This window comes from Argentina anserina, chromosome 6 (genome assembly GCF_933775445.1).
Source record: "Argentina anserina chromosome 6, drPotAnse1.1, whole genome shotgun sequence".
Taxonomy (NCBI): Eukaryota; Viridiplantae; Streptophyta; class Magnoliopsida; order Rosales; family Rosaceae; genus Argentina; species Argentina anserina.
The window spans coordinates 15,234,164-15,306,252 of record NC_065877.1 but is presented as its reverse complement, the minus strand read 5'-3'; the positions used below and the strand labels follow the sequence as shown (position 1 = coordinate 15,306,252).

The window sequence follows — 72,089 nt, the reverse complement described above, 5'->3', positions numbered from 1 at the left end:
GTAGTGTGATAGTGATTGTGACAGGTAGTGTGACATCGGGTCTAATAGGTAATGTGATAGTGAGTGTGATAGGTAGTGTGATAGCGGGTGTGACATGTAGTGTGACAAGTAGTGTGATAGCCGGTGTGACATGCCGAGAGCAAATATCTAAATATGTGAAATGATATTAAAATTCAAAGGAGATTGGTATAAGTACGCTCAGAATGAAGATAATAACTAGAATTAGGGAAGCTTGAGCTCCGATTTCGCCGGAATTGCTTGGAGCACCACCATGGACAACAACAGCGCCTTGTATGGTGATCGGTTCGGAGTGGATATAGTATCAAATGAAAGAGGGGAGAGAGATCTTTCTAACGATACCAACTACTCTCAAATCCATGACGGACGGCAATGTTATGGCCGGAATTAAAAGAATGAAAAAAAAGAATGAGAAATGACAAACTAGTCCGGAAAAATATTTAAAATTGATTTTTTTTTTCTAATTTTGTTCTATGCTTGTTGACAATTTTTTAATTTCTAATCAATTGAGATAACAATTTTATAATTAGGAAATAAGTTGTGCCTTTTTTCTAATTGAAGATAGTATTTTTTTTCTAATTTGCCCTTTGGTTTTCCTAATCAGTCCCCCTCTAATATCTATCTTCTTTTCTTTCGATTTTAACTTTGAGGTAAATAAATTTTACTTTAGAGATGGTTGTAATAGCTTCATAATTCAAAAGCCACAATTGTTGTGATGTGAGATTTTTTTACAATGCCCACATGATTAAAGATCACATAAAAATGTGTGTTTTGCCTTTTTTTTTTGTATTAATTATCTGATCATTTATCTCTCTATTCAATTGCCAAATTGTTGTGATCATTTATATATTGGGTTTTAAACCTAGGGAGGCTTGCTAGTATGAAAGCTCTGTTGAAGGCATATATGAGTCTAAAGACTAAACGTGTAATTGGTAATTTTGGAGTCATTGAAATACATATTTTAGAGGAGCTTGTGATTTGAGCAGAATTATGCTCAAATTGTGAAAAATGTTCTTATCAATCATGAATAAGGCAAGATTTATCCGATTGTGGAGTGAAATGTGGTTTGATCCGATGACTATTTTGTGAGAAAATTGCTCCCCTTTCATTTGTGATTAGAGATTTGTATGTGTTTCAATTATAAGCTCTTGCCTGATCAAACAATTTTCAAAGCTAATGAAACCTAGCAGAGCTCTGCTAGAGTTAGGGCATGCTGGGGGCCTAACCACTCTGACAACTTCTCCTCCTTTCAGTGGGGAACTCAATGGATCCATCTCACTGGATCGGAACCCGTTGGTGGCGGCGTCATAAGGTCGGGTTGGTCTTGTGCGTGGCTCGTATCGTGGCTTTGTCTTCAGATGCAATATAAGGAGCAGCGTGGCAAAACTGCATCTGATTGGGTGGCGGCGTTGGCTTTCGGAGCTTGGATATGAATTTGGGATCCGGGTCGTCGTCAATATGCGGATTGGTGGCGAGGTTGTCCTCGGGTTGCACTAAGTCGGGTATTTCTTCCTACTGGGTTGGTGTTTCAAGGCTTATGGTGGGGGATCTCACGCCGATAGGTTTTGGGTCGGTTGTTTTTGAAGCCGCTAGTTGGGTGGTGACTGGTGGCGTGGATTGAGTCTTAGGTGCAGGCCGCTTGGAGGTGCTCTTGCCTCAGCGGAGGACTGCAATACAAAGGTTGGAGGTACTTGGTTGCCCACTGGATTAGGTGGCCTTAGTACTTCTAGTTGGGCCAACCCTTCTTGGAAGCAATTGTTTGGGCTTTTGGCTTGATCGTGTTTTTCCCAGCGTTTAGATCACGTCTGGGGGTTTTGGGTTTTAACCTCGGGGCCCAATAATTTCCCTCCACGTATATTATCACAGTTTATTGTAGTATTAAATTGGTACCTTCAATTTCTCAAAGCCTTGCACTTTGGACTTGTTGCTTCAGCAGAGGCTGGATGTACTCATGATAGCCATCAGGTACAACACGGTCATTGAGTGGATCATTACATGCTTCCTCATGGAGCTTTGGATACACATTACCATCATAACGCCCAAGAACTGAGCCAAGGAAATGATCTGTGTAATTAAATGCATCAAAAAGCGCAAGAACATTGGGACGAAGCTTGGTATACATGCTTCTAACTTGATCACTGGCAAGTGAAGCTTGCTTGGGGCTGATGCTTCTAGTTGACAGAAATTCACCCAGATATTTCTGAATAAGATTCAAACAGTATATGTTGCAGAGGGTCTCCAACTGTTGTTTCACTCCATATCCTTCAATGTTCTTCTGCAACTTCTCAATGAACTTGGAAACCACAATTAATTGGCAATGAGCAACTGCAGCTTGAACTAAATCGATCTGGTGAGAGTTCTGAAAAGCCTTGTGATGGATTGGTAAACTTGGTGAGATATTCGGCACAAGTAATTGATAATCTTACAGCCCTTGCTTCAAATGCCTCACGTATTACAATGGATTTAACCAATCCTCAGCTTTTTTAACCTTGCAGTGACATCGGACCAAATGCTCCACATGACCCATATAAGCTGTTGTTCCCCCAATAGGCTTTTCCCCAATCTTCAACTGAGTAATGGTCTTCATAAGAAACCTTGCAACCTGTAGAAGCAGAACGAGGTTATCTCCTTCATAAGAACATACAGGGACAAATGCAGCATATAACTCAGGAAGTCCACTGCTAGACAAGTAACCGTGGCCACCACATAGCTTCCGACATTCTTCTATGCCATCAGCAGCAGCCAAAGTAGTCAAGGATTTTAAACCAACTGTGCAGGCATGCGCCAGGGGCAGCAGAGAGAAATCTTTTTTGTTCCAACTTTTGGAGCAACTCTTGTGTATAGCAATTACAACCACTCGCCAACAAATCTGAAAGCTTAGGCAGTAGCAAGCAAAGGGAAGAGTCTACTTTGCTGAGTCTTGTAATCAATGACCTGTGTCTCAATCCCATTTTGATTTTGTGGAGAATTAAATTGTCGACGAACAACACTGTACCTGGTAGCAATACATACTGCTCTTGAAAGGGCAATGGAAGCATCAGCTACAATAACTTGTCTGACATGAATCCATAGCTCCATAAAGCAGCTGCTTCGGAACATTGGATTCTACATACTTTCCTTGTCTTGTGAGTTGTGCCCCTTAAGAACCTCATCAGCATTTGATTCCTTGGAATGCGGACATGATCGAATATAAGGGAACCATTGTCCAACGAATTGAATGCTCCGCTTCCAAACTTCATCCCAATATCACCAACTGTCACACCTGGAAGAGGAAAGTGACCATCCATCCAAGCTCAGAAGTTGAACTAGGAAACCATGTACTCCATAATCTTGGCCATCAGTAACAAGCTGAGCATAAACAACAGCATGTGTAGCAATCTTTCCCAATCCACCAGGCCACCTTTTGCTTGAGGTCAGTGTAGGACTGTGAATGATGAACTCATCTGTTTCCCGATCAAACGTTGCGGTTATCTCAAGACCAAGTTCAGTTTGTGCATAAGTACCAATTATCTGCATCTTGTTTGCGAAAGGCAACCACTTGTTGTGTTGCTGCTCAGTAGCAGACCCTTTAATAGCAGGCACAAATATTCCCCAATGAACATAGGCATAAGTTAACTCATCAACATAGAACCTCAACCATGAGGCCTCTTCTTCAGAAAGTCCAAGCTCATTGATCCTTTTCCACACATAAGCTGCTTTTCTCAGAGCACTTTTAAACAACTTCCTACTCACTACTGCTCTGTTGTCCTTTCTCAAGCCTGGATCATTAGCAACGAGTTGTGCGATCCGATCAGAGACTTGGAAGGCTTGTAGAAAACCTGCCCAGATGACCTTCATCTCCTCAAGACTGAACTGGGTGCCTTGCTCCTCTCAGGCGCCCAATGATCCATTATGCCTTCCAAATTTCAGACTCAACACAAAACCTTTGCAAAATAATGAAGAACAAAATGAACGCAAGGAAACCTTTTGCATTAAACAATTAAAGTTGAGGAACACCTATCATGGGGCTATCATGGACAACATGATCAGAAACCTAGGACAATACGACCTACTACAAATAATTCATTTAAATTCTAACAGCACTTTCCACATGCCATGCACAGTAATCAACAATTTAAGTCTATTGAAATGACAGTAAAAGAGTGGAGAGTTAGGTTAGGAGTCAGCTAGTTCAATGACTTAAATCAAGCTCACTGTTAACAGTAAATAAGAATTTTCAAATTAATTAATAAAAAAAACTGAGGTCATGATTTCAGTTGAACAGAACTCCATGCCTAAATATTCATAGCTAGCTTTGATTTACAAAACTGGCGGAGGTGTAGTATATTCTCAAATGTCAAATTCTATCTGACCGGATGCTGCTCTGAGGGGACTGGTGAGGTTCTCGTTTCAACATTAACTGTTCAAGAGCTTTGGATTCTGTTACATTTTGACCCTGGTGATATGATGCAGCTATATCTTGACATTTAGTTTAAAAGTAAAGTACACTTGTTCAGTTCCACTTGATCAAACACTCTTGAGGTAACCCGAACTCCTTTTCTACATGAACATCTTGCCTCCAAGGGTCATTATGTAACTTGTAATGCAAAACCTGATAAAGGTGAACCAAAACAAGTGATAAGCAGGTTTACATCTCATGATCACTTAGTTAAACTCTTGTTATGATCATGTTTTAAGCTAAACTTTTCTTATATTACGAACATGCCCTCCAAGCTCGATATAGACATGGGCACATAGTTTAACTTTGCAGCAGGCAAAGGCATTATACATCACAATTTATGTCCTACTTATAAATCAGACGTTCATAAGAAGCTTCTTTTTTTTAACTTATTGCCAGAATCTTCTTTTTTTTTTTTCAGCTTCCTTAAGGCCCAGAAATATAATCAGACAACCTAGTCTCCTCAGCCTCTTATGTGTATTGTACTCTTATAGTAATTATATCTTTCTTTTTATTTTTTATTTCATAAGCAAAAAACATGTATTTGTGTTTTTTTTTTCCAACCAAAAGATGATAAGTGGACACAATTTCATGCTGGACCTTCTGTATAAATCAACCTTGCAACAAGCTGGCATTGTAATTTTCTTTTTCTGGTACTTAAAAAAATAATATCTGCCGATCAACACACACACACATACATGCATACATGCATTACTTTTATTCATATAATTCAACACTACTTAAACAATGATGGCATAATTAATGGACATAAAATTAAAAATTAAACATCTGTGTAACAGGAAGGAATTTACCTGTATGAATGTTTGAAAAACATCGTCTTCACTCAATTGTGAGAACTGAACTGCCCAATCATCCGTGCGGCCAAAAGCAATTTTTTGCCTCTCGGCTTCGAGCAAAATAGAATCACGATACAAGAATCTTTGCCAGATTTTCTGCACATTTTCTAGCCTGAACTTAATTTCTGTCTCATTAAATGCCTACAGGAAGTACAATCCAAAATTCAGTCACTTGAATGCTTCCATCTTCCTGTTAGAAGCTTCTACATACCAGTTATAAAAATAAATAAAACAGAAATTACCCGAAGAATATTTATAAGGTTTGGAATTTCATCTTCACGTATCCGAATAGCGAAACTTTCATAGTTGAGAACATTTTCATATGGCAAGAAAATCCCATCCTAGACAGACAAAGTAGAGAAAACATGATTAAAAGGTAGAGTAATGCAACTATCATAGTTTGGAAGCATCAAAATGAATAAATTAAATTGAAAGATGCTTAACTACCTATTTAAATCTGAGAGCATAAAAAAATGAATATTGCTTATGCAATCTCATAAGACTGATTGGCAAACTTCTTGCGATTTATGACAAAATTTTTAAGGCTCTAGTAAGATCTCACTATATAGAATCACACTACCTGAATAACAACAGGAATGCACCCTTGCAAAATACTGTCTTCCATACGACCACTCCAACCATCACCAGGGAATACCCCGCAGAAAATAGAACTGGCTATATCCTCGTGATAATTTTCAGACCGTAGTGGAGTAACAATAACATCTTCCGCGTGTTGTTTTCCTAGTTTCCCTTCCTTGTTGGGGCTGGACCCAAATTCTTCTGCTAATTTTTGTCTAATACCCATGCTGTAGCTGTATAAATAAATAAAAACGATATGTCAGATTATAAGTATGTTGTGCAATACATAAATCTGTAACAGTAGCTGCCCAGAAAATTGAATTTTTTTTTAAAGCTTCTTTTTTTATTATTGCAACAGATTAAGATCTTTAAAACATACCTAATGCAATACAGACAACGGGAGGAATGGAAGGTACATAGTACATTCTAGCCGCAAAAAAAAAAATAGAGGAATAAGAATCCACAACAAATGGTATATCAAAGACTCGGGTAAACTTACGTAGCTTCCGGTCTCCCTTTTGGGTAAGCTGGTCCCAGATTTCCATTGAAGTAGAACAGGGTTTTCCTCATCTCATGGGGCCTGGAAAAAATAATGACGGTTTCATTTTGTTCTCTGGGTTAGGGCATATGGACTAAAACCAATTTTACAAAACAGAACAAAAACAATATTATTGAATACTCTCAATCTGATGTCTACCTGGCCCAAAGTTTTGAGCTCAGAGACTTGACATCTGGGGTTTTCCAAGCAGGAAGCACTAGATCTTTATCAAGGTCAAAGCAGGGATGGTTGCCCCTCCTATCAGAAGAAATGTCATTCCAGTTGTCACTCCAATAAGCTGTTGTTGAGTGCTTATGTTTTGAGTTTGTGTTACCCCAGTGAACCAACATCATGCTATTCCATATCTCTTTTGGAGCATAGCAAGCACCTTCATCCCATGAAAAAAACTGCCTTCAGGTATAGAGGTGGACATCATTAGCAAAAATACTTTGATAAAGTGATCTTATAAAAGACAAGGAACTCTCATTTTATTTTGAGACACTGGTCTTTAAGTAATATGCTCATTTGCATTACCCAAATATGGTCTCTTCCAGATGAGCGGTTCCAGAAGGGGTACTGTTCAACAATGTGATGATAAGCTTTCCTGTAATATTCCAGAGTGAGAGAGCTCCTCAAGCCCTTGTGTTCCTATGTGTTTCAAAGACCAAGTAAACAACTCAAGTGAGCATATCAGGAAGGACAGTTAAGACTTAAGAGAAAAAAAAAATGCAATAACTCACATATTTTAACAATCACTAAGCATACCTGCATACTCAAGTGAGGAGCATCATCAGCCCGAGTTATAATGCATGAATCAAGAACAGGAACAAAGAAGAAATCTGCTTCTTCACCATCTAATGTGCGATATGGACTAGCTAACATACTTTCATAGAGTGCCATCTGCAAAAAATCAACAAGCCAGATAAATAATCCTGCAGATATTCCAATTTAACAAAATGACTACAAGATTATTCTTTTGTCAGACGCTAACAACCAGATTCGTTTCAAATAATACCTGGGAGCCGTAGAGCATATCTGTCCAGACTGTGGCATTTAGGTCATCATATATTCTGTTTACACACTCAAACTTAAAGTGGCGTCCCTACAACAATCGAGTGAGAAAATAAGACACTTTCTTTTAGAATTAGTCACAAATCCCACAGAAAGCTAATCCTGACCTCAAGAAGTAGGCTGTTGAAATCTGGGGGTAAATCATAAACATATATCAGTGGCCTCTTTTTTTTAACCACAGCATTGAGGTTGCCAACTTTCCCTGCCAGATGTGAATTGTTGGGAATGTCAACCTGTGCAGGCCGAAGCCATTGAGGCCACTCTCGAACAGAAGACACGACAGATGGAATACTGCAATCGATTCCATACCAGCCATTGTTACACTGGAAATAAAAGTCAGTTCAGACAACCGATATTGACAAAGCGCCAAATGTTTTAACCAATTAACTCTTGGATAGAAAGACAGACAGATCAAAGGTATATACATTGTATAAAACAGGAATGTATTTCAAACTAGAAATCCAGCATAACGCCAAAAGTATTAAGACAGTACCTGGTTGACCATGAACTATAATTTTTATCTATATGAGAGTTTCAGTTGAAGGAACAAATTGATGCACTAAAGTATATTACTTTACCAAAAACAAATATTCCCTTATGGAAAAGCGATGGTTTAGGTCCATTATAAGCAAAGCCATTCATTTCTAAATCTCTGATAAAACCTTGATATACCCATACCGAAGAATAATGCTAGGGAAGCCACCATTTTGGGAAGCATATCTACCCCCACCTTATGTGCCAACAATGTGGTAATGTCAGATCATTTAATAAAATGTTTTGACAGGTTGGGCTTTGTGTTATATTAACTCCCACGTAAGGTGGGCTGCAGATGGTACCCATTTAGATGGTTCACCACATTACTCTACCAAACTCAAAATAATTACTTGAATAATTTATGATTCTTAGGATTTCAGATCAATGGAAGAACCTCAACAAGTATGAATAAGTGATAACATGATGATTGACAGGATCTTTCCTATCCAAAACATAAAAACAAGGAAACATTCATAAAAAGAACCACCTATTACCTGGCAAAATCCACCACGGCAATGTCCATGGCCAGAGCACTGATTAATGCAAGTACATAGCACAGGCACCTCACAAAACCGCCCCGAGAGACAATCATATTTGCAATCACATTCCTGTTTAAATTGTACTTTGAGAGCGTATGCTTCAGCAGGATCGACATTGCACCATCCAGGTTGGCTACTATTTGTTGTCAGAAGATTACCCAGGTCATCTTTTGCCCAGTCAGTCAGCTTAGGTGCACCAGGTTCGGAGGGTGGCCTAAAACAGATAATGTTAGAGATTTGCGGCACTTTTTATATATTGTTGATGAACCCTAAATAGGATCTGATCAATATACTTACTTCACTTGAAAGCCACACGCCTCTGCCACAGGTCGATTTGGGTATTTTGTGCCTTCCCCACAGAAGCACATTGCTTTTTTTGTGTCACAATGTGCCGAGCAAATTGAGACAACCCATCTCCCATATGGTAAATCTGGTGATCCAGGATAGTTGCAATCTAGCTGCAGTGTCTCAGAGCATCCTTCCCCTGTAAAGTTAACGCATTAGGTATAGCATATGTTTCATCAAACACAGCTATTTTATTTCATTTTCTGTAATAAAAGAACATATGTATGCATAAAAACAAGTCATTAAAGCCATACTTTTCATAGTATGTAGTAAGTCTGAAAGTGATGCAATGACAAAAGATTTCGTTGTAATGCAATAAGACCCAATAACTCCAGCCAAACAGCAGGAATGGCTATGACACAATTAGTGTCCAGAATACAAACTCTATATTTCTAAACAATCAGTAGAGGGGGCAAAAGTAATGATTATAAAATAAAAATCAAGTCAAGTAAAGGCATCAGAATATTTCTCAACATAAAAAAACACAAGAAAGATATAAAATTCCCAACAGATACTAAGCCATGCAAACCACGTTGCTCAACATATGATTGCTTGCTACCGCTATACTCTTCACATCACTATGCAAACCAAGTTTCTCATTATGGCTGTGCTAGTATGGTTATCAATATAACCACGGGGAAGCTAGAAACAGTGGCAAGTAGCTGCTATGAGCCTATGAGTTGGCAATGTGTAAGACACAATGATAGTTTAGACACTAAGGAATATGAAGTCAACTATTCATGAAATGATTTTTTTTTTCAAAATAGACTAATCAGGCATCAAAACCCACTTCTTAGTGCTCCTAATTATTTGAAGTTTGGTATTTACTAAATCGGATTCAGAAAGAAGACAAAATATGTACTGACCACTATATCCATGAAAGCACCGACATTGTCCCAATTCACGATTACAAACTCCTTGAGCACTGCAGCCTTTTTTGCAGCCACTCCCACCTATTACCTGCCACCAGAACAATTAGTTATCATGAATTCTCCACCAATAAATATTGATGTTTGTCTCACACATTAATTAACTACTAATAATGAGATTTCCATTATCTGTTTTCACATATTTACTAAATATACACCCATTCACCCAAGTTCTCTCCCATTTCAAGTTTCAAACTTGTTAGGTATTCAACTTTATGTTTCTTATTTTCTTTATTTATTCTGTACTGGAGTTAACTCCATCAGATAGATTCTACATTCACGAACTTAAAAGACAAAAATTATGTTACATCATGTAAAAGATTGTTCATATTACCTCCACAATTTTGACTTCATTAGCAATTGAGCCGCAACCAGCAAGCCACTGGCCAATTTCTGCCTTCCATGGTGCTCCATGAAAAACAACTGCCCTGTGCAAGTCAGCTGGAAACTGATTTTGTAAGTTGATGGGAGGTTTTAAATTTCCCTTAGTGTGATCCCGAATTGCTAGAGTGGAACCGTTGATTGGGACACAAGAGTTCTGAGCTTGACTAAAGTACTCGAAAGAAGGAACTAATGGAAAGAAGAACAGATGAACTATTGAAGCCAACACTAGTGAAACCAATCCCACAATAGAAGCAATCGTCGCTACCAAAGACCATGAGCCTCTCCATTTCAGAATAGATATCATCATCTCAGAATACTATCCAGAGATAAACCAACAACTAAAATTCCATCTTCTTGACTCTGAGCCCCACTATATGCACCTTAAAAACTTTAACACTTTAGTCTATGACAAAGTAATATAACATAAGTCAAAGTGAACATGAAACAAATGAATTAACAAATAAACTTCTATTATCAAACAGTTTAGATAATGTTTGCAGAAAATTAACTTTATCTAGATAGTTTACTAAACAATGTCTCCATCTTGTTGTATTTCTCATCCATTATGATTTCACACAAGAATTAACAGAAAAAAACTTTACTAAACAAAGAGTAGCAAAGACAGTATAAATCCACCCCAGTATCACCCGGAAAAACCCACTGATTATCCAAAAATTAACAAATACCACCAGAAGTTTGCAATCAAATTAGATCAGAAAATACCTTGAACCATCTAATGGGTGGCTGTAATAATTCTCAACAACAATTCCAAGTATGTAAACAACATAATCCAATCAGCTCTAAACTGATCAAGAGACATTTTCTGTTTTCCACAGGATGACATACCTCAGTTAAATGAGTTCCAGCAATCAGACAGCATTGACCAACTCCTTACCAGATCTGAAATGACAAATTCTGCACACAAATAATGAACCATGAATCATGAAACAGGGTTTCAATACCAGAAACCAAGAGAAAGAACCCAGATAAGAATAATTCAATGGGAAAAGGCTAGGATTCTGAAAGAGACAAATACCCAAAATTGAAGTAGCAGCTGTTGCTCATGTGGGTTTCCAGCTGAACCCAGAATACATATAAATATCATATTTGACTAGCTTCCAAGATTTGGAAGCTATTTATATATACGTGCAAACAAGACAGGCCGGATTTGGAAGAGAGTTTTGGGTCAATGACAAAACAAAAAGCCGCCAAGGTTTTTTATGGGTGTTTGAACGTGGGTGGTTCTGTAATTCACACCTGTAATTTTCTCTTTTTTATTGTTTAAAAAGGCCTTTTTATTGGGAAAAGGTCTAGGAGGGAAAGGCTGTTCCAATTGTAAAGTTGAGTTTAATTTTTGGGAGGACCAGGTAACTTGGCACCATTATTTTTGACTTACTTGTAATGGAAAAAAGAAAATTATTGACTTACTTACAGATTTCTTACTTGCTTTGATTAAAATGATTTCCTTGTCATAAACTAATTCAGGTCGTGTTCACAAGATGTGTATTTGCTGTTTAAATTCTTATCTAAGGAAAAATTAATTTACATGTCAGTTAGAGATGGATGGTAAATTTACTTATTCAGGTCATATCAATATGTAGTAGATTATTATTTTTGAATAAATTAAGCATAGTCCATAGTCTTAGCTAGGTGCCTCGCACGAAAGTAAGTATTATATATAGTATGCACATACCTTTTTACGTACATTCAAGTACAGTATATTAGTCTATATATAACTGCCATGATACAAGTGTATGTGATAATTAAACTAGAACAAAACACCTCTGATTGGCGTGTTAAGTGTTAACATAAAAATTTTAAAGAATAAATGTGATTTTTTGAAAAATTTCTTTATTTTTCCAGTGTTTCTAAAATGCTTACCGACATTTTTCTGAAATGTCAAGAAATTATTTTTTGTTATATATAAACTTTGCATTAGACTATGCGTCGTCACGAGTGCGTAGATATTCACAAAATACTTTTTCGCCGCTTGATTAATTTTCTACGTCATTTTAAAGGTTACAAATCCTTAAAATCACATTTTCAGAAAATACATATCTTATATATTAAATCACAGTCCTTGATCTTCATCATTCAATCTCCACCGTTGGTTTTTCTTTAAAAAATGCCAAACCCTAACAGCAGCCCACACACCCAAACCTACTGTTCACTCTCTCTCCCCATCCCCTTCATGCGTCTCCCTCTCTCTCATTTTCTCTGTTTGAAAACAGAGGTAGACACCGACGACTTCTCCAAGCCACACCGCTGCCGTCCGGCAACTCCTCACCATGGGACCGCCATCACCGTGACCACATCCATCTCCTCTCTCCAACGGTGCCAGCATCTTCGACATGCAGCTTAACTCCGACAAGTTCAAGCTTTGAGCTAGGGGAGAATTGACGCCGTTTTCCCAAGCTTCGGCGACTTTGCGGAGCAACTCTTGGTAAAATCCTCTCCCATCCTTCATTTCTCACTCGATCTACTCTTTACTTTTCGGAGATTTGAACGTTAACTTACCATTTCCAAATCGTGGACTCGCTGGCGTGTTCTCTGAACTCCGGTGAGCTTGCCCTTCGTTTTCAGAGGCGATTGTTGGCTTCTAGGCTCGTAGTGGAGCTTGCTGCAGCAGGAGGAAGACTTGGGAGGTGAGGAGCAAGTCGTGGTAGCACAGATCGGAGGTGGGGAAGCTTGGTGGCAACGAGACCGATAGCGATCGTCCATTGAGGTACCAAACGACCTCAAATCTCACTGAAACTACTTTAATCTTGCTGCAAATCATATTTTGTTGCTTCTGGTATGCTTGCATATCAATTTTGGTTAGGTTTAGTCGGAGTTGTGGCCGGAGAAACCCGTAGGAGGAGAAAGGGTAATTTTCATGATTTTTACCGCGGTAAAATTACCCTTTTACTGTTACTATTTTACCTTGATATTAATAAATTCAAATATACCTTTTTCTGTTACTTTTTAATGTTTCAGTAATAATAAATCTATTCACCTAGGCAATTTAACTTTGCATCATTAGGTAATTTTTGTTAAAACTATTTACTTCGGTAAATAGGAAAAATAATTGGTTTTTACCAAAGTTTTACCATTTTAAAATTCGGTTAAAACGTTAAACTCGATTTCCGCCCGGATCGGAAATCGAGGGATCGTAAATGTAAGAATTAGTCTGCCGGAAGAATAATATAACTTTCAACGATTTAGTAATATTCACATTTTAAATTAAAATGTGAACTTATGTTAATCGAAAACTCACACTCACAATTAAGTAAACAACCGACAATTTCGAGACCTCGACTCGGATAGCAAACTTACTCAATTGGTTAATGTCTGTTAAATTGACCAAAACACTTTAAACCTTACCACCTCTTTTTTCGCTACTTGCCTAGTGACTTGAGGGACGTGAATCTACGCGGGGCACGAGGAGCGAGACTTTGGGCACGGACTTCGGCACTGCTATCTCAGGTAGGGTGAGCCGCCCGCTAGGGTGAGCCGGTACCTTCCTGGTTAGTGGTTTTCTATATATAAAATGTATATGTTGTACGTCTTTGTCGCATGCTTGCATTCATTTGCACTTTACTTTGGTCGTATTATCTCGAGACTGACCATTTTATTTTATGCATGTTTATAAGTCGGTGATTCCGTGTACTGATGTCTGACACCGCATGTTTTATTATTATATGGTGAATCCCGCGTCCTGATGTCCGGACTCCATCACGGTGAATCTGTTGTCCTCATGTCCGGCACCGTGTGACTTATTACTACGGTGATAACTGTGTCATGATGTCTAGCACCATAGTACATTATTGGCTCTCGGTTCGCCCGAAGTCAAACTTAGAGCCGGTCGAGTTGGATATACCCTATCGACGCATTTGATATTTAGAGCCGAGTCGCATATTTTACATATGCATGATTTTACTTGATTTACCCTAAACTTTACGAGACTTGTTATAGTCTCGGTCTGACTTTTGTTAAGTGTTTTTACGCTAACGGTCTATATGGTTTTGAAACCTAACTACGGTTGGGTCGTCTCACCCGCATCGGGTTAGCGAGGACGAGTGCTCACCCCTACTTTTCAGGTACCTAGCAGCCGGTTTGTGAGGAATTGGACTAGGTGCTAGTGGCGTTGCATCGCTCGTGGTTCACTTCCGATACCGAGGAGCCAGCTTCCGTTGTGATTTCCTTGTTTCTCGATCTCCGTTCCTACTTCAATAAACACATTGTCGCGTAATCTGTCTATTTGCATTCAGACTTGCTTTTCTTTCTCATTGGCCCGTACTTATTATGATGACATGTTTTATTCACATTGTTGTTAATTGTCTCTGAACGATTTGCTACCTTCCGCTATTTTGTAAATACAACAGTAATTGAACCATTTTGTTTCATATCTGAATTTCATTTGTTATTTATGTTTACCACTAGCCTTATGGTCGTGAGTTGGTGTTGTCGGTGCATAGGATCCCACATCGATTGACACTAATTTAGGACTACGGCGATTACTGTTGCATCTCTCGATCGGAAATGGTCCTGGGGTGTGACATAATGGTAGATACGGTAGTGGGATAGTTACAATACATGGAAGTTATGTGTAAAATAATATAATTTTTATTTATCTATTTTTATTTTTATTTTTACCTTTTTATTCCTTAATTAAATAATTTAGTATAGAGAATTTGTTAATACACACCCATAAACTCTTGATACACACTCATATCATTCAATAATTCAAATAACATTTTGCATGTATGTTGAATTACCAAAATAGGTACATGTAATAATTCAGAAATTAAAAACAAATTCAATTATCAAAACTAAGAATTTATTTTTAGAAACAATTAAAATAAGAAAATTGATAGGAAAATTTAAATTAGTATATATTTTGATGGAAAATTAAGTGGGAGATTCAAACAATCAATTCATTCCTTAATTTTCACCAAAAAAGATTATTCTATTTTTAGAGTCCCAAACAAGTTAATTCCTGAAAAAAGAATTATGATTTTTCATCCTTCATTAAATTTCATCTTCATACATTCTTAACAAAGAAATATGCATCTTCTTCAAACAATCAATTCATCCCTTTCTTATATATATATATATATATATATATATATATATTATCCATGTTGTTTATCTATTTTATGGTTTAAAGAATTTCAAAAAAAAAAATTGCAATCAATAATGATTCGTAAGAACAAACAAGAATCGATATAAACATCTATAAGATGTTAATATATATATATATATATTAATATACTAATCACTGTAAAAAGTAGCATTGTATATCCATATAATAACGTATTTTGTGATTTGTTAATTCAAGGGTATTTTAGATTTTTTATGTGGTGTATTTAGTAAAAATATTGGAATGAGAATTGAAATAGGTGATGTGTTAAGTATGAGTGTGTATTAAGAGATTTGAGGTGTGTATTTAAAATCTATCTTTAGTATATGATTCCCTGATTAAATGATTTAGTATATGATGCAATAATTTATAATTTCACTCACATTTTGGCTAACAAGATCTTTTCTCTTAATTGTAATATATATATATATATAGAATACAGCTTGCTGGTCACCATCCAATTCTACCAATTCAAGCAAGCTACTTACGTTTTTTATTTTTGATCGTTGATCAACTTACGTTATGAAGCAACTTTATGACGTGAATTAGCTAACAGTATAAATTAGTGGATGCCATATCTGTAGGTCTTCATGCCATTTAAAACTTCTTGGTTTTGAAGACAATGGTAACGTGATCCAGAATAAGAGAACTTGAAAGGGTCTGAAATTTGGATTTGTATAACAATATTTGACTTTTCAGATATGGCAAAATCTGGTGATTTGCGTTTACATTAGGAAATGATGAGAAGAAAAACTTTTTTTTCTTAGCTAATAGAATATGAAGTCAACATATGGATGGGATCTGAACTGAAACGATAGATATGTACTAAATGGATAAAAATCCGATAATATGTTAAGTCCTCTCGTAGTACCGTGTGAAAATATTTAGTGGTCTACAATTTCAATCATAATTTAACACACATAATTTAATTAGAAAAATTCAAGGTTCTAAAAATCTTCGTTTATGCCCGATTAGTCCCCGTTTAGGTGCTAGGTGGTCACACACCGCCCGATTATGTCATAGTCCTTAAAGTTAGGCGGGAAACTGAAAGTCAGTTAACAAGTCTACCTAATCGACCAACTAAGCCGCCTAATCGGTGCTTAAGCGGTTTGAGTTTAATTTTTATGCGGGCATACACTTAGAAAAATCAAAATCACAATGATTTCTATAATCTCATTGTACCATTATTGTGGAATATTTTATATACATTTTGAGTATTTTCACTATATTTGAACACTATAATACCAATTATATTCTTTTGTATATGAATATATGCATTCATAGTTAAAAATAAAGAACCGCCTAGTCCTCTGACTAGTTCTCTAAACGCTAGTCCGTAGCTTTTCACCCGACTAACGCCTAGTGTTTTTTTATAACTTTAGAAAAATTATATTTTAGCTATTTTATTAAAACTATATTAAATTTCTTTCTAAAACCCTACACCCTACACTCTAATATCCTAAATCTTAGCTACACCCTACACTATAATATCTTAAATCATAGCTACACTATAATACCATAAACCCTACACCCTACACCATACACTTTAATATCTTAAATCTCAGCTACATCCTACACTCTAATACCCTAAATCATAAACCCTAAACTCTAAACTTGAAATCATAGTTCATCATTAATACCTATGAAGGTCATTTAACTAACTATAAAAATATGTTAAATTATAATTTTGGTGTAATAAATCCACGTATTGAAATATAACAGATAAGAATGACCACTAGGCATTTCCACCCGAAAAACGCATAGCGTTTTTTTATAACTTTAGAAAAATTATATTTTAGCTATTTTATTAAAACTATATTAAATTTCTTTCTAAAACCCTACACTCTACACTCTAATATCCTAAATCTTAGCTACACCCTACACCCTACACTATAATATCTTAAATCCTAGCTACACTATAATACCATAAACCCTGTACCCTACACCATACACTTTAATATCTTAAATCCCAGCTACATCCTACACTCTAATACCCTAAATCATAAACCCTAAACTCTAAGAAATCATAGTTCATCATTAATACTTATGAAGGTCATTTAACTAATCATAAAAATATGTTAAATTATAATTTCGGTGTAATAAATCCACGTATTGAAATATAACAGATAAGAATGACCACTAGGCATTGCCACGTGCGTGATACTACATGAGGACTGAAAAGTTTCTCGTAAGAGCATATCTCCAACAGGTTTTGTAACCAACTAAAACAAGCCATTATTTAATACATTAATTGTTATCAAATTTCTGCCTTATTCAGTATTATTGTGAATGGCTACCTCCATGGATTCTGGTTTGCTATTAGCAGTACTCTTCTATTTCCGTGGATCTCAAATCAAGAAAATCATGTAAATCAATTTGGGATTATTACGAAGAGGACTAAATAATGATGATATGAATGGTCATTCTCCTATTTAAGGCTAATATAGAACCAATAATAGTCCAAGACCAAACATCAAATTAATGAAAAGAGAGAGAGCACATCGACCCAAGCTCTTATTTAAGAGCATCTCCAACAACTTCTCCATATTTTCTCCAAAATAGAGAAGCAAACTTCAAAATCTCCAAAAGATTTATGCTCCAACTCCAACAGTTTCTTTATTTTGCAATTTTTTACATTGATTATAACCATAATATATTCTATTTTTTTATTATAACCATATAATATTTCATAATTTCATATTGTTGACTTAGAATATTTATTGCAGATTTTTTATTGGTTGTGATCTAAGTTTGAGTTGTTGAAAAAAATACAAGCATTTAATATTTGGTTATGCAAATGTTTGCCAAATTTTGTAAATTTGGAGAATCAACTATTCTCTTTCATCTATTTCTTTATTTTGGAGAATATGATGAAGAAGCTTTTGGAGTGAAAAATGAGTATTTTTTCTCCAAATTCTTATTTTTCTCCAAAATGCATAATCTGTCCAACATGTTCTCCATATTTTCTCCAAAATAGAGAAGCAAATTTCAAAATCTCCAAACATGTTATGCTCAAAGTCAAATAGTTTCTCTATTTTGTAAATTTTTGCATTTATTACGACAATAAATTATTTAATTTTCTTATTTATTATAACAATAAAGAATTATATATTTTTATAATATTGACTTGTAATAAATTATACATATTTTTTAATAGTTGTAATCTAAGTTTGAGTTGTTGGACAAAGTGCATGTATTTAATATTTGGTTAGGCAATTTTTTTGCAGATTGCTGTAAATATAGAGAAAATATCATTCCCTCTCCTAACTTTCTCTGTTTTCCAGAATATGATGAAGAGCTGTTAGAATGAAAATTGAGTGATTTTTCTCCACAATTTAATATTTCTCTAAAATGTATAATCTGTTGGAGATGCTCTAAAAACAATTTTTTTTTATCTTTAGAATTCAATACATGACTAGTCGAGACCAGGCATATAGACCCAAGCCAAAGTAGCTGGAGTGCCCAAAGTGACAGTTGTCAATTGACATGCATAAAATGGATCTCAAGTTTATAGGGCCATATGTTAGGGTTTTACCCCTAAGCTAGAAAGACTACAACTAAACAAATAGAAATGAAATGAAATAAACTTCAATATTTTCTTTGATAGATTGAAATGAGGATACAACATCATATATATAGGTCATGTGCCTAGCACGTGACTAAATAACACTAAAATCATATCAATCCATTCCCCTTTCAGAAACTTGTCCTCAAGTTTCACATTTGGATTCAAAACCTGGGCACTTTCACAAGATGTTCGTTGAAATCTAAATTCATATGCAGTAACCACAACAGTATGTCCAGAGCAAGTGGTCACACTAGCATTGTGATGTAGAATTCGAGAGTTCATACCACTAATCTTAGTAGTAATTGTAGCAAGCTCATCGGTTTTGTACATGTGACCCCCAATATCAAGCTGAGTGAGCATTACCGCAATGGTACTCTCCATAGTACATGCTTCAATAGTTAAATCAGCACTCGAGCTACTGTAAATTATCAAAGCTTTGTAATGCTTCACCATTTTCTCTGCAGTAGTGCAATACTGCATTATAGTCTCAAACTGCAAGAGAGCAACATCACTTTTATGTGCAGCCTTAAGCTTGTCAAGCAACTGGATTGCACACTCGTTCTCCTCATCAACATTTCCCTGAAGACCATGATAGTTTCGTGATACATACCATTCATCCACCCATTTTAGAATCAAGGGCATTGGCTAGAAATCTGGAGTCTTTTTAGTGAGTCGGTTTGCCAGAAATGCTTCAACTCCAACATGAAGATTCAACTTCTTTATCAATTTTGCACTTTTACATATCTCCTCCATAAGGCTAATTAATGCACTAGAGCTCAGGGCAACTTCTAGAGTAGCTTGATCAAGTCTTACACATCGAGACTGTGGTTCCCAGAAAATCTTGATTACCTCGATGCAGTAGCCAAAGAGTCTTTCATTCACTATAACTTCGTGTATAATATCGGAAACCTCCTCATATGCACTAGTGCTATAGTGAACTAGAACATGCGCTATGTCAACAATGTGAGAACGTAAGGCATCACAGCCATGTGTATATTTAGGTACCAAGGCCATGCGACTAAGTTCCTGACCACCTTTCAAGCATGTTTGGTGTTTAAAATTTAACCACAGAGCAATCAAGCTTCCATCATATATATGTCATGTTGCTACTGCCACAAGATCTTTCACAAAGTTCAGTAAAATTGAGCACATAAATTTATCAGATCCTAGCAGCTTGCATATCTCCACTACCTTAACCCAATAATCACCACAAGCCTGCTTCTTGTGTCTTCTTTCAGTTTTAGCCCACCATGGCCTCAATTCAAAGTTAATATTCTTAAAAGGCGGCAAATGTAGAGGATGAGTCATCATTAATAAATTCCCAAACCCTTTTGACTTCCACATGAACTATATTGTAGCATTATAATCCTTAATTCTAAAAATAGAGAGGAATTCATTCTTTACAATAGTTAGTTGGGCCATTAAGAACTCATTGTCTTCTTCTTTAATCAGAGGATCAAAAGTTAAATCCACATTAAACAAGTCACCAACGTCAGGAGGTAATCCAATCTCCCCCACATCACCTTCTTCATTCATGTTCACGTAAATAACATCTAAGCATCTCTCATTTCTACTAACCATGAAACTACTAAGCTCAGTGCCACTAGAGAGGCGCCCTTGATCATGGTAAACTTTCAAGCACCTAGAAACAGATAGCTGCAACTCATTCATTCCATGGCTCAGTGTAGAACAACAGACAATTATACATTTCTCATGTCCAATCACCAAGAAACTATTAAATTTAATTCCCCTAGAGATAAGATTTTGATCATGGTGAATATCCAAGCACCCCTTTCTAAAGCTAGTCACTGTAATCTTGAATAACCATCTCGCATTTTTCTCAACATATCCATACTTCCAAAATTCAATCAAGAAAATCATGAATGATAAAGTATTACCAGTTGATGCCATTGTCTCTATGTTTCCAGTTGTAGATACCATGTTGGACCTCTGTAAGAGAAGCATCCTCATATTCCCTTTTAACTCTTTATCCGAGACCAAAAGTTCATCTGTCAAGAGAGGGTGACCACCACCTTTATCATGAACCTTCTTATCAAACCCGGAGAAGCATAATACTCGTACGCAGTGACTAATCTTCTGTGAACACAAGTCTCTTGAGACCAGTGCAGGCTTGGCAACTGAATGTTCAATCTTGTCTAGCAATTGAAAGTTCCCATTCACAAATGCATTACCATTAATTATTAGTCTGTTCTTGTCTCTATCAACACTCACTTGAGAATTAACAAGTGCACAAGGGTATAGAAATGTGCCCTCAGTAGGCGAAGTCATAGTGTTACCATTTGACGCACCTCCACTGGTTGATGCTTTCAAAAGAGCTGCTACTGCAATATAATCAATTAACTTTCCACCCAAGTTCTCTTTCTCTGGTTTATAATTCACTCTGATTGCATTTCCTAAAGGTTGGTGAGCAAGCCCCCCACCCTTGTCTCAAATACTAGTATGAACTGCAGCAGGCTTCCTGATACAATCATCCAATGTGCCATCTCTGAACTCCATAATTCCACAAGTATTTGTGAAGACTTCGCTGGGCACCACAACAACTTCAAGTTTTTCTTCTTCTAGACCCAAGTCTTCAGTAACTAGAGAAGGCTTGCAGTCCAATCTTATATTCACATGAGTAGCATCATCGGTTTCATGATACACATACCCAATAGATTCACCAAAACCTTCATTCACTTTATTTGACTAACAAGTTTCCACATGGTCATGAATAACATCCATTATTTCACAATGAGTAAGCCCTCCTCCTTTGTCACGAATGCTCTTAACAAAAGATTGGGACAATCCATTCTTCTTGAACCTTACAGCTCGGAATAACCCTCTTGATTGTGGCTTACCATTAGAGGCTAGAATTAAACCCTTGCCACAACTTGCATCACACAACCCATTTAACTCGGACATTTTATCAAATAGGTAGAGTGCATCAGGTTCCTTCCATTGTTTACCCGAATTTAGTCCTTGAATATCTTGCTTAACACCAAGACACTCAAGCCTAATCATCTTTCTACCATTTCCACTCTCAAAATTCTCATCAACACCACTTAATTTCGCACCAAGCACATAATCAATAGCATTACAACCATTATCCAAGAGACTGGAATTAGGGACACGACTTACTGGATGAAACGATGCAGAGATGTTGTTCGACTAAGCCGAAATGGTGTTGTCAACCAGAGGAGGCACAACAGAGCTTTGACTGCAATTAGCCTTGAAATCCTGAGCTACATCACCCACAAGGCGCTGAAATTAGGGCTTATGCTTCCCAGCTCGTAGCCTGAATCGACGAGGCTTCCTCACTCTTCTGGTGGCCGCTGTCGACTTGGGTGCGACTTGCTTGCTGCGAGCCTTCCAAAGATCAAAGTGAACTTGTGGTACATGTGAAGGGTTATCTGGAGCGTCCGGTCATCGTGGTGTCGAGGTTTGCTCCAATTGGAATTTCTCAAACACATTTTGCATCTTCAACTCAAACGTTGTCAGGAATTTCTCTAGTGCACGGCTAAAAGTAAGTCGAATTGCTGCTTCCTTGAAAGTCCACATGTTTGGCCTCCACGGTGTTGATCAAGATCCAAAGGAGTGGAGATCAAGTTAAGGAGGAGCATTGAAGTTCTTTCCTAGTTGGACTAGGAAATTGCCTAGAAGCGCCGGTATGTTCCTCATGGCAATAGGGTTGTGATTGATTCCTATTATGGGTAGAATTATCTATATTTGGGCATTTAGAAATTGTTATAAAACTGGGTTTATAATATAAGGTGTATTGCATATTTATATGGATTTTTTCCTTTTCTATCTAAAGGCGTTTTAGGAATGGAATTAGATTTAATTGGTGCTAGGGTTTAGTGGTTTTACCGTGAGGTATAAGTATATATATATATATATATATATATATATATATATATATATATATATATATATAGGCAGTAGATTGGGGGTGGAGGGGCTGACACGGATAAAAGAAATAAGGTGAAACCAAAGACAAGTAAATTCACAAAAAAAGAGCTTAGTGGTAGGAGATCGGTGTGACTCCTTTGAAGACCTTAGTGGCAACATCAACGTTCTTAGTGAGGTTGATCATCCGTGTGACTACAACGATCTTAGTGAAGTTGTTTCATACTTGATTGTGACTATCAAGTAAGAAGTATTTTTACTTTTGAGAATAACATTATTATTGATTAAGGTGTAATCATTGTAATATCGTTTATTCAATAGAAAAGTAAAATTCTTCTACATATTCCGCTGCTATTACTTGTTATTGTTCTATCTTGTATTTTCATTCCTTTTCTCTTAGAATTTGTTGCCTCTCCTCTTCATCGAGTAAGAGTCTACTCCTCAAATCACTTGGATCTGGCGGACGCGGCGGTGGTGATGAGCGTGGTGGTGCAGAAGGATTTGGTTGTGGCGGAGGATAATGATTCATCGGGAAAAATGATTGATACCAATGTTGCAGCTGCGGTGGGTACCCCAGATCAATGCCATACGGCAGAGATGGATAGCACTGTTGCGGTGGCGCTGGGTACCAAAGATGAACACCATACGATGGATACGCCGGTTACCCAGCCCCCAGATTCATGGCTATGGATACCACTTGTTAGGGTTTTACCCCTAAGCTAGAAAGACTACAACTAAAGAAATAGAAAGGAAATGAAATAAACTTCAATATTTTCTTTGATAGATTGAAATGAGAATACAACATATTATATATAGGTCATGTTGGCTAGTCATGTGCCTAGCACGTGACTAGGCACGTGACTAAATAACACTAAAATCATAACACCATATAGGGGTTTAATTAACATCATAAATGGTCACCTCGATATTCTGGTCACCGAAAGAAGTAATGGAACCAAAACATATAGAATGAGAATTAAAAGTATGAGCTTAGTGTGTCAATTTATTTGCTACAATATTAGCCTCCGATGAACATGGCAAAGGATAGTTGAAGAAAAGTATCGCATGGGGATGTAAATGTCTTGAACCAATTTCCTGGTACGCCAAGAAGCTACGGTTTTACTAACAGCTACAACATCTTTTGATTCACCCTTCGACGCGAACATTAATTTCGAAAACTTTGAGTTGCAAAATTAGACAAACTGCAACCAAGACAGAAGCAACATACACTTGCTAATTACAAGAACCTGACAATTCCCAAGATGAGAATGAAGGGAGTCTATTCACTACACCGTGGAATAGGGGCACCACTGACAGTCATGTGCCCGTTAAATATGAGGGCATCTGTTAGTGAATTTAGTTAGTCAAATTGGTCAAAAGTTGAAGTTTGTGTAAAACAAATTCATATAAAAAAGACATACATCACCTTGGAATCCGTTCAAACATCACTTACTATTAAAAAGAAGGCAAAAATGTCAATTTGTACTCTAAATTTGCCATAATTGTTCAGTTTGCACTCCGAACATGTCATGCATTTGAGGGGCAGTATTATCATTATATTTTTCTACATATTTAATAATGAAATAAATTAATAAAATTACTTAAGACGAATACTTGCTTTTTTTTTCAAAAAATGTTATTAATTTATATATTTATTATTTTACGTGATATGGTATGTTAAAAAATATTAGAAAAATATAAATAAATATATAGAAAATTAAAAATAAATGTGTACATATAAAAATATATATACACACACTATATTTGAATACGTGGGGTATGTTGAATATATAATTCGAAATAGGGTTAAGTATGTAGAAAAAAGATGTAAATAAATAATTTGATTAAAAAAATAATCCTCCTTTTAAAGAATATTTTTATTTGTTTTTAAGAAAAATATAAATATAAAATGATAAAATTACCTCTCATGTGCATGACATATGATGCAAAATTGGATAGAAACAGTTAAAATTTAACGGATGGGGTTCAAAACGGCAATTTTTACCAAGTTTAGGAGATAAATTGACTCAAATGCAAGTTCGGAGTGCAAGTTGACAATTTCAATCAAATTTGGGGTGTATTTTGGCAATTTTGCCTAAAAAGAACTCATTGCTTTTTGTTAATCTTTTTTTTGTTCATTATTTTTGATATCTTCAAACTTATTACATACACTATGGAAATTAAATTATTAATAAAGGAATATTAACATAAATAAGTGAAACTAAATTAAAAAATCAATTGTTAACTTACACTTTAAGAGGACATTGACTATAATTTAATATTTTTGTTCTATATGAAATGGTAATTTTACAAACTATGACAATCTTATCGTCCATGTTCTTGCATGCACAAACATAATAAATTGTTGAAACCTTGATGAAAAGTACTAATTTTAAAAGGTTAATGCGGTTAACTATTAAATAATGAATTTTGGGTTATAAGGTCATGAAAGTTGACCTTGTAAATAAAAAAGTAATAAATCAATAGTATAGCTTTATTATTAATGATCAAGCTGTCATCAAAATTAAGTTTAACTTGATTTTTTATTATTACAAGTTTAGCTTGATTTCTAAGGCTTTAAAATTGGGGTTATGTCATGAAAACCCAAAAGACCTAGACAGAGCCTTTAGCGAGTAATGCATGTCTCGTATGGCGGTGTGCCCTTATGGTGTCGTCGCCAAACGAGATTGAGTGATCTGGATCTCGTGTCCGGCGGAGAAGGGGCTAGCCGAAGCATATGCTATCGGAGGTGGGTCGATCCATCTCACTCGGGAGGTAGGTTTGATGGAGAGGGGTTGCGGCAATCTGTGGCGGGGATGGAGAATCTGTGAGCCGCACTAACGGAGGGGATGGTAGGTGATGTTGGACCTTTGGGTTCGCCGACAGGTGACACCTCGATGGGGGAGCAGTGGGAGCGGAGGGCGCGAGATCATATCTCTTGAATCCGATTTTCCTTCGTCGGGTGTTGGCTCTTGGTTCTCTTGGGAGACAAGTTGGTCGTGGTCGCAATGAGGTTGTTAGTTGGAGGGTGGTGGTGCCGACGTGGTGGTAGCTGCTCGTCTCTGGCAGCTTTGGCTTCGGTGGAGCTCAACATCGTTCGGGCCTAGGCTTGGGCCCAAGTTCATGTTATCTTTTATTGGGCTTTGCCCTAGTCAAATTAGTTTAGTTTTATTGGTTTCAAAGGTCTATTATTTGGTCTTTATTAGTTTTCTATTTTTCTATTGTTAGTGTAGGACAATGCATATTGCTATGCTCGTATAAGTCATAGAGTAAGTTAGTTTAGTTCGATTTGCACTTATTACTAAATAATAGTTATATGTCATATACTAGTCTTGAAGTTAGGCTCATAACTTCTTGTCTGATAGTTATTTAGACCACATAAAATTTGCAAAAACCTGTATGCATTGGTTTTCCGTAAAAAGAAAAAGTTTAACTTGATTTCCTCTCAGTGGATACCAGTTAATATTTAATGTATACTTCCAGCTTGTATCATAGTTTATAGTATCAGATACCCCTATACGTATGTAGGTCAACTAGAATTACAGGTGTGCATATTGAAACTTGTTCAAGTCGTGATGATGATGATGATGATGTCATTTCAATCCCAAGCCTTGCTTATTGCACACTCAAATTTGTTTACACGGCCTTTATTAGTCTACCCTCATCATCATCATCATAACTTGAACAAGTTCCAATATGCATGCATGTAATCCAAGTGCAATGGCGGATCCAGAAAATTTTACCAGCCAAGGCAAAATTTACTTGTTACTTGAAAATATAATCCACTTCAATTAAAACAAAAATACAATACAACCTTCAATCAACGATGGAACGGTAATTGTCCACGGCGCGATTTCATATTTTGGAAACGCTGCATAATAGCATCATTACTAACGCTATTGAACATATCTTTCTCAATATAAACAAGCAAACTATCGTTCAACCACTGATCTCCCATTCTATTACGAAGTGGATTCTTCACAATGTTCATAGCTGAGAATACTCTTTCCACTGAAGCTGTTGCAACTGATAGAACTAAAGCCAAAGTTAGAAGCTTGTAGACTGATGCATGTGTTATGTGCTTTCTAGTCTCCACCAATTTTTTTGCAAGACTACTGATTCCTTTTACTTGACAAAAATCATTTCTGGATCGCATATTATTAATGTATATATGAAGCTTGTCTTCAAGTGATAACACATTTATTTCTGAAAAATCTCTTGGATAAAATTGAGCAAGATGACTAACTTTTTCTTGTCAAAAACAGAAAATGAATCATCTTGACTTAAACTTGAAACACAAATCAGAAGCTCAGAGTTTACCTCATTAAAGCGATCATTCAAGTTTGAAAGTTGTCTATCGATCACAGAATAAAAGACATCCACTCAATAATGATGAATGACCGTCAACTTTTTAGCCCTATGTTGTGATTTCCTTTGAGCAACAAAAAGATCATCCATATTGGGAATCTTGACACCATGCTTGTTACAGAAACAATAGACCTTGTCAAGGAAATAATCTCATTCACATTCTTCCTCCCTCATAGTTTGTAGTTGTTGCTTGCTTGCCTTAACTAAATCCATAGCATTGACAATATCTTGATCATTTCTTTGTAATGCTTGTGATAACTCATTCGTCACACCCAACACTTGTCTCATTAAAAACAAACAAAATATAAAATCAAATGATTGCATTTATGCTAGCAACAGATTACATTCCCCTCTTTGATCATTATATGTCCCATCTTCCATAATAATTTGAATCACCTTAAACTGTAGAAGAAAACATAGAAATAATGCTCAGTAATGTACCGTAATGTGACCCCTAACGTGTATCACCCGGACGTTTAAGAGTAGTTTCTTGATTCCGTCCTCTTCCACTTTGAAGCTCATCATTTTGAAGAGCTTTATCAGTTCATTTTGTTGTTGCTCTCGAAGAAGATCACAACGTTTACATGATGCTCCAACAAGGTTAATCACTCTACTGACTAAGAAAAAAATTGAAGCAACTGCAACATGATTTTTAGCTAGAGCAACAAGAGCAAGTTGAAGTTGATGTGCAAAACAATGAACATAAAATGCACAATTATTTTCTTTCAAGATAAGTGCATTAAGACCATTGAACTCAATCAAATCTTTGAACAGATAATCACTATAAAACATTCAATCTCAATTCTCAAGCAACAAGGTTACAAGTTACAACATAATCAAACCTTCAAAGAACTTAGAACTATTAACCAACGAATTAAAAAAAAGAATGAAAAAATATGATTGATATAATGATATTATCTGATAAGTGATGATTATATGAATAGATTCACTTAAACACTTACTTGCGTTGGGGAATTTGGCCTTTGGGAGTGAATCAAGTGATCAAAGTTGAGATTTGAGAACACTCAAAAATGTTTTTGATTTTGGGAATTGCCGAATTGGGCTCTGGGAATGAACATCTTCAATTGGGGTCTGCGAGACTGAGAAGGTGATTAGGTCTGAGAAGTCGCGTGTTTTAGCAAAGAAAAATGTGAGTAAATGACGTCGTTTTTAGGCAGTGAATTCATTAATTATTTAAAGCCAAAAACGACGTCATTTTATACTGAAATCAGAGAGAAAAAAGTTGGGTGGATTAGCAGCTGCAAGCTGCCAGAATCTGCCATTTTCACCGTGCCTTTCTCCAAAATAACTCCTGCTCCAAGGCCAGCAGCAAAATCCCAATATAGGCAGCTTGCCCAAACGTGGATCCGCCACTGTCCAAGTGTAAACCCTATCTTCCCGAAACTTGCACCAATGAGTCTAGATCGACTTCCCATTGACAATTCACGCATACAATAAATGTCGGGCAACATTAGTTCAAGATCGATCAGAATCTTGTAGTGTGCCACTTCGATCTCTTTACATTTTCCATGGATCGATTCAATGATCTTCCCCACGAAGTGGCTCACCATATTCTCTCCTCCCTTCCCATAGCCGACTTCACTCGAGTCGGCATTTTATCCAAAAGTTGCAGAGGATTTCACCTATCAAATCCCAGTTTAAATCTTACCGACTTTCCTTCCGAGCTTATCCACACATCCAATGGCGCTCTCAAATTCTAAACTCCTTGGATGGCTTCTTCCACATTCATCGTGCCTTCAACAAAATTCAGAGCTTATGTGTCAATTGGGTCTCTCGATTTAGGGTTTAGGAAACTAGACTTGCTGTAATCAAGCGTCTTTCTAGTGTTGAGATTTCTCAAATCCTTGCTTGGGTTCAAACTGCAGCGCTGAGGTGCAACGTTGAAATGCTCAACGTTTCGGTTAGAGTCAATGTATTGCCACTAAGACCGGGTGAGGAGAATTTGGTAGGCTTTAAGGGAATGCTTAATCAGGTCGAAATTCATTCGTGTGTATTTGTTTGTGGGTCTTTGAGGTCGTTAACCTTGGACATTTTTGAAGTCCACTTGTTTACCTCTCTTTTCTTCTAACTGTAATCTGGTCTCCTTGAAACTGGGAAATGTTACCATAGAAGATGATGATAGGTTTTGCAAATGGGTTACGTCTTCGTGCAAATCCCTCGAGGAATTGTGGCTTTGGGGCGTGCTTGGCCTCAAGAATTTCACCATTAAGTTCTCGTCTTTGAAGTTAGGAGAAACAGAGTCTTTTCTTATGGCTACACTGGATCCATCTTGATTTTGTATACTTAATGTTGCCAAGTATCAACATTAGAATCATACGTATGTTCTCGATTTGCACTTATCCGTTTGTGAAAGTCATTGCTAGCTACTATCTACGTACATAAGCATTTGTAAATTAGAGACAAGAGAAGATTAACTACAAGCAGTTTGTTTTGCTTCAATTCCCCCTACAGAAAAGAAAAATTGAAGAAAAAATTGTATGTGGGAAATTGTACAAGCTTATTCCAGTAGGTGCATGGAGGAGTATCTTAGGTGGCCATACAAGTATTTTTTTTTTTGAGAATCATACATGTACAGTATATTCGAGTAGTCATGACCTGACAATATACATGCGAATTCCTTGACAATGAATGTAGAATACTAGAATTACATGTAAAAGATTACTAACCCATATGTCAAATAACACATGGCATGCTCAACGGTAATAAATAACTTCACAGATCAACTCCAGCCAATATGCCAAATCCTACATGGACCGACGTGTATTTGACATAGCAACCCGTAGTGTCAAATTGACATAGCCGGACTCTGTAGTCATTTATTATTTTATTATTTCTCCATCTCTCTCTTGCTTTACTCTCTCTGTTCTCTGGTTCTTTAGCCCAAACCAAAACCTTCACCGTCAATCTTCGACGCAACATCCACTCCATACTTCAGGTAAGCCGACTCCGACCCCTACTCTCTCAAAGTAGCAGATTCTTCAAATTCATATGGTTCTAATTGGGTATTCTAAATCATCCCATTTCTCCAAGTTTTTGGAATGGCTTGGCTAAATCATTCTCACTCAGTTGCTACCCATATCTCTTCTCAGTGTGGTTTCTATGTTATGGGTATGATTTTGAGCTTTTGTTTGACACCGACGATTTGAGTTCTTTGGGTGATTATGGATTTTAGGTTTGTGAATTGGAACTAATGGGATCTGGGTTTTTGAGAAGTACTACTGATCTGAAAAATAAGAGTTCAAAGATAAAGATGACGAAGACAATGGTGTTTAACTAGTGTATCACCAAGAAAGAAGAGGAAGCCTTTAGTCACTGCGGGGCTGCCTTCACTATAGCTCCCTCCTCCTTTGCGTTCAATCTCCCAAAATCTCACTTTCTTAGGAGATGTGAAGGAAATCGGCAAGAATCATGACATTAGATTTTTTCAGGCTCAATAGTCGAATGTCTCATCTCAATTTCTTCAACCATGAAAACAAGATCTGGAAGACGAGCACAAAAAATTGCTTACGAGGAAGGGAAGAGAACAACGGCAAGAGAGAAAAAAAGGTAGCCGAAGACTCAAGAGAGAGAAAACTAATAAAATTATATTATTAGGTGAATGTTTAGGTATAAAAATAATAGATTATTATTCAAATTTGATATATCTATTGGAGTGGAAATTTGTCAAAATTGGCATTGCTATGTCACATGTCACATGTCAAACTCAAATTTTGACAAAGCCAAAAGCCAAAAGACGTCATTTACCAAAAAAAAAAAAAGACGGATGAATCAGACGCAATTATTGATAATAGAGATTATGGGTCTAATGGAATCGATTCGCAAATAAGTCATGATGGAGAACTCTCCTAGTTTGAAGAAAGTAATCATCATATGTGAACCAACTCAAAAATCAAGCTTGATGGAAGAGTTTAGACAAGTGATGTTATAAACCCTATAATGATCGTCTTTCAGGCTAAATAAAACAAGTTAAGGGTGATATGTCCTTTTCTAATCGCTGGACTGGATCTCTTAGTTTTGTGTGATTAATGATGCCTAGTGCCAATATTAGAATCTGTATATGTTTTGGCTTCTTAGGTGTTCCTGAATTTGTCATTGCTAGCTACTGCCTAAATCTGTAGAATGTAAGTGGAATCATAAAAGATTAATTATTCATGTAGTTATAACCTGATAGTATCTAACATCAGAAAATTCGTTACTGATTGACAAATGTGAATAAACAATGCCAAATGTTAGAGACTCCAGACTAGTTGGCATTTCAATAGTCACCTTTTCTAACAATTAGAGGCATCCTCTCTCTTATTTTCTCCTTCCTGTCACAATTCTCTAATGTCTTATTTCTTGAACCCCTCTTGGCCAAATTCTTCATGTCAGTACAGAAGCCGGTGATTTGATTCAAAATATCCCGTCCCCTGAGCAAATTGCTTGCTGAGAATGTACTGTTCAGCTGCGGTTTCACACAGTATTTTGATAAATCTTGAGATGACCGATCCCCTTGTTTCTTCTTCTTCTCATTACAAGTAGTCATAATTGACGCCTTTGTCGACTTTGATTTGCAATATCCGATTGGAAGTGAGGCAGTGACATTAGGATTCTTGTTCTCATCCCTTTCTTCATTGGCATTGCGTGCATATCTTGAACTTTTGGTCTTCATATTAGGTAGCTTTGCAGCTGAAGGTGACCTGTTTTCAATTCCTTTCAGCTTCGTATCTCTGATAAAATAGAGAATAGAATTAAGAACTTGCATAATATCCATTTAAAAAACCTGAGCATTGTGAAATTTCCTTTCCTGAACTTTCTATATAACCAAACTCGTATTAAGATCTCTAACTTACCTTCCACTCTTTCCCCTAAAAGGTAAGATTTTTTCAGAAACTGATAGAGACCTCAGGAGCTTCCCCTGGAACAAAAAGACCAGATCAATCAGCAAATTTGCAGAAGTCTGTTATAATTGAATAGACTATCATACACAAGTACAACCTTGAGATTACGTGCTGATTTGAAATTTTCGGCCGACTTTGGATGCTTGCAATCTGCAACACACGTAAAATATAAAATGAACTTAAATTTCCCAAATAGAGGAAGAGATTAAAAATCATTAATTTACCAAACGGGTCCTTACCAGGATTACAGAACCAGGCTTCATCGTCAATGAGCTCATCTGGGGCTGAAAGATCGGCCCATTTAGGAGCTTTGAAGCTCTCGTAAGTTTCGTCTTCGACATATATGGATTCTATGTTCCTCCAATCAATGGTGTCTGGTTCCATCTTTCTTCTTGTTCTTGAGGAACCTACAAATTGAAAAACAGAAAGTGTTTACAAATCTAATCTGTAGAGTAGATTCTGAAATTATAACGTGTAAACAGAATGAAGAAAAGAGGGAATTGAGTAAGCTTTATCCAGATTCTATGAACTTCCACCGAAGGTTTGGAAAGGATCGACTTGAGAGAGAGAGAGAGAGAGAGATTATAAAGAGAGAGAACAGGGTTTGTGAAGAAGCCTGCTGCAAATTCGTAACGTCAGAAAACAGAGCCGGTAAATTGGACTGTTTAAAACACCAATTCGACCGTTGGGAGTTTTTTTAAAATTTTTTATAGGAAAGTTTTCGTTTACTGTGGGTCTCTTGACTCCTGCTTTTCTGAATAAATCCTAGCATGTCTCACGTTTTTACCAAACACACGGACTCACTAGAATCACTGGTCAGCCTAGTAGTGTACAATAAAATGGGTCAAGGACCCATCAAATTCTAGTAGTCGTCCGGCTTAATTTAGTTTACCATATCATCGATAATTTAAATTATCTTAAGACAAAGACATATTTTAATATCAGAAAGATAATCTGTAACAACGTAGATAAATAATTTTCTTTTATACGTAATTTAGATAATAAGTTATAAACGGTCTAAAAGCTGACCAAACATATTGATAGAAATATGTTTAGTGATCTGTTATGGCTCAGAGAGTTACATATGCTTCCCTGTGACTACGCTTTTGGAGTTGAGCCTGATCTCACAAGCTGTTACACTCGCTCATTAAAATTTTTGCACTACAACAGAAAGGTTATTTAGCGAGAAATTTATTTTCGAGAAATTAATTTTCCTCATAAAATGTGACATTTTACGATGAATATTTTGTTTCCTCACTAAATATCCACATATTTCTACGAGAAACAAACTTCTCTCACAATAAACTACTTTCCACGACAAAAATATTAGTTCCTTACAAAAAAATAGTCAGTATTTGGTCTCACAAGCTAGGATATTATTAGCGAGAAAAGTTGAGATTTTGGTGAGGAACTTTGTAGTCGTAAAATACACATTTAACAAGGAAATTATGATTTTGTCGTTATAGTTTTGGCGGAAAAAATTGTAAAGCCCGTTGAATTCAATAGCGACAAATATAAGGTTTCCTCGCTAGAAATATTTGTTACGCGAGAAATTAATTCCTCGTCAAAACAACTTATACCGAGGAAATTATTGTTTCCTCACGATAAGTTTGGCGGAAAATTTTGCAAAACCCGCCAAATAAAATAGCGACAAAAATAAGGTTTCCTCGCTAGAAATATGTGTTACGCGAGAAATTCATTCCTCGTCAAAAGAACCTATACCGAGGAAATTATTGTTTCCTCACGATAAGTTTGGCGGAAAATTGTGCGAAACCCACCAAATTTAATAACGACAAATATAAGATTTCCTCACTAGAAATATATGTTACGCGAGAAATTAATTCCTCGTCAAAACTTGCCTAGGGGAAGTCACTCATGAAATTGGAGATTTATTAGAGACAATTCATACGCAACAAAGATGATGAAAACCCGTCATGCCACCATGATCAAAAGCTTGACCAATCCTACAAAAGATATAATCGATTACCAAGAACAACATGAACCAATTCTAATCAAATCTTACAAAACTAATACTAATTGCCACAAGAAAATAATTAAGCCTTACAAAACTAATACTAAATAAATAAATAATTACCACAGAAGTTTGTCATTAAGTCACGAATAAAGATACGATTTTTAACAAAAAAAGAAATAATTTAGTTATTCTTGGAATTGAGCTATATTATAAATTAATCACTATCTTCATCACTTTCTTCCTCATAACCATCTTCTGGATCATCATCATCATCTTCTTCTTCTTCTTCTTCTTCTTCAATGTCATCACTTATGAAGTTCTCACCCCTATCATCATTCATCCATTCATCATTCCCAACATCTAAAGCAATAACTTCTGGCTCAATATCGTGCAAATGTAATTCAGGAGTTTGAAGACCCTCTTCTTGAACGACCCACTGGACATCATTAAACTCATCTTGCTGATACGCATCGGTTGTGACTGGATCAACATCATCCTCATCTATCTCTTCATTAGTATCCTCAACCTCCGGGACATCCCATACATATCTGAGTTGCACCTTCTGTACAACTTTCCAGTGAGAACCCAATTTATAGTCATCAAGATAAAATACTTGTTGGGCTTCTGTAGCAAGTATGAATGGTTCATCATCATACTACGTTGAGCTTGTATTAATGCTAGTGAGATTATAATCAAAGCGTATCATTCTCCTCCTTTCGTCTCTACTTGATAAATCAGTGTTGAACCATTTACACTTGAATAAGAAGACTTGATTCATATGCAAGTATGTCAACTCCACAACACTTAGTACAATACCATAATAATCATGACTTCCACAAGTGAAAACTCCTGGAACATACACCCCACTATTTTGGGTAATGCGATGATCGTCAAGATCTTTTGTATGAAATCGAACTCCATCAACAATACAACCAGTGTACGTATGAACACGTATATCCGGCTTACAAGCTAGACAATATAGCTTATCAGTTGCATCTACCAATCCATTTTCTCTCATGCTAGTCATCTATGAATTCCAATGAAAATATTTAGTTATTGATACAAATATAATATACTAATTATTAATATTGAGTTGAATAACTTACTTGCTTTTGAAACCAATTTGGAAACTCATTTTCTTGTCTTTTATACAAGTTGGCACTACTTCTTTGCATCAACTCATCCTCATGTTCTCTGCATATGTAAATTAGATAATTAAATACATTAGAACATGCATGTACTAATGATCACCGATGCACAAAAAGTTCTACACTTACTTTTTCAAACATGCTACAGATTAAATTTAATGAATTTTAATTTGAAAAATATTATTGAACTTAATAAACGCAAATGCAGAAAATGGCACTTACTTGAGATAAGGTTGCACCTCATCACAATTATATAGCACATACCAATGAGCTTTATCCACCTCCTTTCGGTCCAGTAATTTATACTTTTTCCCACTAAATGGACGAACTTTTTGAGAGAACACTGATAAACCAACACCTACTTCGTTATGTTTTACATCAACATTGCGTTCTGCTCGATTGAAACGGGTTTTAATCTCACGAAAATACATAGAACAGAACGTAACTGCTTCATTGACAATATACGCTTCTGCAATAGAACCTTCAGGTTTATCTTTATTTGTAACATATTTTTTATATGTCCCCAGATTTCTCTCAATTGGATACATCCACCGATTGGTAACCGGACCACCAAGTATAGCTTCACGAGGTAAATGAACTGCCAAGTGAACCATTACATCAAAAAAGGCTGGTGGAAAAATCATCTCCAACTTACATAGTATTATAACAATCTCTTTCTCCATTCTTTCTAAGTCTGAAACTCTCAAAGTTTTTGCACATAATTGTTGGAAGAAAATTGCCAGCTCAATAATTGCAGTGCACACATCCTTGTCCAAATACGGTCAAATACCAACAGGGATGAGACGTTGAAGTAAAACATGGCAATCATGACTTTTTAATCCATGTATCTTCCCATCGACAATGTTCACATTTCTACAAATATTAGCAGCATACCCATCAGGATATTTCACAGATTTGAGAAACTTACAGAATAATCTTCGATATTCCAATTTGAGCACATATCTTGCATGAGGTTTCTTCAATTTATTCCCTTGAAGTTTGAGATGCAATCCTTTTCTTATTTTCTTATCTGCCAAGTCCAAATGAGCATTTCTGGTGTCTTTTGTTTTCCCTTCGATATCCAACAAAGTTCCAATAAGACTTTCAATAATATTCTTTTCAGGATGCATCACATCAATACTATTTTTCAACTTGCGGTTGGACCAGTACTCTAACTCATAAAAAATACTTTTTTTTGTCCAATTAAGCTCATGAGGCGCACGTTTTCGCTTTAAATCAGGATTATCAGGATGCTTATTAGGTTTAGTTTTATGAACAAGATCTAGTTGGGCCAAAATATGATCCGCAGAAAAAATTCTGGGAGGAGAACGATTTTCTGCTAAACCGTTAAAATCTTTACTCCTTCTCCATTCATGATCATGAGGTAAAAATCGCCGATGACCCATATAACATATTTTTCCTCTCAATCCCTCTGATGTTATATCTTCGTTACAAATAGGACAAGCTTTGTACCCTTTGGTGCTCCACCCAGATAAATTGCCATATGCTGGAAAGTCATTTATAGTCCATAATACGCATGCCCGCAGGTTAAAATTCCTTCCAGGAGAAACATCAAAAGTTTCAACTCCAACCTCCCACAGTTCTTTCAACTCATCTATTAATGGACGGAGATACACATCAATGTCTTTTCCAGGTGTTCGAGGACCTGGTATAACTAATGACATCATAGTAAACATTCCTTTCATGCATTAATAGGTCAAAGTTAACACATCACCATAAAGCTGGCTCAAAGTCATTCATGTCTCACCAAGAGCAAATTGTAAGATTTTATAAATTATGTTAATAAATTTATCGCTTAAAACATGTGTATATTAAAAGAACTTGTTTGAATGCAATAGGCAGCACAAACTGGAGAGATACAAGGTGCAATTGATCGCTTTGAAACTGAGTACCGAAGTATTAAAAAAGGTTGGGACTTGGGAGCAAAAGCAAAGTGGGTAAGTAATTTTTTTAATGATGCTTACATAAAATTATATGTTATTTTTTATTGAGAAATATGTTTTTTATTGAGAAGTTACATATCATCTGTAACTGTCAATATTTTGTATTTCTACTTTTCTAGGATGAAATGATACAGATGCGAAATGAGACGACTCAACCTGATGGAACTCGTATAATGACAGATGATCAAATTTGTGCAAAAGTTCTTGGAACCAAATCAGGCTACATCAAGGGTTGTGGTTTCGGCCCTAGGCCTCCACCATCAGGAATTTCTCATTCATCAATTACTAAAATGTCCAAAAAGAACAAAGAGTTAGAAGAACAACTTCAAGAGACCCAACAACTTGTAGGAAGTCAACAAGAAAAGATTGATGCACAAATTGAGGTAATTCAAAGATTGGAGGAGCAAGCCAGAAGGTTCGAGGAGTTCATGGCTAACTTTTATAGGCAACATCCTTCTACTTGAGCATATTTATTTGTGAAAATTCTTAGAACACCTTGAACTTGTTATTGGTTTAGGTTATTTTACTACCATTTATCGTAAACCAGTATTTTAATTATAATTTATTGTTGAATTTATTATTGGTCTATTTAATTTAATTAGTTTCAAATTATATAAATATAACAATTATTTGAATTTTACCACTTCCACGTAATAATAGTTAATTGTGATGAAATAAAATTTTCTCGCAATAGGCTATAAAATGTACAATGAGGATAATAAATTTCATTGATGTATATTACACCACTTGTATTGATAAAAATAAATTTCCTCGTTATAGATTATCAGAGGTACAACGAGAAAAGTGATTTTCATCGTTGTAGATTATACAACTTACAACGACAAATTGTAAATTTCCTTATTATAGGTTATAACATTACGACGAGGAAAGCAAGGTCGTCGTTGTAGGTTTTACAACTTACAACGACAAAAATCCAATTTCCTCGCTAGTATGTAACATGATGAAAGTGAATTTTCTCGTTGTAAATTAGACAACTTACGACGATAAAAGTCAATTTCCTCGCTATACTGAGTATACCCTTCAACAACAAAAGTAAATTTTCTTGCTATAAATCATAAAACATGTATCGAGTATCGACCAATGTAACATTCCTCGTGATTGAGTATTCTTTTGGCGAGGAATATTACCTCTATTGATGAATTTAAATTTCATTATTATAAATTACTTATGGCATGGAAAGTTTTCCTCCTTGAAAGGTACTTATAGCGACGAAAATGTTTTTATTTTATTTTTTATGAAATAATTTTTTTAATTATTTACGTGTCGTTAGCGAGGAAATAAAAGTTTAGCGGTGAAATTTATTTCATGGAGACATGTATTTTACGACAATTTTACATTATGTGAAAAATTTTACCAAGGAAAAAAATATAAGAGTAGGCGATGAAACAATTCGTGGCTAAAGCATAACAACGACAAAAAAGGCTTGTCATCGCCAAAATGATTTCACGAAGAAATATTATTTTCCTCGCAGAAACTTTTCTTGACCGCTCTACCGCAAGGAACTGGTGACCAAAATATTTTCCTCATGAAATCACTATGGCGAGGAAATCTCAGTTTTTAGCGACTAATTAATTCCTCACGAAATAGCATTTTTATTGTAGTGTTGAGAACATACATGCTACCCAAAATATATATATACTCGTACGTTGTATACTACCTACCATAGCCCTTTTATATGGGCACCGATTTGTAACCTCAAAACTAATCCTTCTCTCCTAAGAAATTAAAATGTCCTAATTATGGCAGGAATAAAGTCATGCCCGTCAAGAGTTTAGCGAAATCCTAATTGCATTTGTCCTTTGTTTTCCTATATTATCTTGAGACATAGAGAACTTTTGCCACATGAGGTCTAAAGCCAGTCGACACGAAGAGAATTTCATGATCGGCTAACAAGAGATTCCCTTAGGTCTTTCCTTTTGTAACAATGTCGATTCTTTGGTACTTGTCGGATCAATTTTCATGGAAGCACTTCGATTCTTCGCTAAGGTTGTAATGTATATAAGTTCCATCAATGGAAGTGCTTAATTTATTTTATCAGAAGAGAAGAAAAATTGTGGCAAACGATAAGATTAAATGAAAGGAAGGTAGTTGAGATATGGGTGAGTGAGTAATATTGGCCGAAGGATAAGGTGTCAAGGTTGAAATTAGCCAAAGGCAAAATATGGTTGGCCAACCTATAATTCATAGATTACACAGATGTCACATCTCAACTAAAAACCAAGTAGAAAACAACCAATTGATCGAAAGAGAGAAAGACAAGTATATACAGGTTGAGTCAAACTTTTCATTCCTTACCTCAAAACATATTTTCTTAGCACGACTAATCAATGACTATACCTCAGTTCGGGAAGATTCAACCGTTAGATCTTTATGAGATTTGGTCACAAAGTAGTTTCTGGTCTGCTGGTCGGTGCAATATTCCCCAAAACAGGGGAGCGGAGGGGGGGGTGCATCAAGATGGCTCCCCGGGGAAAGAATTTTGCCCCTCTGATTTCGAGCCCTCGAGTTCCACACTGATTAACGTGCGAGATCGGCCGTTCGTAGTAGATGGGCCGTGGTAGAATGAGACTTCTATTTTTCAGGTCCCCGGGACTTTCCAGGCTCTCAGTAAGTGATTTGTGGAGTATGGTGCCCAGTTTTAAATATCATACTATTGTAATTGTGGCTGGTAGGATGTGGAGAATCCCCGATCGGATTTCGTCGACGTCGATCTGGTATGGTGGCAGTCGGGTTATGTCGGGGTGTCCAAATTAGTTTTTTCTGGGCTCAGACTTGGGATGCGTTTCATCATGGTAAGGATTCTGCTGTTGCTATCAAACCACTTAATCGTGGGTTCAAATTTGGGACCCGAGTTGAGGGAGTTTGATTGATTTGCGCCTTTGGAAGTCCAAATCCATGGTTCTTGTTATCTACTGAGTTGACTCCCTTTGCACATATTGGCTCGGGACGTCTTCGTATTTGCTAGGTTGCTCAAAATATGTTATGCATAGGCCTAATTATTTAGCCCGCAGATCTGATAAGTCCACATAGACCTACTAGCCCAATAGGTTTTTACCCGGCCCGGCCCCAAGAAAGTACGTCAAAGCCCACTTCTGTGGGTAGATGGCCGGGCTTAGGTTAGAGGTGTGAAACCCAGTCCGACCTGCCAAAAACTCGAAAGGCCTGGCCCGCCAAAAGTCCCTAAGGTCCGGCTTGTAAAAGCCCGCCAAGTAATAAAATATTATCCACACATATTCTAGAATAAAACTATCGCATTATGAAACGACTATATGAAAGAAACTTCTCGGGATCGATCGACATATTTAATGATCATATAAAAATTTCATCTAATTCGGACTTCGTCTGACCGTCGAAGTTTCCGATAAACTGAAAACAAAACTAATATGCCCTAAGGGAGGACCCATTACCAAGATGCGAATGGCAAAACCCGTTTTTGCATATCTAAAATCACTTAATTTTTGTCACCGATTGTGCGTGGTCGCACCGAGGAAACACACTTGACGAAGCCCTAATCAATGAGGTTTTAATATACAAAATGCATTTTTTTTGTTGACTGTAGGTACGAACGGTCAAACCATGTCCAAAATGGACGAAATTTTGACGGGGTTACTAAATATATATACCGATCACATATGCTAATCTCGATCGACCATATTTATGAACTAGAGTATCATAACCTTTACCTTAGGTTAGAATAAAACTATCACATTATGAAGCGACTATATGAAGAAAACTTATCAGGATCGACCGACACCAGTCGATGTGATCAGTATATGTATTTAGTGACCCTGTTAAAATTTCATTCATTTCAAACCTCGCTTGACCGTCAGAATTTCCGGTAAACCAAAAAACACCACTAATATACCTTGTAAAACTATAGCATGCAATGAACAAGCTAAGATTCAACCTCACATGGGTACGCTATAAGTGTTTCTCTCAACATATGTCTAAGGTTTTCACTGAACTCAATTACTTCCCAAATGGACCGAACCATATGCTTAACTTTTGTGACTTATCTCTATAGATCAAAGGCTACCTATCTTGAGGATCAAAAAGGACTTTATAAGGTTGTAATGTGGTTAGGCTCATAGGTTTATAGAATAAAAGGGATATGGAATTTCAACAAGTTTTAAAACCTAGTATAGCATTAATGAAGAGACTTTTTCGAACTTTACAACCCTTGAAACATCTTCACTATTGAATTCTTCCAAATATATCACCATTGTGGCCGAATTTTATTTTGTTGGGCCTTTATTTCATTCTTTTCATCCACAGTTAACCTGTAGTATAAGCTAAACATTACAAAAGAACATGCACATTTTTTTATTTTTTTTACAACACAAGTAGCTTGATATCCCATACTTATTTCTTTTCTTCATCTTCACAATGTTCCGCCTTGGTCTTAATATACAAAATGCATTTTTTTGTTGACTGTAGGTACGAACGGTCAAACCATGTCCAAAATGGACGAAATTTTGACGGGGTTACTAAATATATATACCGATCACATATGCTAGTCTCGATCGACCATATTTTGAACTAGAGTATCATAACCTTTACCTTAGGTTAGAATAAAACTATAACATTATGAAGCGACTATATGAAGAAAACTTATCAGGATCGACCGACACCAGTCGATGTGATCAGTATATGTATTTAGTGACCCTGTTAAAATTTCATTCATTTCAAACCTCGCTTGACCGTCAGAATTTCCGGTAAACCAAAAAACACCACTAATATACCTTGTAAAACTATAGCATGCAATGAACAAGCTAAGATTCAACCTCACATGGGTACGCTATAAGTGTTTCTCTCAACATATGTCTAAGGTTTTCACTGAACTCAATTACTTCCCAAATGGACCAAACCATATGCTTAACTTTTGTGACTTATCTCCATAGATCAAAGGCTACCTATCTTGAGGATCAAAAAGGACTTTATAAGGTTGTAATGTGGTTAGGCTCATAGGTTTATAGAATAAAAGGGATATGGAATTTAAACAAGTTTTAAAACCTAGTATAGCATCAATGAAGAGACTTTTTCGAACTTTACAACCCTTGAAGCATCTTCACTATTGAATTCTTCCAAATATATCACAATTGTGGCCGAATTTTATCTTGTTGGGCCTTTATTTCATTCTTTTCATCTACAGTTAACCTGTAGTATAAGCTAAACATCACAAAAGAACATGCACATTTTTTTATTTTTTTTACAACACAAGTAGCTTGATATCCCATACTTATTTCTTTTCTTCATCTTCACAATGTTCCGCCTTGGTCTTAATATACAAAATGCATTTTTTTTGTTGACTGTAGGTACGAACGGTCAAACCATGTCCAAAATGGACGAAATTTTGACGGGGTTACTAAATATATATACCGATCACATATGCTAGTCTCGATCGACCATATTTTGAACTAGAGTATCATAACCTTTACCTTAGGTTAGAATAAAACTATCACATTATGAAGCGACTATATGAAGAAAACTTATCAGGATCGACCGACACCAGTCGATGTGATCAGTATATGTATTTAGTGACCCTGTTAAAATTTCATTCATTTCAAACCTCGCTTGACCGTCAGAATTTCCGGTAAACCAAAAAACACCACTAATATACCTTGTAAAACTATAGCATGCAATAAACAAGCTAAGATTCAACCTCACATGGGTACGCTATAAGTGTTTCTCTCAACATATGTCTAAGGTTTTCACTGAACTCAATTACTTCCCAAATGGACCGAACCATATGCTTAACTTTTGTGACTTATATCCATAGATCAAAGGCTACCTATCTTGAGGATCAAAAAGGACTTTATAAGGTTGTAATGTGGTTAGGCTCATAGGTTTATAGAATAAAAGGGATATGGAATTTAAACAAGTTTTAAAACCTAGTATAGCATCAATGAAGAGACTTTTTCGAACTTTACAACCCTTGAAGCATCTTCACTATTGAATTCTTCCAAATATATCACCATTGTGGCCGAATTTTATCTTGTTGGGCCTTCATTTCATTCTTTTCATCTACAGTTAACCTGTAGTATAAGCTAAACATCACAAAAGAACATGCACATTTTTTTATTTTTTTTACAACACAAGTAGCTTGATATCCCATACTTATTTCTTTTCTTCATCTTCACAATGTTCCGCCTTGGTCTTAATATACAAAATGCATTTTTTTTGTTGACTGTAGGTACGAACGGTCAAACCATGTCCAAAATGGACGAAATTTTGACGGGGTTACTAAATATATATACCGATCACATATGCTAGTCTCGATCGACCATATTTTGAACTAGAGTATCATAACCTTTACCTTAGGTTAGAATAAAACTATCACATTATGAAGCGACTATATGAAAAAAACTTATCAGGATCGACCGACACCAGTCGATGTGATCAGTATATGTATTTAGTGACCCTGTTAAAATTTCATTCATTTCAAACCTCGCTTGACCGTCAGAATTTCCGGTAAACCAAAAAACACCACTAATATACCTTGTAAAACTATAGCATGCAATAAACAAGCTAAGATTCAACCTCACATGGGTACGCTATAAGTGTTTCTCTCAACATATGTCTAAGGTTTTCACTGAACTCAATTACTTCCCAAATGGACCGAACCATATGCTTAACTTTTGTGACTTATATCCATAGATCAAAGGCTACCTATCTTGAGGATCAAAAAGGACTTTATAAGGTTGTAATGTGGTTAGGCTCATAGGTTTATAGAATAAAAGGGATATGGAATTTAAACAAGTTTTAAAACCTAGTATAGCATCAATGAAGAGACTTTTTCGAACTTTACAACCCTTGAAGCATCTTCACTATTGAATTCTTCCAAATATATCACAATTGTGGCCGAATTTTATCTTGTTGGGCCTTTATTTCATTCTTTTCATCTACAGTTAACCTGTAGTATAAGCTAAACATCACAAAAGAACATGCACATTTTTTTATTTTTTTACAACACAAGTAGCTTGATATCCCATACTTATTTCTTTTCTTCATCTTCACAATGTTCCGCCTTGGTCTTAATATACAAAATGCATTTTTTTGTTGACTGTAGGTATGATGGACCCATACTGTATGTTTAAGCATGCTGATGAATCTGTACCATGTGAACCCATTTCTATATCCACTACATATTAACACATGCACCATATATCAAGATTAACCAAATAAACTCAGCTAACATAGGCACATGTTGCACTCTTAGTCACAATTTCAGAATATATAAGCACATCATAGACTAGTTAAGGGCTTTAAGACTTAAACAAGACTAGAAACAATTTTTTTTAATTTAATTTTTTATTTGTTTTTAACTCAAAAAACATATCTAAAAGACTTTAAATCACAAATATAAACATAGACGCCAAAGATATCATATAAACCCCACCCCACACTTGACATTTGCATTGTCCTCAATGTAAAACAAAACTAAAGCATGCAACACATCAAACAAGTATGAAGCAGAAGACCTATGACATCACAAAACACATTAAACATGAAAAATAAAAAAGGAGAAAGAATGAAAGAATGCAAATCTGGAATCCAAGCTTCTCTATCAACATGGGTTGCCTCCCAAGTAGCGCTAAGTTTAACGTCAGCAGCTAGACGGTACTTATAATCAGTGCTTAACTGGCACGGGATCGCGGAGATGTACTTCTTCCACATCTCTCACCGCTACAGGCTCATAAAACGGTTTGAGCCTATGTCCGTTCACTTTGAACGTGTTCCCATTCTTCGGATTTTTGACCTCTACTGCACCATGAGCAAACACATTAAGTATAACAAAAGGCTCACTCCACCTAGAACGAAGTTTACCTGGGAGTAAACGTAAATGCGAATTGAAAAGCAAGACTTTTTACCCAACAACAAAAGATTTTCTTTTAATCATCTTATCATGAAACATCTTGGTTTTCTCCTTGTAGATTGGATTGGATTCATAAGCATTGTTTTAAATCTCATCTAGCTCATTCAGTTGTAACTTCCTATGAGCACATGCATCATCAATATCAAAGTTAAACTGCTTAATAGCCCAATATGCCTTGTGTTCAAGCTCTACCGGAAGATGGCAGCCTTTCCCATAGACCATTCGATAAGGAGACATCACAATCGGTGTCTTGTATGCTGTCATGTACTCCCACAACGCCTCATCTAAGCGTTGAATCCAATCTTTCCGGGTTGGTCCAACAGTCTTCTCCAAATTTTGTTTGATTTTCCTGTTTGAAACATAATCGAGTGCAAGTAGGATATAAATATTTTGCTGAGACCCATAAAGTCAATACCCCACACATCAAAAATCTCAACAACAAAAATTGGGTGGTGGGGCATCTGATCTCTAGGACCTATGTTATCTATGAGCTAACATCTGACACATGATTTATAAAACTCATGGGCATCTTTGAATAAAGTTGGCAAGAAGAATCCACTTTCAAGAACCTTCATTCCAATCTTCTTTCCAGTAAAGTGACCTCCCTCTAAATGTGAGTGACAAAAAGTGAAAATAGATTGAAATTCAGTTTCAGGAACGCACCTTCGTATCAACGAATTTGGACAATGTTTCCATAGATAAGGCTTATCCCACACATAATGCTTAGTTGTCTTCAAGAACTTGTCATTCTGAGCTCTATTGTAGTCGATTAGTATACTGCCTGACACAATATAGTTAACAATATATGCATACCAAGGCTCAAAAATGTTGAGAGCAAAAAGTTGCTCATCAGGGAAGCTATCACGCAGAGGCAATGAGTCATCATCTGTGTTAGATCCATGCGTGATCCTGCTCAGGTGGTCTGCCACCACATTATCAGTGCCTTTCTTATTTTTTATCTCAATATCAAACTCCTGAAGTAGCAACATCCATCTAATCAACCTGGGTTTTGCATCATGTTTGTCATCAAGTATCTCAAAGAAGCATGGTCAGAGAAAACAATGACTTTAGTTCCTAACAAGTAAGACCTAAACTTTTCTAAAGCAAAGACCACAACTAAGAATTCCTTTTATATAGTTGAGTAATTTACATGTGCATCATTTAAAGTCCTAGAAGCATAATAGATGACATGAGGTAACTTAGCTGGACGTTGACCCAACACAACACCAACTGCATAATCAGAAGCATCACACATTAATTTAAAAGGTAAGTTCCAATCAAGTGCATGTATGATAGGTGCGGTCGTCAGAAGCTCTTTGAGATTGTTGAATGCCTTTAAGCACTCATCTGTGAAGTTGAAGGGTACATCTTTATGGAGCAGTGCACATAATGGTCAGGCTATCTTGGAAAAGTCCTTGATAAACCTGCGATAAAATCATGCATGTCCAAGAAAAGATCTCACCTCCTTCACAGTTGAAGGAGGAGTTAAAGTATGCACAATATCAACCTCAATCCCCCTGGCAAATATTACATGTCCCAAAACTATACATTGTTCTACCATAGAATGATACTTTTCCCAATTCAAAACAAGGTTAGTCTCAACACAACGTTTTAAAACCATAGATAAATGATACAGACACATGTCAAAATAATCACCAAATACCGAAAAATCATCCATAAATACCTCAATGATTTTTTCAACCATGTCCGAAAAATACTCATCATGCATCGTTGAAACGTTGCAGGCGCGTTGCATAGGCCAAAGGGCATCCGCCGGTAAGCAAAAGTGTTGTAGGGGCATGTAAAGGTGGTCATCTCCTGGTCATCCTTGTGTATGGCTATCTGATTGTACCCCGAATAACCATCTAAAAAACAATAATATGCATGACCTGCTAACATTTCTAACATCAAATCAGTGAACGGTATGGGAAAGTGATCTCTGCGTGTGGTGGCATTGAGCTTGCGGTAGTTAATACACACTTTCCATCCTGTTTGCACACGTTGCGGTACCAACACATTCTCATCATTCTTTACCACTGTAATTCGTGAACGTTTGGGAACTACCTGCACAAGACTAACCCACTTGCTGTCAGAAATAGCATAAATTATACCTACATCGCAGAGTTTAATCACTTCTTTCTTGACAACTTCCAAGGGGGGGGGGGGTTCAGTCGACGTTGAGCTTCTCTTGTTAGCTTAACTCCCTCCTCCAAATGTATCCTATGAGTACACAGAGTGAGACATATTCCCTTGATATATGCTAATGTCCATCCAGTTGCTTGCTTGTACTCCCTCTGAACAGTCAATAACTTCTCCTCTTGCAAATGTGAGAGCTTTGAAGAAATTAGGACTGGTAAAGTTTCACCATCTCCGAGAAAAACATACTTCAAATGCTCAAGTAGAGGTTTGAGCTCTAACTCGGGCGCTTTCCGAATAGATGGAGCAAGCACGTTGGTTGAAACCAGAAGAGGAATGAGTTTACGAGACATATCTGTCATGTATGGTAAAGATTCAAATGTCTCATCCATTGCATAATACTCCTCATCCATCTCAAGGTATTCAGCTCATGCAATCTCAAATACAGGCTCAAATTCCACATGTTGATGAATTTCCTTAATAGATTGAACCGGTTGTGCTGAAACTTTCTTTTTACCAGCCATTTCTATGACTTTTCGCATGGGATCCTCATCCAATGAGTACTTAATGAACTCCTGCATAAAACTCTCAAAAACATCAGTAGAACAACAAGAGTACATATCATCAGTATTTGGGTGCTTAAGGGATTCAAAGATGTTGAATTTGATCTTTTCTCTAGCTACTTCCATGCTAAGTGAACCTTCATAACAATCAATTTTAGTGCGAGCTGTTCTCAATAATGGTCTACCAAGAATCAATGGTATCTCAGAGGGCACTTGTTCACCTTCTATATCTAATACAAAGAAATCCGCTGGAAAAATCAAATCACCAACATGCACTAGCATATCTTCTATAATACCTCTAGGGTAACAGTTAGATTGATCGGTAAGTTTAATGGTTATCCTAGTAGGCAAAAGTTCTCCCATATTCATTCTATCATACACAGCATATGACATTAAATTTATGGAAGCACCTAAATCAAGAAGAGCACCAGCAAACCTGTGATCACCAATAGTGCATGGAATAGTGAAACGTCCCAGATCACCTAACTTTGGTGGTAACTTTCTTTGCAGCACAATAGACACCCTCTCACTAAAGGCAACTGTTTCGATTCCTTTGAATTTTCTCTTTGAAGTGCACAAGTCTTTGAGGAATTTTCTAGATCACATCCAACACTGGAATATTAACCCCAACCTTCTTGAAGATGTCTAGGATCTCCTTGTCTCTTTCCTCCTTCACTTGTTTCTGTAACCTGTTAGGAAAAGGCACATTAGTGATAATCAAATGTGAGGTTATGGGACATACCAGGGCTGGTTTCGGTCTCGACTCAATGTTTGTTCCATGTGCGTTCTGAATAGGTTGAGAGAATTCCTCAGCAGATTGAGTTGGGGTGCCTAAACTGACTTTTGATGGTTCCTCAGGCACAATCTGCTCTAATACAGGTTCTTCCCACTTTTTTCTTGGCTTCTTAACCACTGGAGCTGCATCCACCACCTTCTCGCTTTTCAAAACCATTGCATTGGCTTCATGATGACCCTTAGGATTAGGAACAGTGTTGCTGGGAAGTCGTTCTGGGTTGACTTTTGCCAGAGTTTGTTGGATTTGGCTCACTTGGCGCTCTAACAAGTCAATTGCCTTCTCTTGTTGCTGAGTGGTGGACTTGATCTCTTGACGAAAGGCACTGCTTTCCACTCTTTCCTTTTTGCTATCAAACATCATTTGTTGCATCATAGCTTCCAAAGTTAAAGTTCATGTTGATGTCTGACCTGGAGCCTATTGTTGTTGAGGCACTCGTCTTTGGGCAAATTGTTGCACATCCTCTACATGTTATCTTTGTTGGAATCCAGGTGGAGTAGTTGGAGGATTGAGCACATTATTGCTTCGGTAGCTAAGGAAGGGATGATCTCTATTCCCATTATATGTGTTGGGTTGCCTATAAACAAAATTTGCATCCTCCTCTTGGGTGTCTTCCTCAACTGCTCTGTACTTAGGACAATCTTCTGTAAGGTGGTTCTTAGTTGAACAAATAGTACAAACCACTTGAGATGCGGTAACAGTAGCTTTTTTATTCACCTTCATAGGACTATCAATTAAGGCAATGTCATTCTCCATAGAACTCAATCTCTTCTCTATGGCTCCATATATGGTAATAGCATTCAAGGATCTTCTACCGACACCCATAGATCGGTCTCTAGACTGAAACTGTCTTGAATTCTCTGTTTGATTCTCCACAATTTCCTTAGCTTCAGCTCCAGTCTGATTCCACCAATTTCCTCCACAAGCCGAGTCAAGTTTTTGCATGTTGAGTGAATCCAGTTCTTCATAGAAGTACTCCACTTGAGTGTTGAGATCAAACTTGTGATGGGGGCATTGACGTAGTAGACCCTTGAATTGACTCCACGCTTCATGTAATTCATCCTCATCTTTCTGCCTGAATGTACTGATCTGCTTCTTTAAATTCTTGGTGCGAGAGGCTGAATAGAATTCCTTTATGAATGCGACACACATATTGTCCCATGTGTCAATAGATTGGGAAGTCAGTGAATTATACCATGCCTTTGCTTGCTCTTTCAAGTAAAAAGAAAAAAGAAAAAAGAAAAAGTTTCACAATATTCTCATCCACCGTTGTTGACTTCTGTATTCTGCACAATGTTGTAAACTCATTAAGATGGCCTTATGGATCTTCAGAATGAGTGCCTCTAAAGTGTGGTAGATTCGAAATCAGAGATGGGGGAATTGAGTAAGCCCCCAAATTTTCTGGTAGCACAACTGGTAAATATGCTGTACATGTGCCCGGAATAAAGGACTCCTTAAGTTTCACAGTCATTGGTCGTGGTGATGGTGGAGGCATTGGAACACGTTCCTCTTCCTTAAACTCAATCTTTGAATTAGACCATTAGGCTCAGAATCCTCACTAACACTGTTACTCGTGTTCACATGTATTTTCTGTTGTTTCCTTTTTAGATTTGCTTCTTTCTCAATCTCTAGATCAAATAATAGGGGTCATTATCCATAGAGAATTGGTGAAACTAAGACTTAAAAAACACAAACAGACGCGTAAACTAAAAATCTGACAGACTCGACTTAGGAGCGTAAACCTAATTAATTAGCTAATCTATACTCAACTAACAATTATGAAATTAAATAGACACTAACAAGACACAGTGGTTGACTACCACGCAAATTTTGAGGGTATTTGGAATTGGTTTGATTGGTGAAAAAAAAAAGACAGAAGTACTGCTGATAACATAATATTAAAAAGTAAATATGGATGTAAATATGGGAAAAACAATAGCTATGAACTTTTCTCCACCACTAGATATGCTTCAATCACCCCTAACAATGTCAATAATTACAGATGAATGCACTCACAGTTAAGCCAATGTCGTTAGGTCATTAACCGTATTACGTTCTCTTACTTGTCATGTTAAGCGAAATGTCGGTATCGACTTAACTATATTCTCAATTAATTGATTTATGAAATGTCGGTATCTAGACCAAAAATAATTAAAATCTTGAAGTTCTAAGAACGTTTGAGTAACATCAAAGAATCTAAGGTTAATGTCAGTAGCCTTAGATTACTTAGGAATCACTTCACACAAGTACATGCAAATAACTTGTTATCTCTCATAGAATATGCAACGATATGTCGGTCATATACATATTTAAGATAATAAACCCTAAAACATGCATCAAAGTATCGGCCCAATGAGACATGTAATAGAATTATCAATGAACAATCAGTGAAGAAATTCTCATCTAAAATTATATAAACCAATTAGAGTTTGAAATCAAAGACATATCTAGAGTTTTGATTAGCCCCTAACTATCAAGGAATTTAGTTACACATAATCTTGAATAAAAACATCAAAGAATACATGAGAGATTAATTAAAGAAGAAGAGACCGAACTTCCTATTTCTTGTGGAGGCTTGATGAGATTTTAGCACCTTGAGGAGATGTGGGTTGTAGTTTGAGGAGATTGAATGTGACTTCGCTTCGGCTCTCCATGTCCGTCTTCTCCCATTTCTCTTCTCTTTTTCTCTCTATTTTTTATTCCCTCTCTCTCTCTCTCTCTCTCTCTCTCTCTATCTCTCTCTCTCTCTCTTGGTTGGTTATGGAAAAAATGGTGTATGGAGATAGTGGTGATGGAGGTTTTTATAGAGGAGAATGGTGGCGGAAAAAGTAGAGAAAAGTGAGAGACACTGATGTAGTGAGTGAGGTGAGTGATCATGGAATGAAGTGGGTGATCATGAAAGAAGTGAATGATCATGGAGGAAGTGGGTGATAAAGAAGGAAGTGAGTGATCATGAAAGGAAGTGAGTGATCATGGAATAAAATTGAAGGAAGTGGGTGATCATGAAAGAAATGAATGATCATGGAGGAAATGGGTGATAACGAAGGAAGTGATGGAGCTAGAGGTGATTATTACACCCAAAATAAAATCAGATTTTTGCATAATATAGATGTAGATTTTTGGACAATGGGGAGCCATGATTTTGTGAGAAAGAGAAAAAAATGGTGTAGTTAAATCTCAACTAAAAAATGGGATCTAGTTATCATAGAACAATGTGTTGCTCATTCCTTACTCCTCTATAAAATTTGCCCGAAAATGCATGGCACCACCAAAAGTGGTGGTGCTCGGAAAATTACCGGAATTTCACATTTTTCTCTTCTTTTTTATTCAACTTCAAAATACATAAAAACAAATAAAGTTAATTAAAAATATAAAAATATAACAAAATAATTAAGTAAAATGAATAATTAACACAATAAAAGTCACATAAATATGTGATTATCACTTTTTATATTATATTATTCTCATATAATGTTAGTAATTAATTTGATATTTTATATAATATATTTTTAGATATAAATATATATTATTTATTATCATGTTTTCAAAACGTACACATTTTTAAAAATATTTTAAAAAAATCAATTTCGCAATTTCAAACTCTTGGTTTCCGCGTAGACGCACCAATTCCATGTAACTTAGCCCAGAACTCAATGGAGCTCGACCCGAAGGAGCCCCTCCCCGACCCAAAAAGACCGCGCGACTTGCCGACGTGATTCCACTGTCATCAGCCCAACGACGGCCGTCGGACCAGATCGATTCTCTTTACCCTGACGTCGCACTCCTTCCTATGGTGGTGGTTTGTGCTATCGTCGCCGGAGGAGGTAGAATCAAGGAAGGGAAGCCCGACCTGCCATGGGTTTTTCTGGTGAACCTTGCACCGTTTTTCGGCGATTCAGGCCATGATTTGAGTTCCTCCTGGTATGATTCTGCATCTCCTCTTCTTGCTCTTCTTGCTCTTCTTGGCCAGGTTTTAGTTTTCGATTGGTTGAGTTTTGATGATTTTGTTTTCTGGGTTTGCTCGGCTTCGGCGTGGCTTGGCAATCCTCTTGGGTTTCTAGTGACTTGCTCTCTCTTTCCTTGCGTTGTAGCTTAGCTCAAACTAATTAGGAGCTGAATTACAGAGTTGCTGAAGCAGAGGCCTCCAAGAGAGCATTTCTACTCTACAGAGTTCGTTAATGAAGCTTCCTGCTAATTTGCATTCATGTGTAAGTTGCAGCTTTGATTACAAAGTCTGGTTACTATGGGATTCAATTGAGTATCAGTAATTGTTTGGGAAGTTTTGGGAAAATTATGATGGTGGTATGATGTAGTTTGCAGTGAAACTATGCGGCTGTGATTTCCTATCTTACTCTAATTGAATGGCAAATTGGGAAGTCTTTGATCATTGTTTTGTCCAGTTGATTAGTATGGAGTTGATTAGGACTTTACAGATTTGGCTCTGTGCATCTGTGCATAAACTAAAAGAGTGAAATAAGCAAGATGGACCATTAATTATATTTTGTATGTTCTCTGGTAGTAATTGGAGCTATCCGTGAGTGAGTTTTGTTAAACTTGTCAAGCTAGTATAGTGAGCACTCACGTTGATTAATTTCTTGTGCCTTGTACGTTGAGGGCAAATTGATTATGACCTTATGCTTGACAAATAAGGTGAATTTGTTATTTAACTGGGAAATTGAATTGATTGTTATAGGAGACCATGATCAAGGATCTGATATGGTTGAATTTATTAATCATCGTGATTGCATAAGTATGTAGATAGTATGTTAACGACTATCTGTCGGACTCTAGGTACTCCGATTACCCAAGGAACAGAAATGAAAAGTTCGTGACTCGTAGAGAGCGAGGGAAAACATTAGAATCCAGGTAGAGATTTTTTTTATCTATCTTGATTAGAGTTTTTCGTTTTTATTTATAAAATGGTGCATCTTGTGATTTGGTTATGTTTAAATCCTATTTGCGTACTAACCAAACCATGAGAGATTGTGATCGCTTAAGAGCGAGGGGTGTCACTGATTTCCTTAGGTTCGACCCCTTAAACCTTCGGAGGGTTTAGTTACACTGGTCGTGCGGGTTTCGATCTTAATGACGGACTCAAAAAGTTGTGTAGCTTGGTAGCGGATGCTCTTGCTACGCTTACTTGTTATAGTATATCTAAGGTAAGGTCGTGTAGTGGGTCTATAGAACCATTCATCAGGTGGTTTTGGCCTGCCGTATTGAGAATCTGTGTACCGATTCTCAAGTCAAGCTGTTTTAAAGTTTGTCATTCATCTTTTATGATTTGGTTTCTAAATGTTTTTATACTGAGGACTCCAAATGTTATTTGTTTTGAAATCTGATCGAGGAATCCTACATCAGTGTGGGTGCATATATTGTGTGCTAGTAGAGGAAAGCAATGGATGGAATTGGGTGTGCTGTTCAAATTCAGTTTACCGTATTTTGGTTTTCATTTTAGATTTCCACACTTGGATATCTGATTTCAAAACTTTGTTAGAACTAGATCTTGGACAGACATGTGTATTTCTGTGAGAAACAAATCCTCAAATTAATTTAAAGCTTGTGATGTGTTTGTCTAAAAAGTTTTTACACAAAATGCCTTGCGTTTTTTTTAAATATAAATCCGATTTTCGGTTTATGTTTTATAGACTCGTGGCACTATAACGTACTTAAGATAGTGAGATGCAGTTTGGGGCGTTACAATCTTCCTCCACATTTTTTTTTATAAAAAAAGAACGTCATTAATAATGAAATTACACTGATTTTGGAGCCAATAAGTAGTTTCCACTAAACTTCAATTGAATGACCGTACCGACACTAAGGGCAACAACCCGACTCAAACTAAGACAATACTAACTAACAAGGCATTTGTACCAGATCGAAAGATGATTGTGAACTACCCTCAAATATTGTAAGATATTGACTACAAACTCAAAGAAACTAACTAGAACTAAAATGAACACAACTATAACAGAAAAAACTATAGACGACATAAAACAACCAATGTGTAGCGTCAAAGCAAGCTTGGTGCACCACTACTTTGTAAACTCAACCTTGGTGGTGTCAACAATAACTCCCCACCCAGAGTCTTCAAGACCAGCTTTTGATCGATCATGTCGACACTAGTTGTGAATGAAATTCGATCAATATGAGCTGCTGACCTCTCAAGTGACACAAAAAAAAAAGAGAAAATCAATTCTTCATTAATTTTCTTTTTTTTTTTAGAAAAGAAGAGAAGCAAAAAAAATAAAAGAGAGAGAGGAAAAGGAAAATATGGTTGGAATAGTGGCAGATTGATATTGGTATCATCAGCTCAACTGTCCAAGAAATGCAGGTCTGGCAGAAGCGCAAGAAACCCCATCTCTCTCTCTCACACACACCAAAACTCTCTCTATCTCTTCTATATGACAGAAACGGCGTTTAAATCGCGCAACCATCTTCACATTAAATCCATTTAATTCACACACACACACACACACTCACTCTCCCCCTTATCCCACCCTCTCCTCTCTCTCTCTCTCTCTCTCTCTCTCTCTCTCTCTCATTCAATCCATAAATCCAATAACCCCCCATTCGCTTCTTAATCCCTCTTCTTATTCTTCTCTCTGAAATCTGTGGGTTGGTTTTTATCTGGGCCATGGCGATTGCAGCTGCAGCTGTCATCGTCCCACTCAGCCTCCTCTTCTTCCTCTCCGGCCTCTTCGTCAATCTCCTTCAGGTACCCCTCTCCTCTTTTTGATTCATTCGATAGATTCGGTTTCTTCCGATTCGGTTTTCTTAATTTAAGGATGCTTTGTTTGATATACATGTGTTTTGTTTGTGCGTACGAGGTTTTAGTTTAATCAGCTTAGAGTTTCATCACTTGTTTTTCAGGCGATTTGCTTTGTCTTTATTCGGCCGGTGTCGAAGAATGTGTACAGAAGAGTCAACAGAGTGGTAGCTGAGCTGCTGTGGCTGGAGCTTGTTTGGATAATCGATTGGTGGGCCGGCCTCAAGGTTGTTTGCCTATGCCATAGTTCTCCTGCTTTTTTTCAATCGGGTTCGGTTCATTTAGAGCATTGCTTTGTTATCTTCTAGAGCATTACTTTGTTTTCTTCTATGATACACGGATACGTGGTGCGTGATAAGTGATACGGTGAATTTTCAAGAAAAACATGACACGAGATACGTTTTTAATTATTAAAATAATATATACTATAATATATATATATATATATAAACATCATTGAAACTATTGGAATAAATTTGCATATATAAAAATAATAGAAAAGAGGTTGATTAAATTGTTTGATATAAGCTTTACAAAAATAAGCAAGAAGTTAACCAAAAAAGGAATGAAAAGAATATGGTTTTATCTTTAATTGATGAAGAAAGACAAAAATAGCCCTAAAATGTATCCCTGAAGTGTCCATTTGGTCAAACGCGTATCTAAAGTCAATGATACGTCAAAATAGGTTTGGATACATATCCAAGATGTATCCGGCGCGTATCCGTATCAGTACCCAATACGATACAGCATTTTAAAATTTATGCCGTATCCATGCATCATAGGTTTTCTTCGGGGGATGAATAAGTTTAGTTTTGGGTGAAAGATGGATTTATATGTTGCCGGAAAAAAAGGTGTTGATAAGTTAAGAAGTAGACTGCGAAGTTGGATGAGGAGCAACTCAAGGATTTTCATTGTGGTGTTTATTCTGTCAGATCAGGTGAGAGAGATTGTGATACTCAGGTGTGAAATAGCTAGACTACAAGCCTTTCTTAGTTTTCCAGGGAGAAAAGAAGAGATTTTTCTAGAAAGTTAATAGCCCATAAGCCTTAGTCCACCTTACTTCCCACCTCACACCATCCATGCCGAAGCCATTACCTCCAAGGCCTACCTATTAGTACTCACTTGTGTTCTGGATGTGGCCAGTTCTGTAACCTATGTGGACATATGGGTGCTTCATTAGTAATTGGAGTTAAAAGCTCCATCTGCAACTGTAGACATGCGATAATAATACAGCGAGTGTCCTGGCCCCATGGATTTTCCATATAAAAATAATGTGCTTGTTTGATTATATGCACTATTGATCAACTTTAAAGGTGAATCATGATAGCATTTGTTAAGAATCTCGTTTTACTTTTTCAGTCAATTTATCTCATGTGTTCTATGAAGTATGTTGCTTACATTTGGCTGTGATTTCTAGGCTATTACTTATGAAATAGAACATTAAATATTGATTTTGTTAACCCTCTTTTCTTAGGTCAAAGTGTACACAGACCCCGAAACCTTCCGTTCTATGGGTAAGGCTTAAATTTCTTGACTAGCTTGATGTTTCTTTGCTTTTAGGAGTGCGTCTTTGTTTCTTAACAAAAATATGCAGAATTGCCAATAATGTTATGTTTATGTATTTGCTCATGTGTTCTAGGTAAAGAACATGCACTTGTCATATGCAATCATAAAAGTGATATTGATTGGCTTGTTGGATGGGTTCTAGCTCAGGTACACTGTTTATATATCGTTGCTATACTCAAAGCGTGTACTGAATACCAATGTGAAAATTGTTGTTATAAGCGCCTTTAGATCTTAATAGTTATTCGCGATATAAGCAAAGAAGAGTAAACAAAAATACACCAAAGTTATAGTGGTTCAGCTGAAGCCTACCTCCACTGTGATCTCTCTTGAGAGATTTACTAGTACTGAAGAATTTAGGTACAAGTACTTATTGCAGACCTTAACCCCTCCCTGTCTAGCTCCTATCTCTCTATCACCCTTAGCTCTCTCTTTAGGATTTCTGTCTCTCATCTAAAAAACCCCCCTGCAGCCCTATTTATATCAATAGGGGCTGCTGATACAATATGGACTAGGATTACTAAACCTAACACAAATCCTAATAGAATATTGAAAAGATATACTCTCCTAAAACATATAGAAAAGCTGTGTTAACTTATTTCCTTTCTAAACCTGGATTTGATTACTGAATCCTAACTCTCCAACATGCATCAACGAGCCAAAAACACAACAAAAATGTAATGGTACATATAAAACACCACTAAAAAACATGTCTACATTTTCTTTTTAGTTGTGCATAAATGATCTGTGTACATACACTTGTGGTGGTTCACAACGTTGTGTGTAGACTAATGAACTGTAAGTTTTGATCCCTATTATAATTAATACAGCTGATTGTGTGTTAACTATATATATATATGCAGCGGTCAGGTTGCCTTGGAAGCACATTAGCTGTAATGAAAAAATCATCCAAATTTCTTCCGGTATGTTCCCACTAAGATGTCATGTCAATTTGTGTTAGATGAAGCTGGTTAGACTTTTAACTTCAGTTCAAAATATGTGCTAGGCTTCAGTTTTGTGTGTGTAAAGTTTATGTATATAATATTACTGGAGTACTGTGTCACCTAAAAATTTGGATAATTTAAAAAAATTGTGACTATTATAATATCAATTGGCTTTACTAAGAAATTTTGATTTCTTCCCATTGTTGTTGGCTTTGTAAAGGGTGAGTAAAGGGTGAAATGGTGTTTATTTGTTTATTATTATATTATATATATGGATTGCCCTCTGGAAGTAAAAATAAACACGATACTAATTGTTGGAAGTATTTTTTCACTTCGTTGCTGAATTAGTTGACTTTGTCTAGGAAAAGAAAAATGTTGGTTGCCAATTTCCTTATATTGTCATTATTCATAAGCATTCTCCTGGTTTTCTGGTTTACTTAATATTTGTCATGAAATTTGATGCCTTGTATATGCAGGTAATAGGGTGGTCAATGTGGTTCTCTGAATATCTCTTTTTGGAAAGAAGTTGGGCAAAAGATGAAAGCACAATAAAGGTATTGGTTTATGTGTAATAAAAACACACACATGAACATAATAGAGATGTACATGGGCACTCAAATTCATTTTATCTTTATGGTAAAGTATTGCCTTGGAAGTAATCTTGCACTGTCAAGGAGGTTCATTGAACTGTAAAACAATGTTCTGAAATTGGATGCTCTTACAAGTTCTTTCTGCTCTTAAAAGTTAAAACCCTTTCTGTTCATCAACTTAAAACATTTGATAGATCTGAAGCAATATGAGCATTACGTACTTTCATATCAGTGTGTTGCCACTCCATAGATAGGTCTTTCTTTGGCGAGCCTATGTCTAGAAGGGAGAGACTGATCACATCATTATGATCACATCATTATCAATATGATGTGATTAGTGCAATTTGGTTTTGGATAATCATTCTTTCATATCTACTCTTTGATCTAAATTTTAGTTATTAGTGCAGTTTGTTTTTTGAAAATTGTTGTGCAGATATTTAGTTGTCTGTTTAAATCCATTTTACATTTTTGCTACTGCTAGTTGTAGATCACTTTTGTAGTTATTTCGAGGGACACCTTGTCCCTGCATTTTTCGTTTTTTATCAAGTGAAATTTTTTTTTTACGGAAAAGGCAACTTGCTGGTCCACATTAATCTAGGGAATTCAAGTGATTATCCTAGATTTTGTTCCCGCTTATCATGGAGTAAAGGCCTCTATCAATTGAGAAGTTTTGTTTCTCCATCTGAATACTCCTTTTCTCTTCAGCGTTCCTCTCCCTCGGCTTATTTATTTCTGCATTGCTCCGAATTGTTACTAATTCACCAGTAATGTAGTTGGACTTCTTAGCCAGCTTCTCTTATGTGTGCATCCTTTCTACTTTCCTGGAGTAATATCCGACACCAGTTATAATTGAAGTGTATTGGCACTAGTCTGTGTACTTCTTTAGTATCCTCAATTGATCTTATTTGAGTGTTATCATGTTATATGCAGTCAGGTATTCAACGGCTGAAGGACTTCCCCCAACCCTTTTGGTTGGCTCTTTTTGTAGAAGGAACTCGATTTACACAAGCAAAGCTTTTGGCTGCACAAGAATATGCAACTTCAACAGGACTACCTGTTCCTAGAAATGTTTTGATTCCTCGCACTAAGGTATATGTTTACTGTGATTTGACCTGTACTTTGAGAGAACAATAGTTTTTTTATTTGGAATGTTTCTCTCTTCAGCATGAATGGAACATAATGGCCCCCAATCCTCCTTTACTGGAGGGCCATAATTCTCTGTTGCTCAAGCACACAGACTTATTTCAATTAATTCTGTTGCTTTCAGGGGTTTGTCTCAGCAGTAAGTCACATGCGCTCATTTGTTCCAGCTATATATGATGTGACCGTAGCTATTCCCAAAAGTTCGCCTGCACCTACACTGCTAAGACTTTTTGAGGGGCGACCTTCTGTGGTAAATTTACTCTACATCATATCTTCAAAATGACTGATGTAGTGGTTGAAACGTGAGAAAAAGTTAACTCACATAAGTAATGGTTATTCCTATATTCACCTCCAATGCCAAGACTCATTGAATCATAATGCAACTGGCAGCAGCCATTTGCCTTTATTTATTTGGATTATTTGTGATTTAAACTCGTAGTTCTCCTTCGTTGTTGGTCTGTTGTAGGTGCATGTGCACATCAAGAGGCATGTGATGAAGGACTTGCCTGAAACTGATGATGCTGTTGCGCATTGGTGTAAAGATGTGTTTGTGTCCAAGGTACTTACTATACATGTGATGCATTGTTTTATTTGTTTTATTTTTCTAGAATTTCTATTTGGATATATGAAAGAGAATGCCAAGTTAACCACCTTTTTCAGTAATTCAGTATCACATGCATCACATTAATGTGGTTCTGATAGGCTGAGCTGCAGCATAAGGTGGGATGTAGGTGGTATCCAAAATGGTGGTTCACCTCCATCCTTTGGAGAATTAAAATTTGCTAATATTTTAATAACATGGTTTATGGTTTCTTTTTTGCGTGTGGTATACTAGGATGCGTTATTGGATAAACATGCAGTGGAGCAGACTTTCGGCGATCAAGAATTGCAAATCACTGGGCGGCCATGGAAGTCACTTGTGGTGGGTTAGCTGCTCCAAAAAACCAGCAAACTACTCGATTATGCTTTTTCTGTTTTGCTTACAAGGTTGCCTTGAAAGTACAGCTAATTAACTTGTTTTTTGTACAGGTTGTTACATCTTGGGCGTGTCTACTGATTTTGGGATCCCTGAAGTTCCTCCACTGGTCTTCTCTTCTATCCTCGTGGAAGGGAATTGCATTCACCGCATTGGGTATGGGCATTGTTACTATCCTCATGCAGATCTTGATTCGGTTTTCTCAGTCGGAGCGTTCGACCCCAGTGAAGGTGGCTCCTACAAAGAATAATAACGGAGAGTCTGCTGGCACACCAACTAAACAGCAATAGGTTACAGCTTCATTCCCAAGCCTCTTTTATAACCGGGGAACACGTGATTCATGTTACCTCTGTATTCTATCATCCCTGCCTTGCGTGTGTGGCTTAGTCTCAAAGGTCCTTAAGAACCTGTAAAACACCTTTTTGTATGCGAATCAATTCATTAACTGCTGGTTGGTTAGAGTATTTTGTGTATAGCCTCTTAACAATGGCTGTAGCAGCACTGTTGATATGGAAATCCTGGTTAAAATGGATACTGACTCTTTCATTTTCTTTGTCAGTTCTTATTTCTTAGTATTGGGGATCATATATTTATTTATTTATTCATTCATGTTTTCTGATTTGATTTAGCTGAAGATTTGGATTGTCTACAATGGCTGAATCTCTAGTCATCAACACACCTGATAACCTTGTACCGTTTACATAGTGATTGAGAATTTACTTACTGAATATGAGATTTTTTTCTTTCTAGTTTAGTTTGAGTTTTGATTTTACTAATTACTTTTATATTCCGTAATCATTAAAATAGATTAACATATGATTAAAAAATCAATATGAACCTTCACAATGTTTTTAGCCGATAAACTTAATTTGCTCAAATAAGTATATAGATCTCTTAAAAAATATATATATATATATAGTATAGATAACACAATTATATGCAGTGATAAGAACCTCTTCTCTCACTATTAAGTAGTAAACTCGGCTATGGAAGCAGCCTAGGCAATCACGTAAAACAACTTGCATGAAATGAAAGACAAAATACACATCTCATTGGTGACCAAGAAATTCATGCTTGGATGCAAGTCCAATGATGAAGAAAACTATTTTGAAGTGGGTTGTTTTGTGTCGTCTGTCAGTGACGAGGTGAACACAACTGGTAGAGCCGTAGAGTATGATTCATTATTTTTTCCATGTTTTTTTTTTTTTTGCCATATTGGCGTTGCGAGGTGCGCGTGTCAAAGTCCACTTGAATATGGAAAATGTGTTGAGGTTAGCTAAATTCTTATCAAATGAATAGCTTTTCCACACGAGGATGTTGTAGAAGCCGCACGGATTGAAGAGTGTTGAGTGAATTAAATGCATTGCTAGATGCTTTGGGTCAATTAGTTTCTTAAAAGAAAAAAATAAATTTTGTGACTGATGCTATTGTTTACGTACCTTGGTCAATGACACTGTATTTTGGTTTGATAGGGTGCTAGAAGAAGCTTCGAGAGTTTCGCTCTTTAATATTGTAGACGTTTATTTCCGCTTCCAAGTTAAGACACCTCATCATTCCACACATTCTAATAAGTATTGAGAAGAGCCTAAGACATTGACTTATACCGAAATGACATGGTTATACATATTACAAACTTGAAGAAGACGTGAAGATAATCATGGGTCTAAAGGTTTTAGAATTTAGAACCTCTAGAGCGAATGGGTGTCTACATAACCAGATACGGAAAGCTAGTAAGTAAGATGAAGCAAATCTGGTCTAAAAGGGATTCTTTTCATATTTGGATTTCGGACATAAATATGAATCCGCCCTTACAGATTGTACTTTGAATGTTTCTAGTTTGATTTCTTACATATTTCTAATGAATGATATTTGGCAAGAAAATGAAATTAATGTTTTGCATGCACCTGTTTGGTTCATGTACATATCTTCGGTCAGCAAGCATGGTTTTAATTTGTCTTTCTCTATAATCATCCATAAAATGAAATTAATGTGAATTGTTTACTTTGCTATATTCAAATTGCATGACCTCTCTCTCTCTCTCTCTCTCTCTCTCTCTCTCTCTCTCTTAATATGTCTGATGTTCCCTCTATTGCAAATGAGTTGCATTCTCAACTGCAGCAAACACTGAAGAGATTGGTGGCGGTATATCTTTTCATGGTTTTAATTAACTATATATAATGTATGAGCCATACAGTTAGTGATTGAAATGGGTCATTACAAGATTTTCGTTTTAATATTTTTGCGCAGAACGCCACATCAGAGTTCAAGAAGAAATTTTCTGATTCAAAACTCCAACAATCAAATGATGCGGTTCCAATTTCTTATCTTGAGGCGGATGATGAAGGCATGAAGATAATAGACATGGTGGGTTGTCTCATCTCTACATCTATGTACATATATGTATTCTTGGACTTTCTTTTCATCATTTTAAGGATCGTGTTTGAGACTCACTTTTCGATCACAAATTTTAATTTTTTGACAGTTAATTTTCTCGTTGGCTAGGTCGATAAAAATATATTAGTATGATAAAATTTAAAGTAAATTGAGACATAATCATTTAATTTAAAGTGTTCATAATCTCGATTACCGTTGTGAGAATTAAAGAGGTTCGATTGGATTGAATAAATTAGGCTCGTCCATTAATTTAATCCAGTTCAGTTTAATAGCGATCCTCAATTTAACTAATAAAAAACTTGTATAGATAAGATCACAGACTATTAAATACAAAAATCTATCCCTAGTAAAATTGATGTTATATGTGATCTAAAACTAGACTCATACTCGTGCGATAAATTAACGATGTGTTAATTTATCGCACGGGTTATTGTGTAAAGATGAGAAAAACATATTTTATTTGTTGTTACATCCGTTTTAATTTTTATAACACATAATTCTTTTGTGTAATTGTGTTTGATAAAAAGAGTATTTTAGAAAAAATATTTTTAGTGAAAAGTGGCAGTTCACAATTTAGTGAAACTTTTAAGTACTCGTTTTATAATAGGATAAATAGATATAATGTATCCCCTGTTTTCTTTTATGAATAGGGGCTAGTCTTAAAATAGCTAAAAATATTACGGGCAATGTCTGTGTGTGTAATATATCTTGCAATCTATAATTGTTTTGCATTTTCTGTTTCAGTTAAAGGAAAAATACAAGGACAAAGAACTGAAGGTTGCGACGTTTCCTATTGGGGGAACTTCCCTTTCATTCAACCTTCCAGCAGATTATCCACTTCACCAAATTGATGTGGAAAAGGTTAGTGTAAATCAAATAGTATGGTTCAATATATATTCTAACAAGTGCTATATATATAGTTTGGAAAAGGTCATGTCTATGAATGTAACGACCCTAAAATTTCGAGCCTAAAAACTCAAAATTTCAAAGTCGTTTGAACACCAAAACAATGTCAATGAAATCGAAATTATTTAAAATGCACAGCGGATCATTACTGAGTTCTCAATACAACTCAGAAAACCAATTATTACAACCCAAATTTATAATTCAACATTACATAAGATGGAAATGTAATAATCCTCACAATCTCTCACAAAACTCACAATAAATCCACACCAATTCTCACACTCAAATCCACGCTAGAAACCTCACCACAAGCAGGATACGAACGATTTCGAGTCTCCGGAGTCGTCACTCGATCTCTACTAATCAACACCTGCGGAATTATCCCCTACACCATCGAATTGGTGCACCGGGATTGTAAACACAAACCCGGTAAGCTTATAGCTCGTATGAATAAAATGAAAATATAATTCGTATATCAATATATATGAAAATCACAATTCAACAAATATAAATGCCCTCATGAGTCAATGGACAGCCCATCTGGTTGTCCCAAAAACAATATAAGAAATAGAAGTGCTCATGAGAAATCGGGCAACCCTTCTGGTTACCCAAAAACCTTTATAATACGGGTACTACTGAACGCTGGTACACATCTGTTACCCCTCACGTAGTACACCGCTGATATTGGATAGCCACCATATTGTACAAAGGCTAGGTTCCGACTTGCCAAACACATACAATAATCTCACATCATATTGTACAAAAATCAGGTCCGAAGACAAATCAACATTTAACAATCTCCATGTTAAATTCACGTACAATAATCTCACATCATATTGTACAAATCAAAATCACATGCTCGATAAAATCTTGTCATTGAAATGACATCATCACGATAAAATCATAACAATACATTATATAGCAACCTATATATATATGTACTTATTTACCATTTATACAATATATATATATATATATAATCCACTATATCATATACATGTCATAATTCATAAACACGTCCGAAGACAAAACGTTAACAACACATTAAAATCACGTACAATGATTACCCCTCATATTGTACAAATTAATTCACATGCTCGTTATATAATTCTCGTCATCGAAATGACCAAGTCCAATGAATTCATAACAGTATATAATATAGCAAACTATATATATAAGTACGTATTTACCATTTATACAAATATATATATTCCACTATATCATATACATGTCGTATTTCAATATTTAAAACTCTTGCAAAAATCTTGAATTCACCGCAAGGGTAGATTCGTAAAATATGTGAGATTTTACTCACCTTATCGACTCGAGCGTAATTCTGAAGATAATTCATTTCCTTGATTTATCGATCACCTTGAAAAGATAAGAAAAGAATTTAGAAACGTTTCTTAAACCTTTAAATGCCGAAACAGTAATAATCGGTTACTGTTCAGCAATTTTCGGTTTTACGAATTTACTGTTCAATGAATACTATTCACTGTTTACTGTTCACTAAGTACTATTCATTGTTTTACTATTCACGTATTTACTATTCATGTATTAATGTACAAATACACATCCAATACGTATCTATGTTCGAGTACATACTGTTTACGTATTTCTGTATGTATAAATACTATTTAAATGTATGTACTGTCTCAGTAAATAATAATTACTGAATTACCCTTCCAAAATTAAGTTTTACCTTTATTAAAAGTAATTTACATTTACATTTACCGTACGTAAATAAAATTTACATTTACCGTACGTAAATAAAATTTACATTTACCGTACGTAAATCACCTTTTTACATTTACCGTACGTAAAAATAAATTACAAAATTACCCCTTTTCGGAAACACTGTTCACGTCGCCGCACGTGGCGGCGCGTGGGGTGCACGCGCCACCTCCGGTAGGCCGCGCATGGCGCTCACGCGCCGAGACAAATCACGGCGCGTATCATGCCACCGCCGAGCCCATTCTCTTCTCCTTCGTCCCCCCTTCCTTCCCACGGCATCACACCGTGCCTAGGCACCACCATGTGTTTACACGCGCCGCCTAAGGCGGCGGCATCTCCTCCAAAACCCTCCTCCTCCAATCTCACCCAAATCGCAACCAAACAACCACAAATCGACAATCAAGCATCACAACAACCTAATCATGCTAACCCTCACCTCAATCAAGCTTGGAGACCACCGGAGTTTGGCTTTGACACGGCGGAGGAAACGCAGCAACTTGGAGATGTTGGTGGAGCTCCGACGCGGCGCGAGAGGATGCGTCCTCCTTGGGGTTGCCTGAGGGGGGGGGGGGTGGTGCGGTGCCTCCTAGGCCGGCGGTGAGGACCACGTCTCCCTGAGATGGGAGATCGGTGGTGAAGCTGAGAGGGGAAAGGGAGAATCGGGTGAGAGGGAGAGAAAGGAGGCGCGGGGTGAATGAAGGAAGTGGGTTTCTGAAAATGGAAACCCTACGTCACAAAGTTTCCTTTTATACCCCCCTCTAAAATCGGAAACTAACTTCCGTCATTAATAATTTTTACGTACGACGTCCGATTCGAATGCGTCACATACCACGAACTCGTATCGACGAGCTCTACAACTCTCGTGAAGAAAGTTTTCGCAACCGAGCAACGGAAAAAAAGTCGATATATACGTTGCGGTAACGTCACGTTTTTCGAATTAAACGTTCCGAGAACGTTTCCGTTTTTTTTTGTTTGGTACGTCGCAAACAATCACATTCATTCTAATTAAATTTCTCAACTTGATAGATTCCAAATCAAACCAAATATTGTTCAAAAAACTAGGATTATTACAATGAAAGTTCATATTGTACGTTGTTCCAATTTGTTTATTGTTTTCTGCTATGAACATGCATGCAATTACTGAAGGCTATTTTGTTTCTTTTTTAAATTGAAGGCTATATTAATTCATACGTTTACATGACAATTACGCTGCTAGCTTCAACATGCATGGTTATTTAACTTGTTACATAAAAGTTTGCGGCTACACATTGCTAGATTTCTTTATAGATCTTGAACTATTCGTATTAATTAAAATGAAATATATGCACTTAATCTCAACTGGACATTTTAGATTATTAGATGTAATTATGTAAAGTTGTAAACTCTAAGTGTTTTTGATTGTGAGACCGTATGTAACTTAATACATCTAGGGGGAAAAAAATTCACTTTCGTGGATGGCTACATGCAGTTGGTGCCCCCTGAGAGGGAAGTTACTCGTACAAAAGAGGGTGTGCGTAAATTTTCCTTTAATGAAAGGCTCAAGGGATGGAACATCGAGATTAGGCAAAGAGAAAAGGGAGACATGGCTGACTCGGTAATTACGTACTAACCTCTGTTTCTTATTCGAATATGATAAATTGATAACGCTCAAGTTCACCGATTGCAGTCCTTAAGCGACGGTAATATTTTCTATATGGGTTTGATGGAATGTTCGGCTTGTAATTATTAGTTTATGTATTTTGCACTGACATTCTATAATGCGGGCACCTGTCATATGTTTGGATTTGTACGGGTGGTTTTTGTACCACCCATGATAATTAAGGTTCTAGACAACTTATGATACACTTGTCTCCCGGGTTTGGTTAATAGAACTATTTTCTCCACACACAAAAAATCTGAAAGTTGACGATTGTATGCATAATTTCTGTGACTGAAATGTCTCGTGCAGTACTACCATCACGAGAAGTTGAAGAAAGCTTTGCGATCAGTACCAGAGGTGATAGGTTTTATCCTCTATGAGGATCCAGCGGTGAGTTCATATAATATAGATATACATCTTTTATATATAGATTCAAACTCGTTTGCGTTTTGAATTAATTTTTTTTCTTGTTTGTTTTCTTCCCCTCTTTTCAGGCTGTGAAATCTGAAAAGAAAAGGGCAGCCTCTTCACCAATGGAAGAAACCAGTAAAAGAAGAGGAGTCAAGGTGGAGACGAAACAAATTAAAACCGAAGAAACTGAACTAACTATTGATGATATTCCAATCTGCAGAAACCCAGAAGAACTTGCAGCAGATTTGGCTGAGCTCAAAAGTGCGCAAAAGTCGCAGATAAATTTATCTGAGAGTAGTTTCCAAATTCCTGGTTCTTTTTAATATATATAAGTTCTTGCATGCATCTGCATACATGCATGAATTTGAAGTATACAAAATCTTCGATCACCTCCGATCCTCGAATGAGAATTGAGTTATGATTAGACGCTTGTATTCAGATATTAAATACTTTAAAATAAGAACTAGACACCCTTTAGGTGGTCGATCTGTGAGGTTATTTCAATTTATCGGATGCTATAAAAGTTTATAATTATGATGATCTACTATGCCTCCTCTCAAGTCAGAATAACAAGAACCATGTAGTTGTTGCTTTCATACACCTTTTAATCTATATACACAATCCAATGCTTTGCTTGTGCCTCTAATTTTGCATAAGTGGCTGGGAAAAATAGATTATACACCAAAGTTATAGAACATGAATTAATTGCAACACAAAAGAAGAAATTAGAACATGATTATTAAGTATTTGCTTTACTGCAAACAAAAGTAGACATACGCGCGTGAACTGCGTATCTCATGTTCAACAAATAAAAATTATAGAAATAAAACCAACTACAAATATTACTTTAAAGATCCTTTATACATCTCTTAAATCATGTATCAGTGATTCGTAGGGTGTCCAAGCAAATTACGGTCTTAATAAATATAATAGAAACGATGACATGTTGTTAGGAATAGAAATAGTTTGAGGGTATTTTGGTAAACATGAGGGTGTGTACTTAGGTTTTCAAGTAATTAAATAAATTATACCTCCAAAAACGGTATTTAGACATACTTACTCAGTAGACCTCTATTTTACTTTTATAGATACCTAAAATACTATTTAGAGCTTCACAGTTTTCTTAAAATACTAATTATCTAATTTGATATATCAAAGCATACTACTATCTTTTTTTTTCCTACTCTATTTCAAATTCATTTATTATATAGAACTCGAAAAATGTCTAATAATCACACAAACTGTCTTCTCGAATTAATTCGATCATTCTTCCATTCGTTTTCCAAATTCATAATAAATTGGTAAACTATATTTTTCATTCATTGATAGTAACATCAACATATATGAAATATTTTAACCTCTAATTAACGAGTTTCGTTCATCAACATATATGAAATATTATAACCTCTAATGAACGAGTTTTATTTTTTTTGACTCAAATCGAAGTTTATGAGAAATTCTAAATAGTTATATAGTTTATACATTAAATCGTTCACATTTAATTTGATGTTTATCAACTACATTAATTTTTTGACTAATGATGTTTATCAAAAAAGAATGTAATCAATTAAATCATTTAATGCAATTTGATATCCCATTTTAGATTGTCTAGCAATAAATATAAAAAATAATTATCTACATTTTTAATTTATAATAGATAAGTAAAGAATTATTTCCCTTATTTTATTTTTATTGTTATATTTTTTTGGTAATTTTATATGCATTGACTAAGTCAAAACTATCTAGGAAAAAAATAGAGGTCTAAGTGCCATTTCGGGAAGTATGAATAAAAGCTCCCTTAAAAAAAAAGAGGTGTACTAAGCAGTATTGGAGGTGTAAATAGAACTCCCATTAGGAAAATAAGATTAAAAAAGAAACAAAAAGTTTATTTTGATGATGTAGATATGCTCATATGCCACAGATGCCACATAAAGCGGTCTATATGTGGTTCACCAAAAAGTGGTTCATTTAGCATATATTCTTCGGATTATTTAGGACAATTTAGAGAAGATGAAGAAGCCAATTGGTTTGAATTAACCAAAATAAGTCATCTTTGAGCTTCACAACGGAACTTCCTAGGTCGATGTACTGGATCATTCTCAAAACTCTCCCCGCACATTTTAGTTAGCATGCACGATCGACTTGCAGCTTTGTTATATAGGTAATATACCCGATTTTGATTTTAGGACGGGGTCAGGTTGGGATGGACATAAGCATATGACTCATAAGTCATAAATACGTACGGCGCGCGGTAAGTGCAGACGAGATTATGAGAGCCGTCACACATTTTTTTCTTCTTCTTAATTTGTTGTAAATAGATAAAATACTCAACAAATTTATTGTCAGTCGAATTTACAACCCGCATTTAAATATGCCGTCGCATATTATAAAGCACGCATATTATAAAGCACGCATATTATTTGTGTCTATCATATATAACTAGTTGTGATTGTTTTCTTTTTTCACAGTAATGATACCATGCACATTTATTTTTTTATTTTTAAGGTGGGAAGAACTTTCCCATGGACTTTATTGCAAACAAAAACTTACGTCATGGAGGGGGGACATAGAGCTTAGACCTCGATTATGAACATAAGAATCCTCATAAATAACATTCTAGATAATTGCATGAACCTCATCAAACCATATATATCACTTTTTTTTTGTCAATGGATAAACTTCATTAAAGCCTGGACAAGCCAGCAAAGAAAGAACAACAACTGAAGAACGAGACTAAGGAAAAGAATATAACAAGATGAGCTCATATATTTACCACACTTGTAATAACCCTAGATTTTTTTTAAAACGATTTTTGAATTGAATTGAATTCTATAAAGTTATGAAATTCAATTAAAATGAAATTGTTTGTTTGCAAACTTTACGAAACGGAAACGGAAACGTTTCGAGAACGTTTAATAAGAAAACGTTACGTTTCCGAGCGAATTTATCGACTTTTATTCCGTCGCCCGTTGGCGAAAACTTCCTTCATGAAAGTTGTAGAGCTCGTCGATACGAGTTCGTGAGTATGTGACGCGTTCGAATCGGACGTCATACGTAAAAGTTATTAATGTCGGAAGTTAGTTTCCGATTTGGAAACTAGTATAAATAGGATAATTGTGTTTAGGGTTTCCATAATAGGAAACCCACACTCTCTCTCTTCTCTCCGCCTCCCTCCCTCTTTCTCTCTCCCTCGGTTCTCACTCTCTCTCCCGACTCTCCCTCCCCTCAGAAACGCCATCGATCCGCCGCCTCCCGAGCGACGTGGCCCTCACCGCCGGCCTAGGAGGCACCGCACCTACCCCAGCAGGCAACCCCAAGGAGGACGCACCCTCTCGAGTCGCGCCGGAGCTCCACGGACAGCTCCAAGTTTCTGCGTTTTCCACCGCCGTGTCAAGCCGAACTCCGGTGGTTTTCGAGCTCCAATCGAGGTGAGGATAGCCTAGGTTTGTTGATGAGATGTTGTTGTTGAATTTTCGTGTGGTGTTGTGATGTTTTGGTGGAGATCGGAGGTTGGAGAGGATGGAGGGGTACCGCCGCCTTAGGCGGCGCGTGTGAGGAAGTAGGAGGGTCTAGGGGCGGCGTGAGGCCGTGGGGAGGAAGAGGAGGAAAAAAAAGAGAGGTTTGGGGCGGCGTGAGGCCGTGGGGAGGAAGAGGAGGAAAAAAAAGAGAGGTTTGGGGCGGCGGTGGCGTGTCACGCGCCGTTGGTGGCGTCGGCGAGAGAGCCCCACGCGCAGCCTGCCGGCGGGTGGCGCGTGTGCCCCACGCACCGCCACGTGCGGCGGTGTGAACAGTTTTGACAGAAGGGTATTTTGGTAATTTACTGTATACAGTAAATGTAAATGTAATTTTTATTTACGTACGGTAAATGTAATTAAATTTTACCTACGGTGAATGTAAATATAAATTACTTTCAGTAAATGTAAAAAGTAATTTGTAAAAGGGTAATTTCGTAAATTTTATTTACTGAGATTGTATTTACATTTAAACAGTACGTATACGTACAGAAATACGTATATAATATTTATACGTACAGAAATACGTATATAATATTTATACGTACATGAATACGTATATAATATTTATACGTACAGGAATACGTATATAATATTTATACGTACAGGAACACGTATATAATATTTATACGTACAGAAATACGTATTAATGGTATATTTGTACAGTAACCGTGAATAGTAACACCGAACAGTAACACCGAACAGTAACTTCGTAAAACCGAAAATTGCTTAACAGTATCCGATTTTTACTGTTTCGGCATTTAAAGGTTTACGAAATGACTCTAAATTCTTTTCTTATCTTTTCAAGGTGATCGTTAACTCGAGGAAAGGAATTATCTTCTGGAATTGTGGAATTACGCTCAAGTCAATAAGGTGAGTAAGATCTCACATATTTACGAATCTACCCTCGCGGTGATTCAAGATTTTTGCAAGAGTAT

At 36.4% G+C, this 72,089-nt stretch overlaps 4 protein-coding genes, 1 long non-coding RNA gene, 1 other non-coding gene and 1 pseudogene across 8 annotated transcripts; 3 read left to right on the top strand and 4 right to left on the bottom strand.

Moving 5' to 3' along the window:
* Positions 1-1,853: 1,853 nt before the first annotated feature.
* Positions 1,854-3,920, bottom strand: LOC126796944 (peroxisomal acyl-coenzyme A oxidase 1-like; annotated as a pseudogene).
* Positions 3,921-4,214: 294 nt separating this feature from the next.
* LOC126798065 (uncharacterized) lies at positions 4,215-11,348 on the bottom strand. Of its 3 annotated transcripts, none has more exons than XM_050524892.1 (16): positions 11,269-11,348; positions 11,079-11,147; positions 10,183-10,612; positions 9,786-9,879; positions 8,872-9,058; positions 8,530-8,788; positions 7,609-7,824; positions 7,446-7,532; positions 7,196-7,330; positions 6,965-7,078; positions 6,590-6,837; positions 6,392-6,472; positions 5,894-6,125; positions 5,556-5,654; positions 5,269-5,454; positions 4,215-4,609 (listed from the first exon to the last, which is right to left on the bottom strand). In XM_050524892.1, the coding sequence occupies exons 3-16, from the start codon at positions 10,537-10,539 to the stop codon at positions 4,511-4,513; spliced, it is 2,394 nt and encodes a 797-aa protein (XP_050380849.1). In that variant the 5' UTR covers positions 10,540-10,612; positions 11,079-11,147; positions 11,269-11,348; the 3' UTR covers positions 4,215-4,510. The 3 variants fall into 3 exon arrangements, with proteins under 3 accessions (XP_050380849.1, XP_050380851.1, XP_050380850.1); XM_050524894.1 differs by having other exon boundaries at positions 10,183-10,602; positions 11,269-11,334; XM_050524893.1 differs by lacking the exon at positions 11,269-11,348 and having other exon boundaries at positions 11,079-11,217.
* A 1,060-nt stretch (positions 11,349-12,408) lies between these two features.
* On the top strand, positions 12,409-13,936 carry LOC126798081 (uncharacterized). The gene is made up of 3 exons (XR_007672489.1): positions 12,409-12,675; positions 12,816-12,957; positions 13,622-13,936. It is a non-coding gene; the product is annotated as an uncharacterized LOC126798081 (long non-coding RNA).
* A 17,421-nt stretch (positions 13,937-31,357) lies between these two features.
* LOC126798080 (uncharacterized) lies at positions 31,358-32,673 on the bottom strand. The gene is made up of 4 exons (XM_050524912.1): positions 32,337-32,673; positions 32,195-32,247; positions 32,050-32,114; positions 31,358-31,926 (listed from the first exon to the last, which is right to left on the bottom strand). The coding sequence occupies exons 1-4, from the start codon at positions 32,479-32,481 to the stop codon at positions 31,473-31,475; spliced, it is 717 nt and encodes a 238-aa protein (XP_050380869.1). The 5' UTR covers positions 32,482-32,673; the 3' UTR covers positions 31,358-31,472.
* Positions 32,674-47,645: 14,972 nt separating this feature from the next.
* On the bottom strand, positions 47,646-48,948 carry LOC126796943 (uncharacterized). Its single transcript, XM_050523656.1, has 3 exons — positions 48,523-48,948; positions 48,412-48,469; positions 47,646-48,361 (listed from the first exon to the last, which is right to left on the bottom strand). Exons 1-3 carry the CDS (start codon positions 48,946-48,948, stop codon positions 47,646-47,648), a joined length of 1,200 nt encoding a protein of 399 aa, XP_050379613.1.
* A 622-nt stretch (positions 48,949-49,570) lies between these two features.
* Positions 49,571-49,677, top strand: LOC126801348 (small nucleolar RNA R71). The gene has a single exon (XR_007672838.1). It is a non-coding gene; the product is annotated as a small nucleolar RNA R71 (small nucleolar RNA).
* A 5,388-nt stretch (positions 49,678-55,065) lies between these two features.
* On the top strand, positions 55,066-60,945 carry LOC126798073 (1-acyl-sn-glycerol-3-phosphate acyltransferase 2). Its single transcript, XM_050524906.1, has 11 exons — positions 55,066-55,288; positions 55,444-55,566; positions 56,814-56,853; positions 56,979-57,052; positions 57,766-57,825; positions 58,323-58,400; positions 59,367-59,525; positions 59,704-59,829; positions 60,046-60,138; positions 60,415-60,501; positions 60,609-60,945. The coding sequence occupies exons 1-11, from the start codon at positions 55,208-55,210 to the stop codon at positions 60,843-60,845; spliced, it is 1,158 nt and encodes a 385-aa protein (XP_050380863.1). The 5' UTR covers positions 55,066-55,207; the 3' UTR covers positions 60,846-60,945.
* The last annotated feature ends 11,144 nt before the right edge of the window (positions 60,946-72,089 follow it).

Bases quoted from the DNA above. Each gene is read 5' to 3' on its own strand.
- LOC126798080 (XM_050524912.1), bottom strand. From the start codon at position 32,481: ATGGAACCAGACACCATTGATTGGAGGAACATAGAATCCATATATGTC. The intron at 32,248-32,336 runs GTAAGGACCCGT...CGTGTGTTGCAG, and splicing joins AGCCTGGTTCTGTAATCCTG to ATTGCAAGCATCCAAAGTCG. The intron at 31,927-32,049 runs GTAAGTTAGAGA...CTATTTTATCAG, and splicing joins TTTAGGGGAAAGAGTGGAAG to AGATACGAAGCTGAAAGGAA.
- LOC126798065 (XM_050524892.1), bottom strand. From the start codon at position 10,539: ATGATGATATCTATTCTGAAATGGAGAGGCTCATGGTCTTTGGTAGCG. The intron at 6,838-6,964 runs GTAATGCAAATG...ACCTGAAGGCAG, and splicing joins CTGGAAGAGACCATATTTGG to TTTTTTTCATGGGATGAAGG. The intron at 4,610-5,268 runs GTAAATTCCTTC...CACCTTTATCAG, and splicing joins TTTTTCAAACATTCATACAG to GTTTTGCATTACAAGTTACA.
- LOC126796943 (XM_050523656.1), bottom strand. From the start codon at position 48,948: ATGATGCAACAAATGATGTTTGATAGCAAAAAGGAAAGAGTGGAAAGC. The intron at 48,470-48,522 runs GTATGTCCCATA...TTTTCCTAACAG, and splicing joins CGAGACCGAAACCAGCCCTG to GTTACAGAAACAAGTGAAGG. The intron at 48,362-48,411 runs GTTGGGGTTAAT...AATTCCTCAAAG, and splicing joins TCCTAGACATCTTCAAGAAG to ACTTGTGCACTTCAAAGAGA.
- LOC126798073 (XM_050524906.1), top strand. From the start codon at position 55,208: ATGGCGATTGCAGCTGCAGCTGTCATCGTCCCACTCAGCCTCCTCTTC. The intron at 59,526-59,703 runs GTATATGTTTAC...TGTTGCTTTCAG, and splicing joins TTTTGATTCCTCGCACTAAG to GGGTTTGTCTCAGCAGTAAG. The intron at 59,830-60,045 runs GTAAATTTACTC...GGTCTGTTGTAG, and splicing joins TTGAGGGGCGACCTTCTGTG to GTGCATGTGCACATCAAGAG.